General features: G+C 45.2%; 1 protein-coding gene across 1 annotated transcript; it reads left to right on the top strand.

Annotated features, from left to right (window-relative positions):
* The first annotated feature begins 36977 nt into the window (after window positions 1-36977).
* On the top strand, window positions 36978-48745 carry LOC115320872. The gene is made up of 5 exons (XM_040214611.1): window positions 36978-37121; window positions 38133-38305; window positions 42172-42242; window positions 44485-44682; window positions 48468-48745. Exons 1-5 carry the CDS (start codon window positions 36978-36980, stop codon window positions 48743-48745), a joined length of 864 nt encoding a protein of 287 aa, XP_040070545.1.
* The last annotated feature ends 23344 nt before the right edge of the window (window positions 48746-72089 follow it).

Genomic DNA, 72089 nt, shown 5'->3' with positions numbered 1-72089 from the left:
GTTAGCCAGCTCACCTATTGGACAAAACGGTTCTAAGCAAGACATTCACGAGAAATAGGAATTGCAACAACCAGACGAATTGATTGATACAAACAGTGAAGTTGAAATATAGTTATGTTTTGAAATTTGTGTGCATTGCCCCTTTTCAATATACAGCGCGAAGGTACGTGTTTTGTCTGGCTTAGATAAGTTTTTAAATATTATTATCTTCAAGAGAGCCCCAAAATTGCAAACTAAAACCTTTAACGTCTTTTCCACGCGAAGAAAACGTCCTTCACCCATGATGTAGCTCCCATTTTTTGACATTCAAAGCAGCGAATACACCTCACAATTTTTTTTTATTGGTCACCTCGCACAGAGATAGGGAAAACAAACGCGTTGTGGAGAATTCGTCTGCTAGTGGAGACTCCGAGCTCGCCAGGGGCGCTGCGATCACTTTTCGCCCGCTCTCTGCGGGAGTTGCCGGTACTTACGTGGTATTTGCTTAAAATATTTTCAAAGTGTATGGTCGTTCCACGTATTCTTGTGAACATTTATGTCATACCTCCCTTTGCGCATGTAAGATAATTGACGTGGCCTCTTTCTGCAAAGTCATATTATGCATGGAGTGCGGTCATTTAAATTTCCTTAGAACACATTAAACAGTCATTTCGGGGAATGAAGGGGGACCTATATTTTTTTTTTTTTCAATTTCCTCGCCGAGTTTAGTGGGTCTACAGAATTGGTGCATAGGTAACGTGAAGTCACTTTTCACGCTAAATTCAGTGGGGAAAATGAATTGATCTGTGGGTCTCTTGACGTCAGGTCACTTAAACACTACATTTCCCGGTAAATCTGGCGGGGAAACTGAATTAGTGTTTAGGCCACGTTACTGAACTTTCCCCGCTAAATTTAGACCGAAATGCCTAAAAAAACGAAGAGACGGAAAAAAAAAAAAAAAAAATTGGGAATGCGGGTTTTTGTTAGAAAGCATTTCGTGCTATACAATGATACTGCAATCTCTTTATTGTCCAACGTTGGGTGACGACTCAAACAATCGAGTGAGTGGGAGTTGTGCCTATTGAACCGTCAATCTGACGACGCCATCGTCCACATTCCGCTGCTGCACCCAAGTGACGTCAAACCAAACAATACTAAAATTCCACAGAAATTTTAATCCCCGGAGAATCAGTTGACGCGTGTGCTTACGCACGGAAGCTGGTAAACACGATCAAGGTTAGCATGTAAAAGGCGCCGTGTCTTCCATCTCCAGCTGCCGTGCGGAAGTGAAGGATGGGCGCGGCCCCCCCCCCCCCCCCCCCTGCCGTGGGTTCAATCCCCACAACTTCCGGCGTATCGGCGTGCCGCCGCGTACCACTACTGCGCAACGAACGTTAAAAAGTCATCTGGCACGGGTACCGCACTGGCTAGTTTTTTCATCTCCAGCGGGACACCTGCTGGGCCGGCTTCCGATACTGCATTTAAACTTAAGTCCAAATGCAGCCGATGAGACAAACGCGAGCATGTGATCCTGAACAGCGCTCGCACTGCACGAGCGCGACTGCTTGGCAGAGATGCTGAAAGCCCGGAGCTCGCTCTTGTAGTATCTGCTGCGCTGACACTTAAAGAGACATTGAAATGAATAAAGAAAAAAACAATTTTCTTTCGAGGGCATAGATAAAACACTTTTGCATTTTTTTTTTGTAATTTTTCACAAAAACCAGGAAAAATCGCGCAATATTTACACTGTTAGACGATATTTAGGCGGAGAACACGACACGCTCTAAGCCCCGCCCACAGATCAATGGCCCCGCCCATTACTACTGGACAGAGTGCCGAACCGAAATTTTTATCGGTTCGGTTCCGGTTAGGGGTTCACGGATTTCGGTTCAGCTCCGGTTTGATTCCGGGGAGCGAAAATGACGGTTCGAACCGGTTTGAACTGGTTCGTACTGGTTCGAATCACTAAATTGAGAATATTTTTTCTGCGTTCTTTTGGCAACAGGCACAATTCCTAAAGTAAAACGAGTAACGATGTGACTTTTCATCGTTCGTAGAATCCACTTTTAATTTCAAGGACCAAAAATAAATTGCGGTATTTAATTTCGATGAAACAGTAAAACTAAAGCTAGATTACCGTAAAGGACTCAATATCTTTGTCTTGTTTTTTTTTTACCGAAGCCGTATATGTTTTACCTGAATCGGAAAATTTTCAGTCTGGTAGGTCGCCTAAAATAGCCGTGATTGTTACAACTTTACGTTGCACTATTACAAGTCGAATCCTGTTGTGCTCTTCAACTTAGGAATTAATTACATTGCATAAGGTCATAAAAAGGCACGTCCTCGCCACATATATTCTGAAATCTGGTTTGCAAAATTCCTTTCACAATACATATCAGGGGTCGCCAGGCGGACCCGGCCTATGAGCCGCAAACAAAACCAAGAAACTTCTAAGAACCGCGGGGGGGTGACCGACGACGATAGGGAACATCCGTTAGTTAAAGGGGACAAGTATCACCGGTGACTGACAAAGGCCGTGAGACTGAACATTTCCTCGACCCCAAGCCAAAGTGCATGCATGGTTGGACAGTCCCTGTCCTTGATGGCTTACCCCCTAGGGTCCGGCAAACTCCCTCGAACAATGAAAGAAACAGGATCTGTGGAAACATACGAGTGAAAAGCGGTTCGACTGTACGTGTGGGGCACGATAAGGCTGCCAAACCGCAAGCTGTTCTTTATTCTGAAATCCTTGGGAAACGCGAAAAGGGTGGGGGTCCCCTTATGGGGTATCCACACGAAGGAGAAATCCGCCCCTTTCCTCCGCGGAGCGCGCATCACGTGCGACATACGTCATTCCTTCTTGACGCCTCGTGGCGCCGTTCTCCTCCGTGGCGGAGGCGCGGAGGCTTAATTCCATCAGCACGAAAGCCCCAGGTGCACGCGGCCGAGCCGGGGACGGAGTTTCCCGGGTTGTTGACGTCACGAGCTCCGTCCGCGGAGTTCTCCTTCGTGTGGATACCCCTTTAAGGGGGATCCACACGAAGGAGAAATCCGCTCCTTTCCTCCGCGGATCGCGCATCACGTGAGACATACGTCATCCCTTTTTGACGCCTCGCGGCGCGTTCTCCTCCGTGGCGGAGGCGCGGAGGCTTTGTGCTGACAGCACGAAAGCTCCGCAAGTGCACGCGGCGGAGCCGGGGACGGAGTTTCCCGGGATGTTGACGTCACGACATCCGTCCGCGGAGTTCTCCTTCGTGTGGATACCCCTTTATGGGGTATCCACACGAAGGAGAAATCCGCCCATTTCCTCCGCGGAGCGCGCATCACGTGAGACACACGTCATCCCTTTTGGCGCCTCGCGGCGTCGTTCTCCTCCCTGGCGGAGGCGCGGAGGCTTCGTGCTGTCAGCACGAAAGTTCCGCAGGTGCACGCGGCGGAGCGGGCGACGGAGTTTCCCGGGATGTTGACGTCACGACATCCGTCCGCGGAGTTCTCCTTCGTGTGGATACCCCTTTACGAGGGATCCGCGAGCCGCACTTGTACCAGCGAAGAGACGCATGCGGCTCGCGAGCCGCGGTTTTGCCATCCCTGATATATATGATGACGCCGCAACTGAGCTAGAAGCAATAATATTTTCGAAGTGTTAGGAAAGCTTTAGAACAAATCCTTTCAGTGTACCTTCGACAGAAACACTGAGCGGCAAAAAAAAAAAAACGCTTGCTTTCCGGACCAATATTGTTTGCACTCAGCACCGTGATGCAGGCAAATACTTCTTCAGAAAAGAGTGACCGACGTACTCAGATCGGATCTGATCTAAAGTAGAGTGTATCGAAATGAACATTTTCGACATAGCTTGGTGTTAAAGGTTTGTCCGTGACAAGATGCCGGTCAATCCAATTTGCAAATAAGCGTCACCCTTTTTTTTTTTTTTTGTTGAACAGGGCAAAGTAGTACTTCATAGTCTACTCGACATTGCAGCTACTTAACTGCTCACTCTCTGACGGCCCGCGTCCGTAATCGACATATTTTTTGCCATGCGCCACTCTGTACTTTGTTTTCGTCCAGCCCACTGACACTTAAAATTGTTTTCCATCATATAAGAGGCAACATACTTCTATATGTTTGCACAATTGAATATGGATGAAGAAATCTCAAATCACTTATAGACGTGCCTATGGAGGATAGATACGCCGGTAAAGATTTACAGAGCATATTTCGGATAGTTTAGGGGTGCATTTACTTATGATGTATATCTTTAGGGTGATCGGTCCTTTATTTATTTTGTCAACTCTTCCGGAAATAATAGACTATTTTTTTTTTTGTTAATAATAAATTTGACTGTACAAAGCTCAGATCCTGCCGAGTCGCTTATTATCCTCCCGTGCCGCTTGAGACCGACACGGGAGGACGATACTCGAAAATACGCCATCTGTTGCGTCTGTGGAAATGTGTTTTTTTTTTGTTTTTTTTTTTGTTTTCGCTGTTTGAGAGTGTGAAACACCGGGTCGCCGGGTATGCAAGGACGGACTGTGTGCTCACGTTATAGACCTCAAGGCAAATACACAAAATGTGCAGGATAGAGATAATTAATGTTATTCTTCTAAATAATCCGATACACGAAGCCTTACTGTAAAAATAAATATATTGAGATGCATGTTCTAACCGTAAACTCGTTTGACGGAACTCCGTCTGGTTGGGCCGAAAATTCGAGAAATACAGACCTTCACCAACCCGGTCCTAAACATTTGGGAGCCCCCCCCCCCCCCCCCCCCCCCCCCCCCGCCATCTCAGGGTCTACAAGATTTCGGTTTATTACTAGCTCGCCCGCACTCCATCACTGCTTACACGTCATTTCAATAGGTGCGGCTAGATAAGTCGACAGGCACTTAAACACCGGCGTATGTCAACAGACTAGGGCACTTGTAGAAGAGAAAGTGAGTGAAGCAAACGACACACCGTAGACGGAAAAGAAGCTGCTGCTCTCCACGTGCAAATAGTTGACCCCGATGAAAAAAAAAAAACCGAATCGGTTTTGAAACTTTGGGCTCCTAACTGTTTAGGACATGGCTGGTGAGGGTCCGTATTCCTCTAATAGAGATGCGTGTAGTGATGTTCCTAATTAGACATAAATATCGTGAAGAAGAGACAATATATTTCTATTTTTTGTCTCTTCTTTGTCTCTTCTTCCGTCATAAACCTTCCGGTTTATGACTCTAAGGTCTCCACCTTCCGGTCATAAACCGGAAGGTGAAGACTTTTACAGGTTTCAAGTATGCAGTCATATCGTCCTCTGCTCCATGTTCTCCAGAGATAGCTTCTATATCATGACATTTAACTATTTTCCTCTTATTTTGCAGTACTTACGTCCTGGCCTGAAAAGATAATGAGCGTCTAAATTCGTGCTGCTACTTTACCTCACGATATTCATCTTGAATGATCTACCGGGTGTTTTTTAGCCTTTACGAACTGCTCTTAAAAAAGCCATCAAAGCCAAATAAGTGCAGTGTCTGCAGATGCATCGTTCGGCCAAGGAGACATAATAGAGGAGGTTCATTGTCACGCTAAGTAAGGGTAATTCATTAAAACTTGTTTATTAACTCTTAAGTTGTGAAGGTAAACATCTAAAGCTAAATACAAACTTACTGAACGTCATTCAAACCATTAAAAAAGTAAATTTTAGAAAGTCACAGAGCGCGTGGGAAGCGTATTAGTGCTTTAAAGTCCCTATTTGTGCAACAGTCGTAAGGCTGATTGATTGATTTACTTTTACTCAGGAAAGCCGAAGCGCCACAAAAAGGCAAGATGCCCATACATTGAAGGCCTGCGGTATCGCTACTAATGATGATGAAATGATATTGTACAGATGTATTTTGTGAATGATGATAGTGTGTTTGTAGGTTCTTATTTTTGCTACATTTATTTATTTTATAATATTTATATTTTGTTTGCAGATTGCTAGGTACAAAAACGCGGCCGCGTGGTTTACCGTCTAATATCCGCGCTATTGCACCACCAGTTTCGGGCATATTACACAAATGGTAACTCTAGCGCAGTACGGTGCTTTTCACGAGCTTCAAATATTCGTAAAGATTAATGATTTAGTGATTTTCAATACCACTTAGCTTGTGTCTTATTAAAACCATGCGCCTACTTTCAATAAATATAAGGTTAACTATTAATTTTTAGGTAATTATCTGGCTGGCTTATCGTTGCGAGTACGCCTTATATTATGCCCCCTTGTCCGTAAACGTCACATGCAAAGACCGCATTAGTAGAGCTTTAAGTCTGAAAAAAGCATGTAAACCCTAAAAAGACACCTAACCAGGCTTCCGTTAGACAAAGTATAAACAATCAGTACATTTAACATAACAAAAAGAAGTCACTGACCTTAGTACGAAGGCCACGAACGTTTTGATAGTAAATGTGCGTGCTAGTCATTTGCAGGTGATTTTACAAACTCACACTAGTGAGGCAATTCATCACGAAGACTACCACGCAATGGCCTCTACAGGAGTAGGTGTCATAGCGGGTCTTCAGTGGTCCGCACTTAAGGTTCTCGACCCCGGCGGAGGACAGGTGAGAAGAGATTTCTTGACATGTCGTTTCCGGTGCCAGCTTCGTCACAAATATGGCTCTTTGGCCCGTTGACGAAGATGCAATGCTCAGCTTGCATGTCTCAGATGCCCCAGTCAGCGCAGTGGTTCGAGCTTTTGAGCGAGCTAAGATCGGTCTCGGAGGCCCTACTCGGCTGTCATGCGTACCGTCCTGGTAGGTTGGACAGATTGCTGAGTGAATGCCGTGTTCTGTCCTGCCCACCAGACTCGCTGTGATGGTGCGCCGATTGAGGAGAAGCCGGGAGCCCGCCCAGGCGACGCAGGTTCTAGAGGGGTCGCCGACCCCCCTTAGGAACTATCCCAGTAGACTGAGCCTCACGCAGGGTGAGTGCGGGAAGAATTCGCGGAGGCGGTGATCGGGAAGGCCGGGCAGCTTGTTCGGAGGCAGCGCTGCCGGTGCCTCTCTTCCAGCCCGCGATTTCGGAGTGACACGCCCTGACGTCCCCGCGCAGCGAGCAGACAACTGTTGCCTGTCGCTCCGAGGCCCTCGTCATCTCGGCCCTAAGGCGCTTAGTTTCCACATTGAGAGAGGCCACCTGGCAAGTGAGAAACGAAATCACCTCCGAGGCGTCGAGCAGGAGTCCCCGAAACTGCCGCCCCCCTCCCCCAAGGGGCTCGAGGTCATCACCTCGGGAAGCCGCGCTTGCACGACGAACGAAAGAATGGCCGAACCGGTCCCGTCTTTCCCCTGGCCACCCGCACCCTCGCCGACGCCGTACTAGTCGTAGTTGGTGTCGTACTACTCCTCGCAAGGCATAGCGACGCCGTCGCCGTCACTGCTAGCAGCTTGAGAGACGTTGCAGTGGTTGCGGGCGAAGGCGCTCACCCCATTGCACAAAGGTTTCAGCTCTTCGGCGGGGAGCATTAAGCACCGTTTATTATCACGATACTCGCACATTTGGCAGCGAAACCTGGGCTGTCTGCCGAACAAAACCCTGGAGCAAATACAGCATGTGTCCTCACTCGGCGCCATCTTGAATAGTAGTATTATTAATAAAATAATAGTAATAATAATAGTAATAAGAATAAGAGTAATTAAAATTATAAAAATAATAATAATAGGAATAATTTTATTGAGACTTCTGGAGCCGGGGGGAGGGGGGGTGCAAAAGGAAATTAAACATTTACCACAAAGGTTGAATCGCCGAAGGTCAGGGTAAAAATAAGGAAGGTAACGGCAGCACAACAGCGCTCCATGTTGTCGTTACCTTTTCCGCTTTGCCCATGTCCTTCGGCGCTCTATCAACTAAAATATTTACCTCACAAGGCCCCACCACACCTGTATACGTTGGTGAGCAAACACGCTTTATTAAACAGAAAAGAAAAAAAAACCCGTAAAAATCGAATCCACCAGCGTAGCATGATACAAGGTAGCAAAACAAGAAAATTATAATAATTAATAAATTTACAAATTTAGAAAGCTAAAAGGCTACGAGTCTACAATTTTCTTTCATTTTTACATTTTACAGTTTTACGATTGCACTTTGTTTTTGCAAAGTACGATGCAATAGGTGGAGAAGACACGTATACACATGGTTTACGAGTGATTATGCACGACGGTACCCAATCCTTTTACAATAAACAAGTGATCTCGAAGACACGAATCAGTATTGATATCCCGGTGGCATGTACTTTTTGGTCTTATTTTTAAACTTAGGAAGTAAAGTGGAATGTTTAATTATTGCAATAACAAAGGGGTAGTCATTCAGACGTTGTGTTTTATAGGTTGTGGCCTGGGAGCCACACTTCGTTTGAATTTGAGATTTGGTGTACTATGAATTTCTCAGTTGTTTCTGAGCTTTTCTGTTTTTTTAATGGTAAATCTCACGAATATATTTTTCATCCATTTAGTACTCACAAAATATTTGGATCATTAACTTCTGAATAAACTTTTTTCAACACCTAAAACTCGATATTTAGCAAATTATGAGGCGGAATTATCTGCGTGGTCAATGCTTGCAATGCAGCGAAATGTTTTTTTTTTTTTCTTTCTCTTATAAAATCTCTTCTCGTGATTCTGTTCTACTATTAGCTTTGATTTTTTTCGACTGTCATAAAAACACATCTTGCACAAAATCTGGCAAATTCGGCTGTCCGATAATACATATTTTCAGCTGACTTCTTACCTTCATTGCATTGTCAGTTGTGCGATGTTTTGTTGTGTATAGAGACTCTTTTATAAAAGTAGTCACAAACAACTTCAGTGTCTTCCTAACGTAAAAACTGCACTATCGTTAATATTTTTAAACAATTAAATAAATTTAAATATTAATTTTCTTACGTTTGGTTCTGTCCTTCATTTGAAAATGTCGCTCGAATCTGTAAAAATATTTCTCCTTCTTCATTCCTTCATTATTCGCGTACATGCAGGTGTGTAGAGAGGCACCGGTGTATTCTGAATATGATCGGTAAAACATCCATGATTTTCGATCATCGTTTTCTAGAGCCCGTAAATAAAAGCTTTGCTTCACTATAATGAAAACTTTTGCAGATGTTAAAATTTGAGTGCAGCTAAATATTCTCAAAATTTATTGAAGAATATATACATCCAAATAATTTTAAGCAAAGGTACACCTCAATGCGTTTGTACCTACTTTTGAAACTTTATTATCCACAACCCAATACAGAATTTAACATATTGATTGGTAGGGTTCCGTGGTTTCGGGGCTCATTTTCTTTCATATTTGGGTGTGTCTTTTTGGAGTAAACATTTTGCTGCAGATTCAAAATTTTCGGTGTCATGGAAAAAAAAAAAAAAAGAACAAATGTTCGGTTTTTATCGGGGCTCTTAAAGGAGACATGCAACAATTTTTGTACTGTGCACAAATACCGCTTAAAACGGATCCCTAACGTTAATGACCTATGAAACACGCGTTCGTTTTTCACCCCACGCAATAGAAGTCCCAGAAAAAATTTAATGAAAACGAGAAGCGTTCACCCCCTCAACTCGCAGCCAGAACAAGCGGCCACGTGATCTGGAGCCGAATATATGCCGCCAGTGTTGATCATCCACGCGCTGGGGTTGGCAAAGCGCAGAACACGCGCTGAGTTCCAGACATTGTTATGGCTCGGCTGTTGTCGTCGTTGCAGCGATTGGACACGGGTCACAACCCGAATGCTTCTCGATCTAACAATTGTCACGAGCCCAAGTCGAGTGCCCACGCAATGCTCGGGTCCAGTCTATGAACCACATTCAAATATCGTCACTTGGGAGTACTGCGATCCCCGAGTTACGTCATCAAATTTTGCAAAGGAAAGATTGAATGAAAATGATCGCTTTTGTCCTTGAAATTACACCGCAACAAAGGAGTTTCTTGGCCAATGGCGTTGCGTGTGAGCATCCTTGAGTCCCAGGTGTGCCAGTAAGCTCGTGTAGAGAGAAAAAAATTCCAATTGAATATCGTTGCACAGCTCCTTTAACCTCTTGGGAAAGACAAGCATGTGGTTCGAATACTTGGAAAACGACCCGACACCCATCAAAGAAAAAAATATAAGGGGTGTGGTTCCGAAGGAAAAACCAGTCTCGTGATTAGTTCAGTGGAGGCTGTGTTCAGACTTTTAGGTAATCCGGTACAAGTAACGAAATTACTCGTAATAGGCTGTACTTGAGCTTGTTGGTGCATAATACTAAGTGGCCAACGGGGAAAACGAAGCCACGTGCGTCAGCGAGCCCTCAATCAAGCTCAATACCAAAGAAAAACAATATTTGCGGTGTTTTATGACCCGGTGAAGTGCGGGTGATTCAAATTTTAGTTTAGTTAGGTTTCTGATATAAGCGGTGTTTTATATTGGTTTTAAAACAAAAAAGAAAAAAAAGCACAAAGCCAAGGTTCAGAACGAGGAGGAAGTATTAAACCACACTTGGTAGTCCAGCGGTATGCCTGTCTCTTTCTTTCTCTATATTCTATTTTCCTAAGTTCAGCTGGCTTTTTTAGTAATACTTGTAATCCCTGATATTTATCAGTAATTTAGTAACTGAATAGTTACCTATTTAACTGATTAGTTGTAATCACTTAGTTTCTCACAGTCACCCCCCCCCCCCCCCCCCCCACACACACACACACACTTAAAAAAAGGCTCAAGGTCACACCTAAGCACTCCTTATGAGCAGTGAATGCGAAAGCATACATGTCCTTCTTCCGCTGCCTTATTTCGTCCGCGGCGTACTTGCGTAGATGGCCGAGCGCGCGCTTTCCTGGCTGCGTTGACCTTGGGCGAGGAGCCGCTGCCTCGCTCGGCGGCCAGTCCCTTCCTGTCACCGGCGCGCTGGCGGCGCGGATATGGAGCGCCATGGGGTGGCGGTTGTTGAAACTGACGCGCAGCGGTCAATGCAAGCCTCGTTCCTTGAAACTATGACGCGCGCCGGCCAATGGGACCGAAGCCGAAACCCATCAGATTTCGGCTTCACTGCGCTCCATTCGGAGTGGGGAAACTTGGTGCCGTTTGGCTAGGCTTTTCGCGCGGCTTCAAAGCTGGGAGCCATCAGATCTCGGCTTCACTTGGAGGAAAAAGTTTAGGTGCCATTTGGCGCGGCTTAAAAGCTGATGACGTTTGCTCGATCCATAAGAACCCCCAGTTGATGCTTTCGCATTAAAAACAAAGGTTGTTTTTATTTTGCTAAAGTCGAACGCAGTCCCACTGTCACGCCCAATGACCAGCGCAACGCACTCTTCAATTCCTCAAAGCCTTTCTTTACAACACTGAGCCCCTGAATCTATTCGAATCTTTTTTTAAACCATAAAAACGTCAAAAGATCGATATAGATATTTAAAAGAAAAGGGGGGGGGGGAGAAGTCATATCCGCTTTTTTTTGTCATTTTGTTTGTTCTTTGCAAAGAGGTCGAAGCCGGGGAGAGGAAGACACCAAGTGATTCTGTGCCCCTTTGAGAAGACCGAGGCTGAAAGAGATGGTGACAGAATTTGAAGGAGTTATTGTCACAAGCATTCTCGTGTTTGCTGCATACTTGTCATCTTGTCTTAGAAAACAGGATGGATGTGTTTCTGTTTCTTTTCATTTTATTCCACCTTGTTTTAAAAGCTACTTACTTTTTTGTAGTCTTACTTCTAGGGTTGGGCCACTTTATTTATGAATTGAAGTCAGGTTATCTGCATATCAGCCACCCTTTATGTAGTTCAGCTTTTTGCGAGCACTTCGAAAATGGTAAGTTTTCCTTTTTCCTTCTTCATGTTTTTACCCCAGCAGGACGCATCTTATCTCAAGCAGATATTTTTACAAATAAAACATAATGGTGCCTGACGTATACTTGATATTCTGGGCTTGAGGAGAGAATGAAACTCGTGAGTGGCGCCATAGCGTGGCTTACTTATAGTGCTCTACCCTTCACTGCCCGTGGCATCAGCGGACGTCTATCTGGAGAGCATCGGTGTAAACTGCAGTCGGTCCGCGCTCCGCACGTTTTTGAACGGCACCAAGAAAGGTAGGCACGGCACACGTGCGTTTACATTTCCTTGTTTTAACCGGCGTTCTAATTAATTGTTGTTAAGAGTGTCCTTCTTCTTCTTTTATTACTTATATTTATATACTGGAAACGTTTTGTTATTCGCCACCGTCTCAACCGACTCTCGACCTGTTTAGAACCAAACGACGAAATATATTGACTCAAACCTTATTTAATATTTAATTATTACCAACTATGTTTTGCTACTGTCTGGCAGTACATGCCGGTATAGTAAGATGTACATAAATCAATTATGATTCTAGTTTTGGCTAGTCGGATGACGACTTCCACAACTTCGCGATTTCGACAATAGAGAATTTTAGCAAATCCTTCCGGTAGGACAACAGGCCTACCTACTCTGTTGTCCTACCGTACATACATAAGATGTCCCACAATCTGAAGAAGGTGGCCTATCGCTTTGATATACCAGTCGTTTTTTCCGCACCGAACAAACTTTCTTCGCTGTGTAAGAGGATAAGCCGATTAGGAGACGAATCGGATGTGACACGAGAGTCATGCAAAAAACGACATGTCACCAAGTTCCGCGAGTGCGCTACCAGTGTCACGTATAAAATCCCCTTGTCATGTGGTAAGGTGTACGTTGGCCAGACGGGGAGATGCATTAATGATAGGGTCAGAGAGCATGCGTTGGCGATCAGACAGTCCCCGTCTGGCCACTTAGCGGTTCATTGTGACCGTTGCGATTGCGGGCCCAACTCGGAAAAGTGCAGCCCCATCTTCGGTGACACCTGTGTCATGGGCCATTACAAAACAAAAACGGCAAGAGAAATTCATGAAGCTTTCCTGATTAGGTCCCACCACGACAATACTTGCATAAGCGCTCCCTCTTTGTCATTGACTGATAAAGAATTCTACTATTTGAAGAACCAATGACGCTGGCATTTGTGGTGAGGGGTGTGTGTTTTTGGACCATATCTGTTGTTCTGCCACGTGTGCCTGCTTTTATATTATATTTTTCCTAAATTCTGTCTTCTAAATAAACAATTCAGTTGAAAGTTACGCCGCGTCCTGTCTAGTTCTACCTTCGTTTTGTCTGTCCCTGTTGTTTTGGCGTATTACACCATGATGCAAAACCAACTAGCCCAACTAGCCATCCTCTTCCAATGACTTCGATAACGATACCCGATACTCCTCCGCCGCCTTTGCGCAGGCATTATATTGTTATCGGGTATCGTCATCGGGGGTATAGGACCGGCGGTATCGGAACGATCTACTAAAACTCTCGAATATAGGGCAACGGCTGCAACAACGAAGATTTGCACTAACATCGAGGTAAACTTCCATGGCTTCACTGAACAAGCTCAATGCAGAGCATGAAGCATTCGTGAGGCCCATTTTGACACTCCCATGGAGTGCCTCAGTTCAAGGGGGTTCAAGGATTATGACAGTGCAGCCGTCATCATCTTCAGTTGCCAATGTTCACCCAGACGAACAAATGTCACAAGTGAGGTTTTTTCGAGGAGAGGGACACCGCCGACGCACCGAGGGCCTCCGAGCTTCGGTGGTCGCAGTATGGCGGCGTTATGCAGACGGTACTTGTTTACTTTGATCTGCAGCCGACAAGTGGCGCAACGTTAGAAACGAGAGGATCTGGCGAATCGACTGACCATCTTCGTGCAATGATAGGTGCCATCTGGGCCATTACGGTACGTAGAAAGAAACCTTGAATACCAAAGCCAGCAAATGAAAACAACAGTGTGTAACTAGTTTAGCGGCCTCAGCGAAATGGACAAGGTTCGTTATACTGCAAAATGTTGGCGTAAATATTGTTGCGTACGGCGATCCGTTCCGCACGGAGGTTAAATCCTGATAGATATCGTGAGGCTTTGCTCTCTATTTTCATTCGCAACGCCACTCTGGCTGCAACTGAATAGGAAATAAAAGGTGCGGTTCTCAACATCAAAACGAAAAATCCCAATGTGTTCGTGAGTCACAGGGAAATCCTGTAAATTATAAATATGAAAAAACAAATTTACGATTGCCCCGATTACAATTTTTAACATTACCTTCTACCAAATGTTGGTGGCACAGCGTTACAGGTAACGCTCTGCCACCAAACAGGTAACGGCGTTATCGGTAAAGTATTACTTTTTCCTGTAACCCGGTCACCTAGGCGTTACATTTTCAATACAGTAATGCATAACGCACTTACGTTACTTATTTCGAGTGGCAGGTAGCGTGGTTACGTTACTCGTAACATCCTCTTCCCAAGAGTGAAAAAAAGATAAATCTAACCTTTTTTTTTTTGTGTAATTTTTAGGCGCCGAAAGAAATATGGGATGAGTAGCAAGAATGAGATGAGTGTGGGATGAGTGCCAAAGATTCTTGCAAACATAAATACCTTTACGATTTTGCCTCTCCCTTTCCCACACCAACGTGTTAAAAAAAAGAAAAAAGAAAAGATTATAATCCGTAAATAGATAGTAACGGAATTTTAATGTACGGCTTTTTGGTTTTAGGAATACTATATACAGTATTCCTAAAACAAAATTACGTGCGTGTGAAGACACAGCTATTCCGCCGCTAGGATCTCTTGTAATAAATTTCTCGAGTGAACCAAGCGTTCCAGGCACTTTTTTAGTAACTCCTTTTTCAAACCTCTTACTATGGCACGGGTTTATTATACCCCAATCTATTTCTACACTTACCCATGGGAGCACAGTGCTGCCTGTCTGTAACGTAACACATCAGCCACTGGTTTTCGTAAAAGGTACAGTCGTCGCAAATATCGAACCTGATGCCTCTTCGGAACTTGCGTCACTGGAATCCACATGTAATTTTGACCCTGCAGCACTTCCCGTTATCTCCAACGAAATCTTATTGAACGCCATCGATCCGAACCTTTTAGACACTCATAAAAAGCTATTAATTCGATTAATCACTCGTTTCACATCGTGCTTCGATGTTTATACGTCCTTTACAGGTTCCGCGGAGTCAGTGGCATATGAGATTAATACGCCCCGCGGACAAATTGTACACCAGCGTCCATATCGTGTATTGTTTCGTTTTACGTTCTTTTGACGAAGGACACACATGGACAACCTTTCGTGCCGGAGTCAGGCTGAAGACTTCGGGTGGCGAGATGCGAAAAGTTGCCGTTACCGTTTGTTCGGTAGGTGGAGCACACGCTGGGAAGGCTAGCGGGAGCCAAGATCTTCTCAAAGGTGGACGCGAATTCTGGGTTCTGGCAGATCCCTTTAGAAGAGAAGTCACGACTCCTGACGACATTATCACTCCGTTTGGAAGATTTTGTTTTAATCGCCTACCATTCGGAATCACGTCAGCACCGGAACACTTCCAGAGACGTATCGCACAACTTCTCCAAGGAATGGAAGGAGTACTTTGCCACATGGACGATATCTTGATATGGGCGTCATCGTCCGAGCAACACGAACAACGTCTGCGAGAAGTCCTCAGGCGACTCTCATCAGCAAGACTCACGCTCAACGAGGATAAATGCGTCTCTCGAGTGACAAGTATCAAGTTCCTAGGTTATCAAGTAGACAGCGATGGTGTCCGTCCAGACGAGACAATCGTCAACGCAGTGAAACAGATGCCCATACCGACTTCAAAGCAAGAAGTCAAGCGCGTCATGGGTATGGCGACATACCTAGGACGATTCGTGCCACACCTGTCTGATCTACTGCATACATAATCGTCACTGCTCAGTTCCAAAATGGACTTCGTGTGGGATCATCCTCAGCTGAAAGCCTTCGCAAAATGGAAGGAAATCCGCTCAACCTGCCCCGTTCTTGGAATTTACGACGACAACAAGCCATCGATTGTTTCGGCAGATGCGTCATCCTACGGCCTGGGAGCAGTGCTGCGTCAAGAGCAGGAGGATGGATCATATCGCGTCATTGCCTATGCGTCCAGAACACTCACCGAAACAGAGAAGAGGTACGCCCAAATCAAAAAAGAAGGTCTGGCACTCACGTGGGCATGCGAAAAATTCCTAGATTACATCGTGGGAACGCACTTTGTACTGGAAACCGACCACAAACCACTCATTTCTCTGTTCGGATCAAAGTCATTGGACGACCTAACCCCACGGCTTCAGAGACTGCGCATGCGTTTAATGCTCTACTCATTCGAAGTTGTCCACGTTCCGGGAAAGGAACTCCAAGCAGCTGACTCGTTGTCAAGAAGCCCTCTGCCACAGCGGCAAGACAGAGAGATGCAAGAAGAAATCGATTGCTTCATTCGACACATAGAGACGTCCTTACCAGCAACGCAAACGAGTCTCCAATGGATAACGGCAGAACCAAACAAAGACCCTGTCAGAACAAAACAAAGACCCTGTTTGCCAAAGACTCGCCAGCTACAGCCATAAAGGTTGGCCAAATCGTCGAGATCTCGGAACAGACCTCAAAGAGTACTACGAGTACCGTAATCACATTGCCGTGCAAAACAGCCTTCTCATGAATGGTTGTAGGATAGTGGTACCAGAATCCTGCCGTCCACATATCCTGCAACAACTTCATGAAGGACACATGGGCATAGGAAAATGCAAAGCACGGGCAAATGTATCGGTGTGGTGGTCTAGGATAAACGATAATATCGAGCGCCTGGTCAAGAACTGCGAAAAATGCATTAAAACTGGCCAGAACCAAAAGCTCCCCCTCATCCCGTCAGAGTTTCCTAGTCGACCGTGGGAGAGAGTGGCGATGGACCTCTCCTTCATTCACGGGAAATGGTGGCTGGTCGTCGTCGACTACTACTCTCGCTACCCCGAAATCGCCCGACTGGAAAGCCTCACGACAGCGTGCGTAATAATGCAGTGCAAATCGATATTTGCGAGGCAAGGCATCCCAGAAGCAGTGGTGTCTGATAATGGTCCTCAGTTTGTGGGAACCACAGGTTCAGCACTCACAAAATTCTCACAGACCTACGGATTTAAGCACATCACATCAAGCCCTCCCTACGCGCAGAGCAATGGGATGGCGGAGGCTGCAGTGAAGATCATAAAGAGATCACTCAGCAAAACGGAAGATCCGGACGAGACACTCATGACCTACCGTTCAACGCCTCTGCCCAACGGATACAGTCCGACAGAACTTCTCATGGGGAGAAGGATGCGTACAACCGTACCGATCGCCACTCAGCTCCTGCAACCAAAGCTATTCGACCAAAAAGAACTGCGTCACTATGAGCAAGAAAACAGGAGCCGACAAAAGCAATACTTCGACCGGCGACACGGAGTGCGTCAACTCGATCCACTCGGCTCTGGAGAGCGAGTTTGGGTCATTCACCTAAAGCGAACCGGAGTAGTTCAGAACAAGGCCCATACACCACGATCTTACTGGATAACGTCCGAGGGTCAAGAGATCCGAAGAAATCGCACGCATTTAATTCCCCTATCAAGAAGATAAACAATGCATCGAAGAGTGCCCGAAACAACCACGAGGCCCGAGGAAACGTGTGCCGACACCTCCCACAAACATTCTCGGCACGGCCGATGTCTAAAAGAGCCAGACCGTTTCGGCACTTCTTCGAAGCTCCCTTAGAAAGAGGGATGTTATGGAGGTCGCCGACGCGCCGACGCAAGCGAGCTCCAAGTCCAAAGTCCAAAGCGACCAAGCGAGAGCAACCGTTCGCGCGCGGAGCCCCGTTCCGCCGCTTCGCGCGTAACCTGAGCGCCCCGTACCAGAGGCGCCTTTCTTTTATTTCGTTTTAGATTTAATAAACGAGAAGTCAGTCTTCAGCCTGACTCCGGCACGAAAGGTTGTCTGTGTGTGCCCTTCGTCAAAGAACGTAAAACGAAACATGTAACTCCTACAGAACGCGTATTATTGACCAAGAAATATCAAACATGTTGCGTAAAGGTATCCTTCGCCAATCATCGAGCCCCTGGTCCTCACCAGTAGTCCTTAAAACGGAAGGATGGCAGCATACGCTTTTGTGTTTATTATCGTAGACTGAATAAAGGCCCGTTCACACTCTTGCGACCTCTTAAACCTGGGTTCCTTAAATCTTCTTAAACCAGAAAACACACTGGCGCCATCTGTTGGGAAGCAGTGTAAACTCGGCGGTCCGGCATATCTTTTTTATTTCTCGCGCATTATCCTTTCTTTCTTGGCTCGAAAAACTTTTGTCAACGTTGTAAACAAGCCTTTCTATGGGTATTACGCACATTTGACCTCGAAAATCTCGTAAAACCTTCGCTCTTGTGAAATGCAGTCCCAGGGTCACCGCATAGATGGCGCCACAATGCCAGTGTGTTCCCTCATTCTAAGAACATTTAAGAAGTTTTAAGAGATCTCGTCTCTCTCAGTCGTACTCGGTCGCAAGAGTGTGAACGGGCCTTTAGATCACTCGCAAGGACGTATACCTTTTACCACGGATTGATGACACATTAGACACGTTACAAGGAGCTGAATATTTTTCATCACTAGACTTAAAGTCAGGCCACTGGCAAATACCAATGAAGGAAGAGGAAAAACAGCTTTTATTACATCGGACGGTCTTTTCGAGTTCAATGTTATGCCTTTGGGCCTTTGTAATGCTCCGGCAACGTTTGAGCGCATGATAGATAACGCCCTCCGCGGTCTTAAACGGCACATATGCCTTTGCTACCTTGATGATATTATATTTTCTCGTACATTCGACGACCATCTCCGGCGACTCTGCGATATGCTCGGTTGTCTCAAGAAAGCTAATCTTGTACTCAACACAAAAAAGTGCCGCTTTGCTTCTCGATTAAGATTAAGATCCTTGGCCACCTTGTAAATAAAGATGGCATCCGACCCGACCCAGACAAGATCAAGGCAGTACGCGAGTTTCCTGTTCCCCTTAACATGAAACAACTTCGCAGTTTTCTAGGACTTTGTTCTTATTTTCGTAGTTTTGTTCCACAGTTTGCACAGTTGGCTGCTCCACTCACTCGTTTGTTACAAGCTAATACAGCATTTATCTGGTCCCCTGAATGTCGTGACTCATTTCATGTTACATTCCACTCTCCAGTCCGATCCCATCCTGTGGCACTTTAATGACTTTGCGCATACGGAGTTGCATACCGATGCCAGTGGTTATGGCCTTGGTGTCGTCCTATTGAAGCGTGACCACAATACAACAAAAGAATATGTCGCAGCTTATGCAAGTCGAATGCTCTCTACCACCGAACAAAATTACACCATAACAGAAAAAGAATGTCTGGCTGTCGTTTAGGCCGTCAACAAGTTCCGACCATACCTTTATGGTAGGCATTTCACTATCGTCCCCGCCTTATGTTGGCTCTCTTCCCTAAAATATCTCACTGGAAGACTTCGTCGATGGACTCTTGCACTCCAGGAGTACAATTATACAGTAGTATACAAATCTGGTCGCAAACATACAGACGCTGACGGCCTATCTCGATGCACCGTAGACGAACCTGATGAACGTTTCGAAAACATGGACGATGTATTTGATGTTTCCGCTGTCAACTGCGAACATATTACTATAGAGCAATCCAAAGATCCGTGTATCAAAGCAATAATCGCGCATCTAAATAAACCAATTCCCTTCGTGAATAAAAAGTTGCGCAAACAATTACAGCACTTTTCCCTTCAAGATGGTGTACTCTACCGGCATAACTTTCCCCTGAAGGCAATAGATGGCTAGTTGTCGTTCCTCGCCAAACGCGCAAGGATATCCTTCAATCGTATCATGAAGATCCCACCTCAGGACAGATGGGATTCCAACAAACATAAGCTCGAATTAGGCGACGCTACTTCTGGCCCCACCTTCAGACGTCCGCTTTTAAATACGTTCAGTCCTGCTTGAAATGCCAGCGTAGAAAACGCCCAACCACAGCACCTGCTGGACTACTCCAACCTTTAGTTTGCCCCAGTACGCCCTTCGAAAGAGTGGGGATCGATTTTTTTGGCCCATACTTAGTTTCCTCGCACGGTCGTCGTTGGATTGTCACAGAAGTTGACCACTTGACTAGATACCCTGAGACCGCCACGCTGACCTCTGCGACATCTGAAGAAATAGCTCAATTCTTTGTACATAATATATTCCTACGTCACGGCGCGCGCACGGCAGTTTCTTTCGAGCACACTTGCAGCCATTTTGAAAGCCTGTCGGGTAGTTCACAAGACAACATCATCATATCATCCGCAGACAAATCGGCTCACCGAACGTTTTCATAAGGCTTTTGCTAACATGTTATCTATGTATATCTCCAGTGATCATTCAAACTGGGACTCAATACTCCCCTTTGTAACTTTCGCCTACAACACTGCCCTTCAGTCTACTACATGCACTATGGATACCATCTTTCCTGTTGCTCCGTCAACCGACCAAAATGACCTCCTCACCAATTTCACCTCCCGTGCCGAAAAGTGCCGCCGGCTCGGACAGCTAAGAACATCGCGACAACAACATATAGCCAAGGATCGCTACGACAAGCATCATACGCATACCTCCTACGCTCTGGGTGTCCTTGTGTGGGTTTGGACCCCCGCCCGACAACCCGCCCGAATTGACAAGTTTCGTCACAAGTACATCGGCCCCTACCGAGTCATCGCGCAAACATCCCCGAGTCGTACCTCGCCGAACCCGTGTCCTCCTCCTGCGATGGCCGCCGTCGTACTTCAGAGGTTCTACATGTGAACCGATTGAAACCCTACCACCCACCGCTATCCACCGCTTTCCTTCACCTTTAAGTTTTTAACCACCCCTCCTCCCCCCCCCCCCCGGGGGGGGGGGGGGGGGGGAGGGCGGGGGGGTAATGTGACCTAGTGCCACTAAATAAGCTACGCTTCAGAGTAACGACACTTGGCCATTTTGTGTCGTAAAATCGTGGTTGCCAGTTATCTGAAGCTTTATCTGAAATCACAGGAAACACTTTTCCGCTCTCCACAAATGTTTCAACAGTTCGTGACAGAGCAAAACAATATTACATGAGCTTCCTAACACCGAATCTAATGCTGAGGATGTCGCACTTTTGAATCATGACGATCGGCAGTTGCGTCTGCTCTGCATACGAGCGAAAATGGCGGCGCCCACAAGAATGCCGGGCAACGGAGTGCCGATACTCTAAGCGCAGCTCATTCAGTGGCTCTAATGTGACCTATCCATCGTCCCGTGCAGCCATCACCATCATTATCGTCATCATCGCCACCATCGCCGATAGCTCGCGCTGCCCGCTCGGGGCAGCGCGGGTCAGTTCGAATATAAACAAAAGTGAAACCGGTCGCCAAACCTCTGTCTCCCTCACAATATATATACATATATATATATATATAAGATAGGGGCAAAATATCAACGGCAATTTTTGATTCTCTCAAACCAAAATATCTTAAGGTAGGGCATTTCTATATCCTTCCAAAAATAGATAAAGCGGGGAACCCTGGCCGTCCCATTATATCTGGCACGGTTACACTAACTGAACCTATCTCAAGTTTCATGGAGTGCCTTATTAGTGAAATTACAACGACATTTTGATTCTTTTGTAAAGGACGCTACCCATTGTCTCTCACAAATCTCAACGGTCGTAGTTCCAATTGGCTCTTTCCTGGTAACAGTAGACGTCTCTTCACTTTACACAAATATCCCCCTCAAAGACGGAATAGCCTCCCTGATTGATGCGTACGAGAGCGTAGGCGCCACGACCTTCCGACTGTGGCACTCTGGCAATACTTGCCCGCCTTGTATTGGAACTAAATAGCTTTGAATTTAACGACAAATTTTACCTGCAAGTCAGCGGAACCGCAATCCCAAACAGAAATGGTCTACGGTTGGCTATAAAAAATCCTCTGTATGCCCGACAATAGAAAATTGGCCCAATTAGCCATAGCCGCTTCTATGACTGTCTATAGCTTTTCCTATGGTCTCCCCTATGGTTGTCTATAGGTTTTTTGATAGAAATATCGCTATCGAATTCTGTATGGTTTGATCTATGGGTCTCTTTAGAAAGGATGCTATAGCCCCGATTGGCCTATCTTTTAGTCCCTTTGGCCGTCTATTCCTTCTTGTAAGGTCTGCTATAGAGATCTCTATGGCTTACTGTATCGATCTTTTTAGACACCGTGCTATAGCTGCCTATGGCTTTCCCTATGGCTTCTTTAGCCGCCTATTGCTCTTTGTATGTTCCGCTATAGCTCATTCCATAGTTTGTCTTATGGTTTTTTATACCCATCGTGCTACAGCTGCCTATAGCATTTCCTATGGTTCCTTTAGCCGCCTATAACTTCCTGTATGGTCTGCTATAGAGATCTCTATGGCTTACTCTATGAATCATTTTAGACACCGTGCTATAGCTTCCTATGTCTTTTCCTATGGTTTCTTTAGCCGCACATTGCTCTTTCTATGGTCCGCTATACGCTCCGTGCGGGAACAATAGGGGGCGCTTTGAAAAACGCGAGCCGCGCCGCTAGTGGAGGAGCTGGCGTTCGACTGTGAGGCGCGTTCAGCAGCCTGCGGCGCCTTTTCGTATGCTAAGCTGTGGCGGCGGAAGCGCGCACGGACGAAACTTATGCTTTTTGAGCCGATACGTTGAGGGTGACGTTGCATGAGTGCTGGGGCAGACCTATAAGAAGGGCATTTAGCTGTTCTCCACTTCTTATATATTGAATTTGAGTCGTTATTAGGGGTAATTTCTCTAGTTGCGGCCAAAAAAGGAGTTGGAGCAATTTTTCAAAAAAGCAAGACGGCCGCCACCATAATTGCTCTGAGTGGGAAATTTATTTCGCTTGTTGCTGTAAACGTAGGACTGCTGGAACGATGATATTGGAGGCGAGTGAGATGTTCACTAAGTTTCTGCACGAAGTGTGCCAAGTTTCATTAAGACAGAAGGTGTGAAAGTTATGTTTCTAACGAATAAAGAAATCAAGCTGTACGGTATATTCAATATTGGACCCAAAATGTTATAGCGGGCTGTGCAAAGTGCAGATTTAAGTACACAGGTGCTTGGACTTGACAGTTACATGCCACAGCACTTATTATACAAAAAAGGTGGCGTAGGGAAACCAGGTGAAAATTTGGTTTGGGCGGCGTAACTCAATAGGAAGCGGTTTTGACCATGAAAAGGCTGTCAAGAGAATACCACTGGTCGGGGAGGTGGAGACTTTAAAGGTAGAACGGGACTAGTGCACTGTACTTCCAATTGAAATAACTTTACGAAAGGTAGCTTCAAAGCCGAGAAAACAAAGTTGCCGTCCAAAACACGGTTTGGCCACCAAGGGCTTTTGCGGTCAGCTGTTGTGTAATAACCTGTTGTGAGAAGTGCTGATTTTCGGCGCATAGGTACTCTGACATGACCGTCACTTGGCACAACACTTATTATAACAAAAAGAGTTGGCATAGCGAAACCAGGTGGAAATTTAGTTTGGGCGGCGTAACTAAATGGGAACTGGCTTTGACCGTCAAAGGTTGTCATATAATACCACTCATCGTGGGAGGTGCACACTTTACAGGCAGAAAGGGACCAGTGGGACGGTACTTCCAGTTCGAATCACTTTGCGATAGGTGGCTCTAAAGCCGAGAAAAAAAAATGTTGTCTACAGAACTCGGGGTGTCAGCGTTTTCACATCCAAAAAGAAGCTGATCAAGAAAAAAGCACACCACATAAACTTCCATACTAAAACGTCGATTCTCCAGAGAGTTCGAGTTTCATTGTTGTTTTCTTTCGATTTATATTTGTCACTTGTTTTACCGTTCGAATCTTTCTTTATGAAGTACAGATTGCGTGCCATAGTTGTCCGGAAATATCATCGACACGTACGATTGGGACGAAACTTCTTTGGAGGGCATTCCTCCAACGAAATTGGCACTGCATACCCGCGAGTGTGGGATGGCATTTCAGTTCGTCGCATCGGCGCTGACACATGTAGGCGTTCCTGGTACGAAAACAAACGCAGAGCGCAAAGTGGCCGTGTAGAATATGTCAGCCATGCCGACACAGTGGCAGACATGATCGGGAGACCAAATTTCTCGCGTCGTACGGCACGGCTCCAATGTTGTCGCTGTCCCACAAAACATCGACGAGGTGAAAAACTGAAACTTTGTCTCCACGAGATACGACGCATACCTATTGAAGCACTTAATGACGCAGCACAGGCAGCACTTCATGCTGTGGAACCCAGCGCAACCGCACCACGTGTTAGACACCGTGCTATAATAGCCTATAGCTTTTTTGTAGTTTCTTTAGCCAACTATTGCTTTTTGTATGGATCCGCTATAGCTCATTCTATAGTTCGTCCTATGGTTCTCTATATCCATTGTGCTACAGCTGCCTATGGCATTGCCAATAGTTCCTTTAGCCGCCTATAGCGTCTTGTATAGTCTGCTATAAAGATCTCTATGTCTTACACTATGGATCTTTTTAGGCACTGTGCTATAGCAGGCTATGGCTTTTTGTATGGTTTCCTTAGCCGCCTATTGCTCTCAGAATGGTTTGCTATAGCTTTTTATAGAGCTCGTCATATGGGTCTCTTTAACATCGTGCTATAGCTGCCTGTAGTTTTTCTTTTTAACGCAATCGTATGAATTGTAAAACAAATTATTTGTTGTCACTGTACATCTTTTTAAAAAAATATTTTAAGACGTGTCGAACTTCATAACCCGATTTAAAACAAAGAGCTAACATTTCAACAGAAAACCAACAACAAAAACGAATTCACTCACCCAGGTGTTTGCAAAAGCACAGGTAAACAGACAGAAGGAATCGTTTTCAAATCTCCTAGAAGTTTATTACACACAAACCATTCTGTAGACAAGCACAAACTAAGCAATCTGTAATATGTGAAGAGGTACTCCCGAGCTGTTACAACTGAGAATATTGCAAAGCAACCAAGAACCAAAGGCAATTCCTGGGTAGTGTCTAGTCTGCCGGTAGCCGGCCAAATACCCCCCCCCCCCCCCCCCCCCCGAAATTCTACTGCCAGTCGCCACTCATTGGCGCTACAAATAGTTCATCGAACCACGTTTCATCGACAGATCGTTTCATCAACACGTGATGTTTCTAAACATATCAAAATATTTTTTTTAGTAAGTTGCTGCAGACTCGCCAAGAACTGGCGTGAATGGGAGGGCTGAATCAGTGACCACGCGCTTCAGGAATACAGGCGCGACGAAATGTCCCTGCAACGTGCAATTCGCGTAACGAGTGTCGACGAAACGCTAGTGTTGACTAAACGTGTGTCCAGGAAACATGTATCCACAATCTATGAAACGTGTTTTCACAAAACGTAGGGAGAATAAGAAAGCCAGTGTTCTAACTGCAATTTTCACATGATTTCAGACACCTAATGGCAGGCGACTGCGGTAGAATTTCGGGGAAATTATTCTCCCAGCTGTGAGAAGAAAGGCACTGCCAGGAGATAGACCCTATGCAACGGTCAATTGTCGCCGAGTAGGTTACAGCGCACTTACGTCGAAAATACCGGACTTGAGAGATGTAATCCGAGATTGTCGACACGGGCACTGCAGAAAAACCACTCAAACACAAAACCGAGAAGGAAGGGGGGATACGGCCCATTTGTCACATGTCGATTCGTCATAGGGCAACTGGTAACAGGCCCGTTCTTCACAGCGGAACATTCGTCATAGGGTGATTCGTCACGCTGGCAGTTCGTCACACAATGACTTCAAGATCGTTAAACGTTTTTTTTTTTTTTATCTTGTTTTTTTAGGAAAGTTACGAAAGGGGGCCGCCTAATTAAATCCGTACAAGGCCAGTGAGGTTGACTACGGGAAAAAAAAGCATGTCCCAATGACCCCAAGTTAAGGCAGCATGCAGCCTTTAGCCTGCATGTTGTCTTATCGGGGTCACCTCTCTTACAAAAGAACTTCGAGAACATAAAGTTCACAATAGAAAAAAACCCACCGCACGCGATTCTTTTTTTTTTTTTTTTTTTTTGTGAGTGCGTGTGCCCCGTTTCAGGGCTTATTATGCCGGTTGCCCTCCGATTATAAAAATATCACTCTCGATTTCTAAATGGAGGTAGCTACTACTAAGAAAGGTGACGATATGCTTCTTCACGAAGGATATTCCTACACTTGCATTAAGGTTTTCGAAACTACGTTGTATTGGGCCTGCCGGCGAAGAGAAGTTTGTAAAACTAAAATAGTCACCGACCAAGACTCTTGTAATCTCTTATTCAGGAGACCATACGCATGCATTTGACAACACCAAGGTAAACGTGCTTGGGTTCGTCATCAGATGAAGGAAAAAGCTGGTATGTACCAAAATATGTTCCTGCTCTTATATTCCCAAAACAAGGTCACTAGTGTCCTTTATTCCAGTGGAAGGCCGTCTAGCACCACACCAAATACTTCTGGCTGCGGTTGCCTGTGTCAGTGACGACACTGCTTTGCAGATTCCCGCACCGCCAACACTTCGGCGCACCATCCGCAAGCTAAGGCAACGGGCGAATTTCGAGTACAACGTATCATCTTGCAGAGCCGATATACGATCGCATTCCCACAGAGTTCAAAGTAAGGTGTATTGCAGCGCAAAATCACAGTGCGCGACATTATATGATAATAATGACTGTTTTACCTGCATGCAGACCACTGCCAAAGGAGACTCCTTTCTCCTCCACGATAGCGGAGAGGGCGACGGCGACAGAATTCTGATCTTTAGTACCGAGCGCAACTTGAGCTGGGTCTGGCTCAGGCGACTACGTGGTTCGCGGACGAGACCTTTAAAGTGACCCCGACACAGTTCTACTAACTGTACATGGAGCATGCCACAGTGAACGGCGTGGTAAAGCCAATGGTTTACGGCTTGCTGCCCAACAAATCTGAAGCTACCTACAAAAGGTGAGCATTCAAGAGCTCTTATAAACGTATAAAACGAAACCGTAGGTGGTCCTACTATTGGATATGTGTTCAAAAACTTCAGAATATGTTCGCTCGTTTTAAGGTTTTTCGACGTCATTCTGAGTCACATGGGGGGTCAACTGCCTTGAGGTGGCTTACACGGACTTTAAGATAGCGGCCATCAACGATACAGGGATGCTTTTTTCACTTATCCCAGTCGGTGTATAGGAAGGTGTGCTCAAGCGGTCACCAGAGTCGCTACAATTCAGATGACGAGTTTGCTGTTCTGGTATGCGGCATTCTATTTATATGTCTTATTGTTGTCTTCAGGTAAGCCAATTTCTTACTTTATTTCTTGTTGATTTTCAAATGGAAATGCATCCAGCATTGACCTTCTTGCCAATCGCCGACATTCCCGAGGCCTTCAAGGAACTTCTCGAGGTTTTTCCTACCGATGCCTCACTCGTGGCGGACTACTTCGAGGACGTATATATCGGAAGACCCCGTCGAAACGGCTTGTCGTCGGCCACCTCCCCTCCTCTGGTTTAGTCAGTCAGAGAATCAACACTAGCAGAAAGGCCAACAAGGACGAACAACAGCATCGAAGCGTGGCTCCGGGGACTGTACGTAAGAACTGACCTAATCCTCTGAGAACTTGGACGTTTTCTGTAGCACATTTTTGCATTTGTGGCTCAAAATTTCAGTACGGTGCCCACTCATAAAGCTTTCTCCACGAGTGTGTGTGTTCTTTTTTCTTTTTATCCCTAACAGAGATGAAGCTGGCTCAAGCAGAGGGCGGCACGACATCTTCGAGGGTGTCCAAGAAGCACGACGACAGCAACCGGCGTTTTCAAATCATTGTGAGCCGCTACAATGGTCGCAACGGCGTCTAGAAACCCTAAGGGCGGCAGCTCGGGATATCGCTTTTTAATTTTTTTTTTTTTATTTCGCTCAATAAATCTTGTTTTATAAGTACAACTATGACTTGTTTGGATGTTCCCTCTCTTTAGTAAAATTAACTATACCGTACTAATCTTTATTGCATGCACAGCCAGGTGAATATATGCTGGGCAAATTCAAATATCCGGTTCGCACAGTGACAAACGTTCCTAGGGACAAATTCCCCTATGACGAATGTTCCGCTGTGACGAACGGGCCTATTACCAGTTGGCCTATGACGAATGCGCACATGACAAACGGGCCTACACCCAAGGAAGGGATCCGTGAAGATTTACCACGATGTAGCACAAGCTGTCATTTGCCGAACCGAACACTGAACGCATCACAAGAATGTCTTGGGCTTCTTTGAAGAAATCGCTTGTTGCCGACATACGAGTAGGACATTTCGATCGAGATACCATTACTAGGGTGCCTACATGTTCCCGCCGCTCCGCTACCTTTACCATCGAAGCGCAATCCACCGCAGCCCCGCGGGCCGCACGACACGCGAAAATAGGTCCGCGAGTGTCGAGCAGGCTTTCCGGGATTGGCAACGGCTACTGCGTCATCCGTCAAACCACGTGCTCCCGCTCCTTCCGTTACATGCGCTGAGAGAGCGAAGTCAAGCCATGAAAAGTCTACGGGTTATTGGTCCGCCGAGTGCGCACCTTCTACAATGCTTTCAGCTTAGGGAGAGAGATAAAACAGAGGAGTTGAAAAGCAGAGCTCCTTCAATACCAGAACGGGGGTGCGATCACAAACACTAATCTTCAGGGGCATACCAACAATGAACACAACGAGAGAATGTGCCACTTATTATATCCTGTTGACAGCTCGACCCAAGGTTGATAGTGCAGTGGATGCTATGTGTGGCCTTGGGCTTAAGGCAGGTGCCGTGTTCAGCGTTATCACCAACTTCGAGACTGTTGTCTCGTGACCCTAACCGGATACACGATTGGCCTCAAACACGCATAGCGTCTACTCTGCTGTCACTACCGAGTGAACAGGACAGCTCCATGAACGCCAGCTTTTGAAATTCCAAAGGTGCAATTCCCAGGCGTGACCCAAAACGGGGAAGGTTTGAAGAAATCATATTTTACGCCGTGTAACCCACATTATACAGTCAAGCTTCGATGTAACGAAGTCGGTGAAATGCGGAATTTACTTCGTTAGATTGAAATTTCGCTACATCGAAATTTGGGGCTAAGGTTAAAGAAAGTTTCTACGAATGTTTCTCGAGTCCACAAAACTCACCGAGGACTCCTTTATTTCGGTTGAAAGTAGTCCGTAACCTTTATCTGGGCGACCCTTGGCATTATTATTGCCATCACAGTACGTTCGCATAGCCAGACGGCCTGCATCGCTCTTCGTCGTGCTGTGTGCTCGCGAACCGCCTGAAGACATCGATCGCGTACACCACTCCATGGTTACAGGGCACATCGCAGGTGCCTTGCTCATCAGGCTCGATGTTGTCCCCGTCTTCAGAGTTCCCGCGAACATAGCTATCGCCTCGTTGGTCATTTCCTCCGTTGCAATGACAGCAGCGTCGGCTTAGGGAAAGTTGTCGAGGTCGCCGTTGTCGGGGGCGGCTCCATCGCCTTCAAAGCTCCTCCAGGACAACGAGAAACCCACGCCTTTAGTTCGGCCTCGAAACGAACTACGCAGCGCGAATGAAGCCGACGGACGAAACGGCGGCGGCTCTAGCGTCCTCTAGTGGCCGTTCCGTACTCGCCAGATTCGGCCCGTTTTACCTTTTGCGCTTTATCGGGGGCCCATTTCAGCGCATGGGCTTCCCGAAATCTCCTTTGGGACCCAAAAGTTTGTGACGAATTGTCCATGAAACTTCGTTACATCAAAATTTCGGCGAACGGGACTTCGCTACATAGAGGTCAAAAATACGTGGCGTGTCTATACTTGCGGTTAAAAAAAATCATGTCCTTCGTTACATCGGGGGTTTCGTTACATGGACGTTTGTTACGTCGAAGTTTGACTGTAATTTAAAATGAAGAATTAAATGTTTGCGCACGATGTCCACAAATGAATAAGTAAATAAATATAAATATATATATATATATATAGGTATATTCTTTATTTTACCAAGCAATTTTGAATTATGTGTACACTGTTAGGTTCGCATTTTTCAATTTCAATTTTGGGAATCTTTGCATTACTGTGGCATTTTTGATTGCATGGTTAAAAAAAATTTGCCGTAATACGTTTTCCATCCGTGAGTTGAGTCTATAGCAGTGTTATTAATTACGATCTCTGCGCACCACGATGACACGTGGTGGGGCGGTGTGCTCCAAGATGCTCCAACGACTTTAATGTCTCATAATTTAAAGAAAAAGAAGAAAAATTAGCCACAGCGCTTGCTCATTTGTGGAATTCGCAGAACAGAATGATTATAAAACGCACCTGGGGTAGCGCGTGGCTAACGATATTACTTTTTTTTTTTCGGCTGTTAACTTGTGTTTTTGCGCATATTTCGCCGTTCTCGACACGGGCGTCGACGGACACTGCACCGCTGCTTACGCCCCTGCCGGGGTACGTTTTTCTTGTTGTCACGACACTCTATCGCGCTATAGACGCGTCTGTTTAACGCTCATGAAGTCTCAAGAGAACTGTGTCGATTGTTGAGTGAGAGTAACGACGCAGCAATCGCGAAGTGATAGACGACTCGCCTCGATCTGGCTGTCCACGTTCGCTCTGATAAAATGTGAGCGTGGGACTCTCGAGCAGCGTTAGCTTGCTGATGATGCAGGACGATGCTTTGTCGTTGAGAATCTTTGCCCTGCGAACGCCGACGAAAACGTTCCAATGCTCGGCGTACCTTAAAGGCAGCAGCGCCCCTCAGCGACCGCCCGCGCAGCATCGCAACCTTTCTGGAGCCTTTTGGCAATCGGCGAGCGCCGACGATTTATCGTCGCGACCTGAATGGGAGCATTTTATGAGCTCCCGCGAACATGGTCCCCGCGACGACAAACCGCCGCCGTTCGCAGACGGAAGCTTCCATGCTGGGCGAATGGTTGTTGGGAGGACGCTTCATAGGGTACGCCGGGCGCTGGAACGGCTCCGCAGCCATTTGAAGTGCAAAGGATTCGCGACGACAAAAAAGCGTCTTGCATCTTCAGTAAGCTAACGCTGCGCGGGAGTCTTAAGCTTATATTTTACAGAGCGAGCGCGGGCGGCCAGATCGAGGCGCAGTCGGCTGTCGCGTCGCGATTGCTACGTCGTTGCTCTTCCTACACTGATGACATGTGCACCGGCTTTCGAAACAACCCTCTCGAGACTTTATTTGAGTCCAATAGACGACTTTATAGCGCGATAGACCATCGCGAGAGGAGTAGAGCTCACCTCTGTAGTGGCCGTAAGCAGCGGCTTTATGTTTGTTGCCGCCGCATCGAGAACGACGAAACATACAGAAAAAAAACATTAAATATATTTAACACAGCAGGCAGAAAGAAATTCAAACATGACAGGGACACGGACAAAGTAGAAGGCGCGGGACGAAATACACACACTTACAAACTACACTGGAATACACAGATAATTAGAGCTAAAAAACGGAAGATTGAGGAGACGTCAACGCCGAAATAAGGCAATGCACAGGGAAAGCATCCGGCAAAACTGCAATAGTCCTATAGGCAGTTAAGGACAGTATTGTAAATGCGGGCGTATAGCCGCGGCGACATACGCCCCGTTAACCTCGCTAAAGAAAATTCTCGCCCCGATTGAGTGCATGAATCACTCTCTTCCATTTTCCTACCTGTGCAGTAAGAAAAAAAGGGCCGCGGGCCTATAGCCTAAGCAATATAGAACACCACTGAGCCGGCTAAAAAAATTGGATGGTCGCGAGTCTATAGCTCGAGAGACATACATCCCTCCAATGCCGGCTAAAGCACATCGGAAGGTAGGAGGTTATAGCTTTGGTGACACAGGACACTATTGAGACGGCTAAAGCAAATTTAATGGTCGTGAGATTATAGATTTAGGGACATACACCACCCTAAGGCCGGCTAAAGCACATTAAAAGGTCGGAGGCCTATAGCTTTGGCGACATAAAACACTATAGAATAGGCTAAAAAAAATTTAATGGTCGCGAGTCTATAGAGTGATGGACATACTCCGCTCTATAGCCGGCTAAAGCAGATTCAATAGTCGCAAATCTATAGCATTAAGGACTTACATATCTCTATAGCTAGATATAAAATATTGAATAGTTGCGAGTCTATAGCTTCATAGCCAATAACTATTCTATAGCCAGCTATATAAATAGGAAGGGTAAAGATTCTATAGCTTTGAAAACATAAATTTTTCTATAGGTGGCTATAGCGTGTTTTATGGTTTCTTATGGCTGATCATAGAGGGCCATAGAAGGTGAAAGCTTACCATTGGATTTTCCAGAGACGTCCATAGACCATTTTCGTATGGGATGGGCGCTAGAATGGCTCCCAACTACGGAAACATCTTTATGAATAGACTAGGAAAAACATTTCTTTCGGGCAGACCTCTGCGACCCTCCTTTTACAGACGATTCATTGACGACATTTTTTAAAATATGGGAACACATGTGAGGACCAGCTTTTGGAGTTTATCAGGGATTTTAATTCCGCACACCCAGATATTAAATTTACGCATACGTTCTCCCGAACCGAGGTTAACTTTCTTGACGCCACGGTCGTGGTGATGGGAGAGAGTTTAAAAACAAAACTCTACAGGAAACCTACAGAGAGCTCGAAATATTTGCATTGCAACAGCTGCCACCCCCGCCACTGTAAAACTAGTATTCCGTATGGTCAGGCGCACAGATTCCGACGGATAAGCTCGGAGGAGGGTGACTTTAACGGCAATGCAGCCCACCTTCGGGGCGCCCTCATCGAGCAAAATTATCCACTACCCGTCGTTGACAGCGCAATCGAGAGAGCCATCGCACTAGACCGCAATAAACTACTATCTGGCACGCCGTCGGACCGAAGGGAGAATCGTAAAAATAATTTAGTTTTAACGGATTCAAACAACAAGCCTAACATTAACAACATTCTGAAGAGACATTTTAATATTAATAAACAAAGCGAAAGGCTGAGAAATATAATTCCTTTCCCACCACGCGTTGCATTCAGACGTCCTAGAAACCTAAATTATATGATTGTGGAAGCCAGGACCACCCCGGTGGAGAACATTGGGAGCCGACCATGCTTGAGTATGCGGTGTGAGGTATACCCACACGTCTCCCCCACCCGGACAGCTAGGAGCACGGGATCAAACTTCACCTTCCGAATTCGGGGTGATCTAGACTGCTCTACCGCCAACGTTGTATATTTACTGGAGTGTGGGGAATGTCACATGCCGTACGTGGGCCAAACAAACAAAGTGTCCATTCCGGAGGAGGTTCAACAATCACAGATCTGGCACCGAAAAAAAGCCCACTCTTCCACTCTCAAAACACCTAAAACTAAAAGACCACTCATTTAAGAAGTTAACTGCCACATTTTTAGAATCCGGATTTGCTTCACATCGCGAGCGGGAACAGAAGGAATCATTCTTAATTCGTGAGTTCAACACACTGCGAAGAGGGATTAACGAAGATCCCGGCATACTAACACCACTTCAAGTCATTGACATCTAAGTCTAAAAGCGAACGCAAGAATTAAATTGGAGTCATATTTACAGTTAAGAGTCGACGAGCCATTCCAACATTTCCAACAAAAACTTCCCAGTAACTTTTTTTGGCATTGTTGTTGCGCTGTGTCCTTCCCGTGTCTCTTCAGGCGCCCCGACCGCGGAGCGCCCCGTGGGTTAGGGGTCTGGCCGTCTTTGTCGGATCGACGCTGGTTTTGCCTCTTGGCTAATTGGACGAGTGAGCCAGCCCTCCTCCTCGGCCACGGTGTGGTGTGCGCTTTTTGGGCAGGGACGCGGCGGGGTTGAAGGTGCGGCGCGAGGAATCAGATAGCGTTCGTTCGACGGGCATCCGAGAGGCTGCATCATTCCGCTGCCGCCGTGCCTGCGGCTGACGGTGTCGTCGGCGGCCAGACGGCGAGGCTGTACGTGACCACGGGTCGACGGGTCGCCTCCCCGCGCCGCTTGAAACCATAGTGAGAGAGAGAAAGAGAGAGAGGGAAGGGCCAACTTTGTCGGCGCGGCACGGGGAGCGAGCTGTCCTCACCTGAAGGGTATTATATCCGTGACCTCGCCTAACTGGATTTTTTTTTTCTTACTTTGCGGGAATACAGAAAGGTCGTACCAAGTTCCCTCGACCGTCATTCTCAAGAAGAGAGGCCTCTTCTCGAAACGTCAATAAAACTTTCCTTGTTTTTGTTCATTCCATGGAGCTTTCTTGTGTATTTCAATAATCACCGGCCCACCAGCTTCAATCATCATATATATCGGGGGGTGGCAAGGCTAACCCGGCCTAAGAGCCGCAAACAAAGCCACGAACCTTCCAAGAGCCGCGGTGGGGGGGGGGGGGGGGGGGGGGGGGGGTATTTTTGTCCATAGCAATAAACGACATTCAAACTATACTTTCAGTCTAACCGAGTCAAAAGCAGTACAAACTGTATGTAAGGCAGTAGCGGAACACTACCTAACCGCAACCTGCCTTTCGATATAAGACGCGTTCCATTTCTCTTTTTGGGGACGTCCTCGTGTGACCGGCAGGGAGGCGCGGGAGGGGGGGGGGGGGGGGGGGGGGAGGTTGGGGAGGGAGCCACGAGCCGCACTGTAACATGTAAAGAGCCGCATGCGGCTCGCTGCAGCTTGGCCCCCCCCCCCCCCCCCCCTGATATATATATACACAGGCTGTCCCAAATAACTTGCACCAAACTTTTTAAAAAAAAGAAGGCTCTTCGACAGTGACATTAACTGTTTGTTGTTAGCAAGCGTTTGGGAACGTGCAGAATTTTCATTCCGTGCGCCTAGTTATTTAGTTAATTAAGCCTAAGTAGCTATTTTTTTTTAATTTTTCGTTTAAGAGCCGAGGTGTCACTTGGAGAGTTGTAGAGCGCATTGAGAAACACCCAATTAAAATGCTTCCCACAAGATCCGCTTTGCGGGCTTCTTTTTTTCAGCCTAAAAAAAAGCACGCAACAAAAACATTTAGGGCCGGTTCAGACACTTGCGTTTGAGTGCGTTTGACTGCGTTGCGTCGAGTGCGGAAAGCTAGTCACCGGCACATCTGTGCTTCGTATGAAGCGTGGAATCTAATCCAAGGAATCATCTTGGCACGCGATATAAGCAGCAGGGATGTCCTGGTTTCTCGCTGCCGCAACGCAGTCAAACGCAGTCAAACGGAACTGTCTGAACCAGGCTTAAAACACGTGACAACGCGTTTTCAGCGTTATCAGACGTGCATCGAAGGAGCGAAGTCCACCTCACCACTGGTGCGCTGTCCGATACAGGGCTTTGCGGCAGCACGTGCTCCCGCCCGTGCTCCACGAGGGGTACCTTTAGCGCACTACTACGCTTCCCACGCGCACAAAGTCCTTCTGAAACTAACTGATTGAGTGGTTTCCGTTGAGGCTCAGGCAAATTGCTATTGGAGACATGTCTATTTTCACTAACTAAAAAGTTAATTGGTAACTTTCAATTAATTATCAAACTAATTAGTAACTCTTCTGCATTTCCTGACGTCCGCCACCACAAGTAATGCAATGCCGAGATACATTTTTTTTCACCTCGAATACACTAATTTCAGGAACTGTAGTCAACCTTCGTTTAAGCACCCGGTATATATATCCGCATTGTTTTTGCGCTTAAAGGCGTTCCTTTAATAAAAATATTCAAACGAACTGACGGGCTACTCGGTTACACATAATAGAAAAAAGACAGTGCGAGAAAGTGTTGTACAAGTTTCTCCAAGACAGGAACGAACGTTCTTTTCTGGTTCCTTCTCCGCCTTGGAACGAGTTTCCGTTTCAAGTTCCAATGGTTTGAAAGGAATTCGTTCCCGTTACATTCGTAAGATAGAACGTGCCTTTAAATTAATGGCCTAATTGCGTAATTAACTAAAATACTGTGCTAGATAATGCGTAAATAAAATGAAGCAAACATGTGAAAATATATGCACGCCAAACTACGTATCGAATTGGCAGAAGCTGTTCAGGCGAGTTGGTTATTAAACATCGCAAAGTCAGGGTCACATTTGCTCCAGTTCTTTGTATTCGAAATTTAGAAAACCTTGCGGACACTGCCGAATACCTTGAAATCGGATGTTGAAATAGGAGATGATAAAAAGCTTATAGTCGGTGACAAGTCAAGAGGGAAATGGAAGCTCTTCTCATCTCTCTCCACTTTACAAAAGCGAACGCTGGAGGGGAAAAAGCCTCCTCTCAAACGTTCGTTCCGCTAATGTGGAAAAAGAAGGGAGGAGCTCCCCACTTCACTCTTAACCTCTCACCTACTATAAATTTCTATCATAGGGTTAATAACTTTTAGAATATATATATTAAAAAATGGACGTTCCTTCTTTCATTTTTTTCGAAAACGTAGCGAGTCCCCGTTGCAGTTCCACTGATGCAAAGTGTAACGGCGCGTTCCTTCATTCCTCCTAAAAGGAATGCGCTCCAGGAAGGTCGTTCTTTGGAATGTCGTTTCGTCCTCACTGCAGGTGCGAAACACAAGGGCTTGTAGGAGAAGACAGGACAATATACCATTCCTTTCTGAAATGAATAAACTGCATTTAAAATGCTTTTCGCGATTTATGCCCAACAAGTATTAAAATCTGATTAAATCCGCCATTCAGTAGAACACCAATGCTTAATTTTGTGCCGCGATCGTATCGAGAGCCAGCCGTAACAACGGGCTGACGAAACGGACCGCAGGCACGGAGTAGACGTAGTCGAAGCCTCACGTAGCCGATCCAGCCGACCGAGCGACGAGCAGATGTTGAGAACATCGTCGGTACGCAAGGCAGTCTGGGACTGATTTATTTCTTAGGCATTGCTGCTGTGCATGATGTCATGCCGGGCCTTAGGATATTAAACATCCTTGCAAGCGGGGAATGCATTGCCTGACAAAATAGAGAAGAAAACACGCCCACCTATTCCGAAAAAAAGGAGGGAGAGCGTGAATTTTGTAACTGCGAACAACTGAATGCTTCTTTTCGCAACAAAAAAATAAAAATGAATTTTGATTCTTCCAAGAAATATCGTAATCGGTGCAACTATATAAAGCGAACACATCTGCCCATATTGCAACTACGTTTGAGAGTTTGCCAACGATGCTAGCCCTGAAACATTTGCTGTTCTGTCTAAGCGTCGGTGCGGCGTACGCCCGCGTAGAGCTTGAAAGTTGGGAGAAAACACCGGACAACAATCCTGACCTGAACAGGAAAGACCTTGGACCGATGCAGGATGCATGGAAAGTATGATTTATTTTCACGGGGGATATAATTTTTGTTTTAACAATATCGGCCATCTGCACTGCCATGAAGCCATTGCTGTTTCAGTCGAGATCCTGTTTATATTAGTAAGGAGATGGCTTCCGGACGACCTTACGAATTCATGTACCCGAATAATGCCCCTGCTGAAAGCAAACCCCATTGCGCAGTAAAACAATTGCAGGCAATTGCCTTAAACGTTTATATCCGGAGACCGTTAGTTACAATTTTTTTTTCACTAACGTTTTGCGCTACCTTTGGGCGAAATCTGAGCCTTCAGAAATGTGTAGTTTTGAATCGCTGTAAAAAAAAAAAACACACACACACACACACATCAGCTTCACTTTATTGGCAGCGGATTGGTGTATTGGTTTTTTAGGTGGCACGAATTCCAAAGGAAGAAAACGTGATGACAATAATACTAAATCAAAAACGAGCTGAATGTAGAATACTGTATGAAGCTAAAACAAAGTTGCCATTAACTGAAGGGCGGGTTTGTATCATTGACTGGAAACAGAAAGAGTAACAGAAACTCGGGACGTGGTCCCTCGTCCCGAGTTTGTTTTCTTCTTTCCGCTGCCAGCTAAAATACCGCTGCCATTGTTCTGACTTATTGTCAATATTGATTGTTCGTTCGTTTCTTCCAACAATTTGTTTATTAATGTTACGTTTACAAGCAGGCACATTCTTTGTAAGCCTAGTATGGTATTTAGTCCCTCATCGGCTATACACTGGCCACTTTTATTCTTCTGGAGAATCAATGTAATGTTTTCATTCGTAGAGGAGATAGACGAAAGTGGAGCGTGCATTCCGACGACGTCGATCACATCTTATTATGAATGCAACGAAATTTGTTTCTAATAGTTTTCTTACGTCTAGTTCTTACGTCTTACGTCTAGCTCACATTAAGGCTTTATCAATGCATACGAAGCTAATCCAGAGGACAGCATTTTAATTACGTAAAAAGAATTAAAAAAAACACTAATATATTTTCAGACAATCAAGGGTACGGCGAACCAGAGCTATTATCTAATTTATAGTAGCGGATTATGGGTCCGCAGAGATTACGAAGATGTGAGATGCCTCCAAGTGCATTCAAGCGACCTCAATCACACATTGAAGAGTGCCGCTTACACATTAAAATGGTACGACACAGACTCTCAAGAAATGTAAGCATTTCCCTTGTTTCATAATGTCCTCAACATAAATGGTTTAATAAATATCCAACCATTTATACATGGCATTTCGGTGTCCACTGAAGTAGTTAGTTGTCTTTTCAAAAACTGATAAGTATCCCCCTAGGAATTCTACTGAAGTACGATAGAGTGCTTGAATAAGTTTATTCGTTAGTCACTTATTTTGTATATTTACTATTTCGAACTGTATGCTGAGGCTTAATAATAAGGTGCATACAAAAGCACAAAAAGCGTTTGATAATACGATAGGATTAATAATATGGCAAAATAGTGACACCGTCTGAGTCCCCCATTTGCACTTGGGCGGAGCATTAATGGGATTGTTTTTGTAAATACACATGGCTACAATTTATTTCGACAATAATGTACAAGCTGCAAGAACAAGCAAATCCTTATTATACGTTGCGGGATTAAAGAAACACGTAACAGACGACGATAAGAATCCCTGGGGAAAGGGAACAAGGGGGAGAAAGGACAAACACATATCTCGAAAACATAAAAACAACTGATAAAACCCGTTTGCTCTACTGACGTCTAACTCCTTGTTAGCTCGGTTATTAGAGTGCTCCACTCAAAATTCAGAGGTCCCTGGTTCGATACCAGGAAAAGGCGGATTTTTTTCGGTAGCGCACCTGTCACCTAGCTGTGTTTTTGGAGATTTATGCTTTTGCTCTGTCCCCATTTCACTTCTGCAGGGATTGTTATTGTCATTCTTGTCCAGCTCGCTTGCACCTTTGCATTAATTACATTTTCACCATATAACAGACATCGCTTTAGATAATAAAAAAGGAGGCGTTTTGACAAGCCAAATACAGTATGGAATCTGCGAAAAATGAGCATCTAAAGCTGACAAGATATATGCTTTCACAAAAAACTATATCTCATAAGATCTTAGGGACATTAGCATCAATTTTACATGGTATCTAACGAACAAATAATAGAAAATATGCAGACGAGTGACTCGTGCTGAATCGTTTATTAGTAACGTTATTTCTTCAGCATGTTTTCGAATATTTCTTCCTTAGGGACCATGTGGAGATGAAAATGGCCCGTGACATAGTCAGACGTAGTTTTTGATTTCCGAAAATGACTTTATTGTGTTTATAATGCTCATAAACAAGAAATCATGCCTGTAAATGCGGCAGGAGAAAGAGTGAGGGAACCTCTGGTCTGGAGCACCACAAGCGCGTGTTACGTGCCAACAATTTTCGTATCGCGTTCCGCGCGGTGGCATGTGCTTCCAGAACACCTCTGTTTTCCTGCAATAGACCGATCCATAGCCTCCTCTATACTGACAAAGCCTGGCAGTTCGCCACGAGACGCGGCCGCCGAGAGTGAAAAGGTAGAGCGGCAGACAAGAGGAATGTAACGGGCGCCCAGCTGCGGCGAGACGCCGAAGAACACTTGTCCCGAGCGATGGAATGTCCGCTCTTGCTTCTCGCGTTCCTCGGACCAGAGGCTCTGCCTCGGACTACCGTTTCTTTCTCTCGTTGGGTTTGAAAACCATGTTTCGGGTCCTGGCTGCTGCAAAAGCTGTGCGCTGACTACAGGCTCCCCGGGAAATGCTCTCTGCTACCAGATTCTCGCGCTTCAAATCTGCGACCGGGCACTGTGGGGCACCAGTGTCTCCCTCCCTCGAGGAGGTAATACGCAAGGCACTTCCTTCCTCACCCGAATGAGTGTGTAAAAGTGTTCTCCGTCATCGAACTGCCAACCTTTGTGAGTGTATAGGAGACAATGATCGATCTCACCAGCCAGTTTGACTACGCCACCACTGTCGGATTGCATCGAGGGAACTTTAGTCTTTCAGTACGTGCCTGAACCTGGCTGGAACTCTGCACGTTAAGGCGGCTTCACGCATGCGCCGAATGCCTGGTGAGATGGGTCTGATCCGTTCGGTGCGTTCTTAAGACACATTGGAAACGCCAAAAGGACAAGCCGGTGTGGTGCAGTGTTTTGCATACCTGACCGGTAATTATGAGACTAAGACTTCGAATCATGGCGCCATCTGGGATGGGATTTTGTCTTTTGGGCGGCTACATAACCATGGTTTCACCAGATCAGTACGGTTAGTTTTATCTAAAAATTTCCACATTTGATCTTCGCATGCTCTTCAATAACGTAGTGCATATAGGACACCGATCGCCTTATTATATCTGCGCCGTAGGTGTGTATCTTGATGGTGTATCGGCGTATGCGCCGCGAAAGTTCGTGTGTTCCTCGTGCACCTCGTACGTTTGTTTACCCCCGAAACGGAATCACGTGCTTTTGTTTTTCCCTGTTCTCAACCAACGTCGCCATTTGATTGGCGTGCTCCCCTTTGCGTTGTATTGCGCGAGCGGCGCATTTTGGAACAGTTGCCCGCCATACTAAGTTGATAGGTCTGACAAGCGAGATAAAACGCGCCCCCTTTCCCTGAAATATTGCAATACTGCTGCGTAAAAGCAAAAGAAAAAAAAAAGAAAGAAAATGATGCACGTCGGATAATTCGTTGATTTGTGGCCGGGTGTGGCAGTTATGGGAGCGATGGTGGCTTGTCATTGGGAGCTCACATAAGTCGACAAAACCAGTTCCCTCCCGCTGCTACAGTCGGCTTCAGCACCTTGGTCAACCGCCTATTGACTCGATCGCACGGTGCAACCTTCGGCGGCGCTAGTCTGTAAAAAAATGACAGCGCTCGGTTCCCAAACCTACGGTAGACAAGGTAGTACTACCACAGGTGGCGTCACTGAAAAGACGGGTTGAGAGTTGAGGGGTACTGCGACCTTCGATTCTTTTAATTTTTTCTAATAAAAACTAGCGCGGAAGCAAATGTAGTTTCATGTTTTTTTATTATATAGGTGACAAGGGCTAATTCTGGCGGTTAATTTCCTGAACTCTCTGAAAGCACAAATGTGACCCTATTGATCGGGCCACGAAAGTAAAGAAAAATTAGTTTCATAGGGAATGATAAAAACAGAAATACCCCAAACGGCACACACCGCTCTGCATGAAGAAACCAAAACGGGCCATTGGCGGAAAACAGACATGAATCGCCGGGTCCCACTGGGAGCTGGCTACGATTGACAAAGCGGGATATTAAAGCGCAAAACGACGAGGAAGGAAATACGAGGCAGACAAGAAATAGCGCTCTTTCCTCTCTCCCTCGTATTAGTTTCCTCATCGTTTTGCGCTTCAATATCTCAATACGTACAACCAACTAGCCCGCCAAACGATCATAATAACAAAAAACGATATCACGAAATAAACTTCCAAATGGCGAACAGTCTTATTTATACCTTCTTAGATATAACGATTTCGCATACGTGGCACGTTCATAGAAGAGGCATGTGCAGAGGTTTTAAAGCTAAGAATCTCTTGGTTGTAACATAGTTTCCAAGAATAATCTCCGGTCGCTTACTTTCAGGTGACTGTGTCTGTTTTATTTTGGATGGTATTACTCTTTTGTTTTTTTAAACAATATGCCTGTTTTCATAATAAAGACAAATAGCCGTTAACTTTAAAAAAAAAAAAATGCTAGCTACGCGCTCATACAGATAAGCATTAAATCTATCACAAATTGCTGATACAATTTTCGCTACTCTGAAGGTAGGCAAACTGCTAAAGGATAGCTTGACGTCGACTTTCGCTTATCCTTTATATTCCTGAATTTTGAATTTTAGGTAGACTAAACACACAATGTCTAAGTTTTATAATACTATGACTTGTAAAAAACGAGTGAAAGATAATGCATAGGTAATATTTAACCGGCCTTATTATTTTCCCGTAAATTTACACCAAGTGTCTTGTGTGTAAACAAGATTTCTGCAAATAGTCATTTATCACGTCTTGTGCTACAGGAAATCAAAAACACAATATGTTCAAGCTGTAAAACAAAAGGATTATAGCATTGAAAATATTATGCATTTGGGTACGTATCTTATATTTTTTTTTTTGCAGTAATAATTAATGCTAAAATTCCCATCGCATGATTTTTGGCAAGCGCTGTGCGCGAACCAGTTGTTGCCGCGACAAGCACCATAAGTGCAGCAGCTTTGGGAATTTATTAACCACAGTTTTATTGCCAAGTTGCTAATGGGCCATCCGCTGACTCACAATACTGGTTTGAAATTTTCATGCTCTCTCCATTTATTTAGTTAACCCTTCACATCTGTTAAATGCTGCGACAGCGTGGAAGTTTTTGTTTTTAATATTTGCGTAGAGAGTTGGTTTGCGGTGGTTTACTAGAGTGGCATGTTCCCTTAAATAACTTGTGTAGATGCAGAGGGGTTAATACTAGTTGAAATAAACACCACTGAGCTGATTTCAATCCAACTTATGGCGGAACGCATAAACCGGTATAACCTTTCCAGGATACGATGTCGCTGAAAATATGCCAGTCCCTCACACCACTAAGATGTTGCCATTCAAACTATCATTCTGGTTGGACGTGTAACATTTCGTTCCTCATGTGTACGACTAAATTGAAACGATTCAAGATATATTTTTTTTATATACGTTGTTGTTTTTGTTTTCGAAATGTACGCATGTTCAGTTATATACAACCATGAAACTGTTACGCGTTTTTTTTCTGTGACATTGCACTTTCACATGTTATAAAATTATTGTTGTAGGTTTGATTATACATGTGTAGAGAGGCAAGCTAATGTACTTTGGCACTTTTTTCTCGCATCACCCCCAAGTCACTAAATGTTCCCAGATTACCTAAGCGTACACGCATTTTTTTTTTTATAATAACGTCGTACATAGCGCAGCACTTGAGAGCAATAATATGGTGGATTTCTGCTATTAGAGCAATTCGTGTTACCGTCTAGGAGTTTTTGTTCGTGGCTGCTTGAAGTGCGCACAGCGGTGCTGGTATTTTTTTAATTACAATTCCTCTCAATCTTTCCAAGCGGTCGTAAGACTTACGTATTGTGTTGGGTTTGTCTCTCCTGCTTTGATACTTCTCCAATTCCAAGCCAAGGCCTAGCGCATGAAGAGTAATTTTTGACAAACGCGGGCAAGCTGGCTCTCCACGCTGAATTTGAGACGTACCATTCTTGCTGGCGTGCTTGTTCAGCGAGAGGACGTTTCGTAACCGCGACTTCGTGTTACCCTGTAAGTTTAAGTGTGAGCAGATAATAGATTTCTGTTTATCTCTTAAATTCTTCTTGTAATTATTTCGATTCCTGCGTAGTTTTTGTGTATAGGGTATGGGGAACAGAAAGCATATAATATTAAAACCTGGAGTAAGAAGCTGTTAGAAATTTGTTGTAGATAGAAGAAAAACTAGTGGTAGTTGCTTGCAATGGTATCAACTTTCCTTGCCGGGGTATTAGGAAAATGCCCAAACAAGAAGTTGCGCCATTCAAGACTGGCAGACAGCTGCGCACGTATCCTGCATAGAAAACATTTTCCTTTTATTGTTATGCGGGGCGTGCACGCGAAAGATTTGTGCCACCAACTTCCACGAACGAGGAAGCTCAATGGCGTCTTCACCTGGGTATATTGTGGGCATTCGACGGCCTTAGTCTAAAGGCTCTGTTATACCTCAGCGTTGAGCGAAGCGAACGCAGCGTAGCGCAGAATGCGCTCATTTTATTGGAAGGCGTGCAGGAACTCGATATCTGCGACCAATCAATCTCTTTGTACGCTGCGCTTCGCCGCGCTTGCTACACTCGACGTCGGAGTATAACAGGGCCTGAAATGATCAGTGCAATACACTAATTTCAAATGTTCACCACAGCAGCATTGGCCGCCGCCATTTTTTAGGCTCGAAGCGTGGGATTTAATCCGCGCCCTCGCGGAACGCTGACGAAGCACTCGTCTTTGCTATGAGCTCACAGCACGTGCTCAAAAAACGGCGTACTCCTATAGTTGACCCAGCAGCTATAAGTGTGTAAACCTTTCAAAGGGTTCTATCATCCTTGGTTCCATACTCATTTTCTTTCTTCTTTAGTTGTTTTGTCTAATTGCTGACACCGTTTATCGTTAAGTGCAATTTTCGTTGTTTGGGACATTTATTTTCTCACTTTCCACTGTTACATTGGGCGTTAATGCCACAGGCCAGGTTCTGCCTAAAACCCGATCCGTGCGAACGGTGCCGAGCTCACAATGTACCACCTAATTCAACAACAAAAAATACATTTCTCTAATCTTTTTCTCCCAAGGCCAGCCTCAGCGTAAACCCACATCACGAAATGGAACCTGCTATAATCTCGATTTCACCTCCCCCTGTCGCAGCTGCTTCATACTTCACCAGGAATGTTGGCGACCATTCATCGTTCTATATTCCGAAAAATACGTGTTATACGAGAATTCTTTTTGTTATATATTGAGATCACTACGAGATCGTGAACGCCATGAATGTGAGTATAATGAAATTCTTCACATACCACGGCAATTTATATAAAAAACACGCTTTCGAGTCGCAAATAGAAAGCTATTTAATCTGTTAAATGAATTGGCTACAATCCGCACTGTGGAGGTGCTTGGCCAGCGAAGCTGTGGTATCACCTGCAAAGATTGCCCACTGCACTATACACCAACTCATGTTTACAAACAAACCGGAGTGCCCGTAGCGGACGCCACCGGCGCCGCGCATGCGCGATGGGGGTGTGGGCAAGAAACTAGCCGTCGCTCATAAACAAACCATTGGAATGCAATGTTGTCGGCGTCGGTGTGAGTCGCCTTGCCCTTTTTGGCGTTCTAATTGTTGATTTTACGTATTCCTGGCAATGTCTGACTACTTAAGCCGCCTCAGCGAAATTGTCGAGGCTCGTTACACCGCAAAACTTCGCGTGAATGATGTGACACGCGGCGATTCATTCTGCGTGGACGCCGCAGAATGCACGCTAAAGCCTTATTCGCATGATGAGATTTCGCTCGCAATTTTCAGTCGCGATGTTGCTCGGGCTGCAAAAGCATGAACCGTAGTTGAGATGGTCGACGTCGATACTGAAAATGGCAAGCAGAATCAGAGCTTGTGAATCAGGCATAACAAGTCGCTAACAATGATCAACATCTTGTGTCAACTGCTTACATCGAGCATCTTACCAGCCTTCAAACTTAAGTCTTTTGAGGACTGCACTTACTTATAATCGCAAGTGCCAGGCCAGCATTTGGTCTACAGGCCGGTATCGTCTAAAAGAGCAGACGACAAGCAGAAACGTTTGAAAGAGCAGACGACAGTTCGAACGATCAGACGGCCGTTTGAACTTTAAGACGCACTGGACGTAGTCCGCAGGTGGTCCGTTAAGTTTGACGGTTTTCCCCCGTTCATGTTGGAACAAAACAAATAAATCTGATGACCAGAAGTGTCCTTGAATTCAACCCAAAGTGCTTCCCGCCCAAGCAATCGTGGTTTGACGACATCTGGTTTTCCCTCTTCACGGCACATGTCCACGTTGTCGGACGAACCGAGCACATGAAAACTGCCTTTTCGCTGCTACAGACACCGGCTTCGTTCCATGGGATAGTTCGTGCTTTCGCAATAAAAAGTAAATGTACTGTACCAAAACTTTTTTTACATGAAAGGCTAGTTCCGTCAGTACTCAAATCGCAAGCTGCCGTCGCCTCAGTGAGCGCTACGTGCTTTGCATTGTTATCAGGAGAGCCTTATCATTAATTATGTGGTTCGGATGCTTGTTTTCTGCTTTTCCTTTATTGAAACGAATCATATGCTCTTTTTTGTATGCGTGATATGCACTTTTCGCTTAAATGTCTAAAGGTTTTTTTTTTTTTTTTCTTTTTTTTTTTTGTGAGGACGGCGACACAAAGAAGTTTCAGAAATCCGATTTGTGAGCCAAATACATCTTGGCTGTAATAGACCACTTTTAAAAGTCACGTGCCGATTATTAGAGGGTCGGAGCCACTGCACAACGGCGGAGCGACTGCATCGAGGAACGTGCAGGTCATTCCATAAGATAGTGAGCGTCGAAGCGCTGCCAACACTACCAGCCGACGAGCCAATCAAACAGCGTCGAAATTTCAACGTCACTGCGATCATCCCTTTTTTTAGTGGGTGGCGTTTTCCAGTGTGCCGTGATGTTGAGGTTTTAGTCCGCCATTCTGCAGAGATTTCACAGCTGCCAACAGAGTGTCCTGTTTCGAAAGAGGTCTAGCTATAATGGAAGATATTCAACATCTTGGTTTAAAACAGCACGACAAAACAAGGACAAAGTAAAGACGAGACCGACTACAGCACTGTCGTCTTTCTCGTCTTTACTTTGTCCTTGTATTGTCGCTCCGCTTTAAACCAAAATGCTCCATTAACCGACTAGCCCAAACATACATTTCATCGAGATATTCAAAGTCGTTCCACCCTTAATACCAACTCAAACATATTTCGAGTCCCGTGGCGTCCAGGAACCGACAACAAAGCGTTCAATGAGTGCAAAAATGTGCCAAAGGTCGGGAGAATTCATCAAAGCAAAGGGCGAAAAGTGCAGAAAGTTTACTCCGGCTTAACAAAGCAAATGTATAAAAAATAGACGTTTCGCTATCTATGCATGTGGCATCTTCAGAATGAACTGACACGAATGAGGCGAGAGCCCTCTTATACAGAAGCGAAAGGCCAATAGAATTTCCAGCACTTATCACGCAGACTATAAAGGCCGTGTCATTAGGATGTGGACGCGTACGCGTCGTCTGATATTCCGCAGAAGAAAGCAACTGCGCGTGTTCAGAACGCGTTCCTCAACTTGGGATGGCAGCGCGCAGAGGGTGATTATTGGAAGGATCTATACACATTTGCAAGTACGAGGTCTGGGCGCCGCCGTTGTGCTGCTGGTGCGGGTAAATCGTCTGATAGTCAACCATTGCTGAGGCGTACCCGCAGTTCCCAGACTGGCGCCAAAACAAAGCGTTTTCAATCCACGGTGATCAGAGTAGCTCTTGAAGTGCGGCTGCCTGAAAACGTATTTAGGATGCGCCGCTGTCGGGGAGGCAGGCAGGTTTGCACAGTACCGCGATGCTCGCCCTATGCAGATACTTTTATACTCACACCGGAATCTAGAGTGGCCCTTGTGAGATGTACGGATCGTGAATATTGTCAAGCATTCCGAAAGGTCAAAATAAAGCGTAAAAAAGGGCCGGAAACTGAAATCGCATAGATCCAAAGACAGTGCCCACTCAGCCACTAACCTGGCAAAGAATTGCAGTTCCTACGCTTGTGCACCTACCATGCTGCAATGCTAAAATTAAAATATATTCCTATTGTGTCTTTTTTTGGGGCCCGACTATATTAGAAAAAGTTAATAACGCCATAAATAAAGTACGTAATCAAGGTATTATACCGGAACACACTACAGATTTTGAAATATGTATATATAATTTTCCTGGTACGAATTTCATGGGCTATGAAGCTTGGAGATCTGAATTTGGTGTCACCCGGCTACAGCTAATATTCGAAGCTTCTGTTAAGAAAGCCTGATATGAAAAATAAGACAGCCGATTGGCATTATGTAGTGCAACGCCACTAATACAAGGATAGAAACAGTTTTCGTAGCTGAAACCAGGGGTCAATTCGTTTGATCTTAGAATTCTATTTCTACTTAGACAAAAACCCAAGGATAAAATGTTAGGCTTCGGGTTTTCTGATAATATGACCAGCTCACTATCTTCACTCAACTTGTAGAAACCTATTCAAGTGACGAAAATAAAACTCGTTATTGCATGTAGATCGGGGGAACAGTCGGCAGCCATCGTGCTCAATTTTTGTTTTGATTTTAATAATCAGTTTCATATCGAAAGTCTGCTTAATGAACTCGATCGGATTATAAAAACCACGACACCGATGATGAAGGGTTGCATTACAGGTCGCTAAAGCTCGCAGGAAAATCTATACTGGTTAGAATAAATGTTAAACTCGCAAAAAAATTCAATTAATGTGCTCAGTGCCATACGTTTCAAAACATATCTAAACGATTACACTGTGTTTGTGAAAATTGAATCTCATTTTTATTTTGTTCCTGTGCAAAGTTCCAAAGGTGTTCCTTCGTTGTTTCTTAATTTAACATGCTCAAGTTGGGCGAACTTGTAATTATATTTTTGCCTTTAAAAAGCTTGTTTTTGATTTTTCCTATTATAAGCGAACTTTTCTATAATTTAATGCCCCTTGTCTTTAAACATCGCGTTTGTCTTTCTTTTTCAGCTTGTGAATTCTGGCTAAGGGAAGATTGGGTAAAGAACAATTTGTCGATTCCCGAAGTACAGAACGAAGAAAGTGAGAAAAACGAGGAGCAGTCTGGGAACGCGGATAAGACAACGTATTTGTACGATTCCTTATTTAAGAAACTTCCATCCAGCTGCCGATACGCATTTCTTCTTAACTGCGGATATCCGACGTCCCGAATTTATGACAAGGAAGACTGCGACAAGATGAATGAAAAAGAAAATGCTGCATCAGGTGACACAAACGGAAGTGACTGACAGAATGATGTCAGCAAATGCGCTTCCCGGGTCTGTATCGGTCCTCGCGCTCCAACCATCAACCACGTGTTTTTCGAGGTAGTCTTTGGTTGCTCCGTGAATGTGAACCGGTGCAGTATCTAAGGGAGCCATGTAAACACTGTAGAAGGTATTTGACAAGAGGAGGAACCAGCGCGATACTTTGCAGTGTGATATCTCAAGAAGAAACCATACTGTCTGCATTGTGGAAAACAAGAACTAATGATAAAAAAGCATACCTTAGCACTGAGCATCTTTGAAAAAACTGGTGTCGGTCTTATAGCAATAAAAATGTGTGAAAATCTTGAAGCATTTTCTTAATTGCAATTTGTGACTCGAAAGGAGTTGCTGTGATTAAAATAAGGGGGGCTGCGTTTCTGCAGTGCTTGACTGCAGACTACGTCCAAACGTCGAATTGCAATAGCATTACTTGTCGTCTAAGAAGGTTACATGCCACTGATTAAGTTACGACAAAACTTATAGAGGGTCAGTGGCGCAGTGACGTTGGGGGGGGGGGGGGGGGGGGGAAGGGGGGGGGGCGGAAGGCTAAAACCCTTCCGCTCTCTCCCCCCCCCCCCGGCCCCTCTCCCCGAGAGCCTTTCTTTTTTCTTTTTTTTTTCTTTTTCCTTCTTTCCGGGCATTGAAATGTGGTAGGGTGATGAGCAAAGAGAAGGAATTTCAGCCTGATAGCTTGGAATGTTTTCCGACATTTAGTCTGCTCAATTCACTCGCAATCACCATCGGAGTGTGAGACATATGTACGAACATGCCATACCCCATTAGAGCAAGCAGCATACATTGGTAGTACTTTATTCTGTACCACTGAAAAAGGGTGTAGAAGAAAATGGTTAGGAACAACTGGTCGCATGGTAGAAAAAAAAAATGATCCCGCGATTGCAGTGCAAATAAAGCACATCAGTGTGAATTTATTGAATGAAAATGTAAGCTATCTAAAGTAAAGTAAAACAAGAAACTTAATTTTGTTTTGCCTTTTAACGAATCCACGCTGGGCATTTTTGTGCGAAACCATCAATGGCATATTATGCGAGTGAGGCGTTTATAAAGAATGCAACAAAGGTGTAATAAAGAATAAGAAAAATTTACTACGGTATTCTATTTAGCTTCTCAAAATAAACACGGCATTCGCCCGAAAATCATGTTGTTTGCACGTGATAGAAGTATAGAAATTGTAGAATTTCGTTTGTATGCTCATTTACTAAGTGGACAAATCATTATATAATTTATTAAACAAATTCACCACCTTATTATATCTCTGTACCTATTTACATCAATATATGTTTACAAAGTCGCTTTGGCGCTCAAATTAAGTCTGGCCACATTCAGATTCTCACTTTGCTTCATTTTGATTCAATAAATGTTTATCTAATTCTAATGGATAAATATTTGAGACATGCTAATTTTGAACAATTGAGTCAGCTTTTTCAAATGTTATTTTAATAGCGTTTCAAGGACAAAGAGGCAGGTGTGGCGACTTGTTTATTTTATTTAATAATTTTAAACAGTTCTTACTCAATAAGAAATCTCGTAAAGTTCTAGGTGTCGAATATATTCTGATAAAAGTCACCTCTCAACTTTCTTTTTACTTCTCGTCCGGAGTTATCTACGGCGTGCATATATTACTTCTTCACTTTACCCTCCTTAAACATATATCAGGCAATAACAAAGAAAAAACTGTACAGAACAGCCAGTCAGAAATGCTCTGTTCGACCGCACGAGCATGTATATAATTGATAAGGATTTATGTTGTTGAAATCCATGGAAGAGCTGTCGCCGGGTGCCGGCGGGAATCGCCAAAGCGATTCGGCGGTCTGCGTAAAGCTATCAGAGTCTAACTGTTTCGAAGAGACCAACAACTTGATGCTTGCACGGGCCGACATTAAGAGCGCAGCCCAGCCCGCGGCTTCAATATTCATGGGCCCGCTGAGGCCGGCCCTATTTTTGTCATGGCAGCTCGCTTGCCACTGCTACACATCTTGACTGCGGTATTCCGCAGTCATGGGCGTACCAAACAGGGGGGAGGTGAGGGGGGGGGGGGGGGGGGGTCGTGTGCTTTGCACCAAACAAAGCGTAATCCATGTGCCGCTAAGTAAACCGCAACACAAACGAAAGGAAAATTTGCGACATCTCTGATATGCCCCATGTGAAACGGGGGTTGTTTATAACATTCCTCTATCATGTGCCTAAAGCAACATTGGTCAAACTGGCGGATGTATTTATGATAAAACACGTGAGCATGCAGCATCTCCCAAGGGAACAACAGCGGGCCATCTACCAGCTCATTGCCGCTACTGTAGATGCAGCGCAGCCTTCAACAGCATTACCATCCTTGCAACAAACAAAAACCCGCAAACACGAGCGGTGCTGGAGACCATGGTGATCGAAGAAAATGAAGATACATGCGTCAGTGTGCCATCCATCAAGCTCACCACAAACGAAAAACAGTATTTGCGGTGTGTTACGTCCTGCTGGATTGCGGTTTGTCAATCTAGAATTGTATGCGAAATGCATGTGGCTTTCATTTTATTTCATTTTATTTCATCCTTGGATTGTATAGCGCTTTCAGGATGAACCGGAAAGAAGAAGCATATATAGTTAAGGTTCAAAATGAGGAAGAAGGGAACCGGAACAAATGGTCCCGCAGCATATGGTCCCGGAATAAATGGTCCCAGAATAAATGGTTCCAAGAACAAACTGAAACAAATGGTCCCAGATAAATATCGCCAATGTGACTTCTGCGTTTTCAGATAAAACCGATAAAATCCCATAACACTCGCCGAATTTCGAGCCTGCCGGTCGTACGAATTTGGAACGGTTTTTATGTTTTTCTGGGAAGCTTAAGAATTGTTTTGCGCTTTGGAAATCGAATGCACCTATAAAGGCATCCAGCTCCGCTCGATATGCGTGCTCCCACTACGCGTCATGACGAGATGGAAGTAATTCGACTTTCATGGCTTCAACAGTATGACTAGGGAGGGAGGAACTCACTTGATCGACTGAGGTTTTTGTGAACGCCCGCAGTACACCGAATGACACTTTAGCGAATAGTCGGCCGCCGCGAAGCGGCGTTTACGGGTGGGCCAAGTTGGTTAACAATTTGGTAATAAGCCACCGCAGACTCGCTGCGAACCGGCGTATAAGCGCAGCGCGGGGGGTGGCTTAACACGCCCCCGTTTTTCAGTAAAACGGCGATTCGCTTAAACATCGCTGTTTGCTAAAATGTCATTCCCTCATGTGATATGGACACGTACTAACTCCTATAATATCGTATAAGGTCACTAAATTTACAGCTAGGAGTTTACTGTTGGACAGTTTATACATTTCAAAAATATTCTGGCGATTTTGAATAAAATTAAGTTCCACACCCGACCACTTTCTTCGAAGTAACCTTGTCTCAAAATATAGACGAGATTTCTTATTCCGCCATGAAATCACTGATTGCACAACGGATGAATTATATTGCATGATATATTTTAGTTTCAAAACAATCTTCTTACTGGACCAATTTTTCCTACCTTGTACTTGAGACCAATACTTCCGGGACCATTTGTTTCGGGACCATTTGTTCCGGGACCATTAGTTCCGGGACGATTTGTTTTTTCACGCGCACCGATACCGTTTACTCGCTGTAAGTTTTTATCCGAGCGTGATTGCTGCTGCGGATATCCCAGATTCCAAGGTGAGTTAAATCATCTAAAGCTGCCTGAAGCGACAGTCAAATGCGATGCTTACTTGCTTCTCAAAAAAGAGTCGAGATTTAGATTCAACGGACCTTGCGTCAACATCGGAATGTGCAATTCCAAGCAATCGCGAACCAGTCATTGAGCAGACGTTATCGTCTTGAGAAGAATCATCTGATCAATCCATCAGTGCCGGGCTTTTTCAAATCCCTTAAAGGGCCCATGAAGAAAAAAATTAACAGTCTGGTTGGGACACGCTTGTCGAAAGAAAAAGATTATTTTAAGCGAAACAAAAAAAAAAAAAAAGAAACAGTTTTTAGAGGATTGACGGCGGAAGCCGCGATTTAGTCAGTAGTCTCCTCCTTTCCACTTGTTTTCGCTCTCGGCATTTCGGGCACATGGAGGAGAGGTGGACCGGCTTCGCCTTCAGGTTGAGGTGGAAAGAGCGAATGGCCGAGATGGTCATTCCCGAATGACCCATGACGTCGTGGAATTTGAGCGCGGAGTTTCAAATAAATTTCTCGCCGTCAATATTGCCCTAAAAATATTTTTTTCGCGTAAAATTTATTTCTTGACACGTATGTCCCAACCAGGCTGTTTAAAAAAAAACATTAGTATGTTTTTTTCAGGGGTCCTTAAAAGCGAAGGGAGAATGACACCCTCCAGAAATGCTTTTTTTTATTTTTTGCCAGGCGATTCGTTACGGTGATAGGAGACTACCCAAGCAATATTTCGCGTCGGCGTTACGGTTATTTTGAATAAAGTAAAAAAACAACGCAACTGCTCGAAACCGATACCAAAACTGGGGTGGGGAGGAAGAGTAATTATAATGGAGAAAGTTACCGAAAATCACGTGGTTGTGCATTTTTTTTTTCAATCAGCTTATTTGCAACTTTTTAGAAGCGACAAAAATGGTTGTTATATTTTATTTCTGTTTATTTTTAGTACTGAGTGTCTGCCTCCAACCACCCACGACTTTGATTATCTTTGGTAATAGTGTCTAAACCATAGAAAACGGCACGTGACCACGAAGAAGAGAGTGAGGGCGGCTCAAAACTGCCAGTTCTCGCTCAGCGGTTTTCGGGCGGAAAGAAAACGAATTTCGAGCCTCGAATTGTATTCTGGGCAGTTGTGCCCTCATATATCATGTACAATCGAAAATCTCGGCGAGCATAAATACCCTGTCAGTGTCCCCTTAAGCAACTAATCCGAATGACATCGGGATATACGCCGGCAATTCGGTAAGTGGGACTATTTCGGGAGCGTTACCTTTCCGTTGCCCAGACTTGTGTGCTGAATTCATCAGGTTAGATTACAATTTAAAATAACAGAGGAGTAATTTTTCAATGTTCTTTTGTCCTTCCCTTTGGGAATTTATGTCGACAATTTTAATATATTTTTTAAAGTAATTGCATTGCTGAATTTGTTTTTTTTTTTTTCAGGACTACGTAAATTACTTTTGCCTCTAGGTAGCCGAGTTTTATTCTCATGCACGATGTCCCATGGGATGTGCGCTCATGTGGAAATACAGCCCCGGGAGGACACGCAGTAGGCTCTGACAGCTCGCATTGGGTCGCAGAAGTCGTAGCTTTTGTCGTAGGCGACGTTACCTAGAACGGAGTATACGGTAAAGAACTTGTTTTTCATAAAGACCTCCTTTTCGCCAATTTTGAGATCTCAAAATAATCACGACCAATTTGTCTCACGAATAATTCACCCCATGGTGACGACTACACCACGGGCCATGAAAATTAGTGTCGGCGAAATATTTTCGAAACTTGTTGATTTTCGTGTTGGTAAAGCACCGCAATCTCAACATCGCACGTCGAAGTTTCTTTTAATCGCAAACCCTAACTCGGAAAAAAAAAAATAAAAAGAATATTTGGAGAGCTTTTCTAATTTTCATTCACCTGCCCCCCCCCCCCCTGGGGCCCGAAGTAGCTCAGATATCAAATGCACCAGACCCCCCCCCCCCCCCCTTCCCCCCCTGACAAAAATCCTGCGTGCGCCAATATACAGGGTCACTGTTGTATCTTTTTAGCTAATAATCTTCCAGCCACTTCGTCTTCTTCTGTCCTTTTCCTTTCGTGCATCCTCTTCTTTACTATGGATTAAAACGATCAGTCTCGTGTCAGCCGTGCTTGTGTGACGTCGTTTTATAGCGGCCCTCCAGACACCACATTCTTTCTGGCAATGAGGATCGGATCAAACATATTCAAAACGCTTGTTGAAGATCACATATTGCTTTGATTTTTCTTTAACCTGGTAACAGATTCGACACTTAAAATGAAGCGAATGTCTTTCCACAAGAACTTGCGCAGGGGCTCGACCTCGGTGGCTAGACGAGGAACAAAACGGCTGTAGTATTATACCATCCCAAGGAATGATCGGAGTTGCGAAATGTCCGTCGATATTGGAGCTGTGTTGATGACGTCTACGCTTTTTTGTTTTTTTTTTAAATGGAGCGATTCATTCTCCGCTGACGCGATGGCCTAAAAAAGACAGTTTTACAATGTCAAAACGTACTTGATCTTAAAGGAGTCATGAAACTATTTTTCTACTTTTGCTAAATACGACTTAGAATCACTTCCTAACGCTAACAGGCAATGGCAGTCGCCAAACAAATTCTAGAAATATGAGCATCGTTCATCGCATCAATCCGGTTGCAGAAGAAGCGGCCGCGTCGCCCGGTGCCTATCGTATGCCACCAGCGTTAATCGTACCAACGCGCTGGGGGTGGCAAAGTAGAAAATGCAAGCCTAGCTCAGGAATTGTTAGAGTTCGGCTATTTTCATCACTGCAGAGGTTAGGCACGAGCCACTGCCCGAGTGTCCGCCGAATGCATTGATAGTTACCAGCCGAAATCGAACGCTCACGCAGTTCTTGTTTCCAATCCATGAGCCGCCTTCGGCTGTCGTCAGGTGGGCGTTTTTTATCCCACAATTACGTCATCAATCTTTTCAAAGGAGAGACTGAAAGAAATACACCTTTTTTATCCCCGCAATTTCACCATGTCAAAGAAGCTCATGAATCAGTGGCGGTATGAAAGAGTATACTTGGGCCTGGTTAGGACCAGTACGCTCCTGCAAAGTCATGAACATTCTAACCTGATATCGGTTCATGACACCTTTAAGCTTGAGTCCAGTTTCAGCGATACGCTGGAGGACATGACGCAATCGCTTCAGGTGTTCTCTGGTTTTTCCAAAGACTATGACATTGTCTAGGTAAAACTACCTTCGCGTCCTCCTAGAATTGTTGCCATCAAATGTTGGAAGGTTGCTGGAGCAGATGCCATGCGGAAACAAACTCCTTTGAAGCGGAATAGGCCTGCGTGTGTTGGAAACGTGGTTGAGTCTCGGCTGTCAAGGTGAAGTGTGACCTGGTGGTAAGCTGACGGAAAGTCATATTTGGAGAAACCTTTCGCGCCATGCAGCGCGTTTAGAAGCTCCTCAACATGAGGAAGAGGATAGTTGCCAATGACTACAGCCTTATCAGCTACTCGGAGGTTCTCAGAAATCCGGATTGATCTGTCTCTCTTTCGGATTACAACAATGGGTGAAACCTATTCTGAGGCACTTATGCGCTCAATTAGTTCCGCTATCTCAAGGCTTTTGATTTCTTTAGTGACAAGCTTTGCCATCAATGAAATGCGATGCATTTTATGCTGCACAAGTGGAACTGACTTCAGGATCTTCACCTTGTGAGTGTATGCCTTACACGTAACCCAGCTCGGGATTGAAGAGGCGCCTGTTGTCCTTCGAGGACGTTTGAAAGTCCGGAACCGTTAGCGAGAGTTTCGCCACGTTCTCGAAGCCTGGAGGAACAACTTGCGTCAGAAATTCATTAGGCGTAGCCGCGGAATTCTGGGGATGAAAGCAGGACATCTACGCAGCCTCTATAAAGTCTGACATCTCGTCTCGCTCTGTGGCCTGTGCAGGTGTCTTTGTAAGCAGTGACATCTGCTCGTCATGATGTTCAGGAGAACCTGTAGAGTGGCGTCCCGGAGATGATGGGTCGAGTGGCAAGACAATCTCCAAGCTCTTTTCGAGACTTCTGGCCGGACTTCAGCTTTCATCTAAAGACAGTTCATTGTTGGACCTTAAATCTGAAGATTTAGAGATGTTACGGCATCCATCCCGAACAATGATGTGCCGGCATTGGCTATATAAAACAAAACCCTGACTGAACAATCCTTGAACGTCACTGTTATGTTGGACGCTCCCAGGACTTCCTTAAGTTGCCGAAATATATCGAGTAGAGTCACCGGCGGTTTGATGATCGAAATGTTTTTGAGAGATTCCCTTCTTGACGATGGACATCGATGAGCCGGTCTCCAAGACGAATAGACCCTTTCCGAAATTCAGTGCCATCTGTCGGCTGAAATGGCGGTTCAACTTTTGCCGTACTAATGGCGCAACGAACCTGTAGCCTGCTTATTTTATCGGGCAACGTCGTTTTCGTAAGTCAACGCAAACGAGAATGTGCTCTTGTACAATTCTTTTTCGACCATCTCTTTGAGTGTGGATGGTCAAAAAGATGCAACAAATCAGAACGAAGCGTCATCCCAGAGAGGCGCCTTGATGTAGTTCCGTACATAAAGAGGATTTCAAGTTGATTCTGTGCTAATAACAGATCAACTCGGCCCGAGTTATAAAAATAAACGCTTATGCAGCTCTTGGATTTAATTCCTGCTTCGCAACGTGCTGACGTCTCGAATGTATAGGCCTCGAATTCTCAGCTCAGGAACTAAGGATTTCGAACAGCGAAATCATCGCTTCCGGGGAATAACTCTAGTCCATTGTTTGTTAAAGAAGTTTCGAAACGGCTTGATTCCGAGTCCCTTCATCTTCGTCGCCAAAAAAAAAAAAAAAATGTGGTGTCTAGAGGGATGGAATTAAGCGACCACACAGAACTACGGCAGACACGACACCGTGATTCCTTTTGAGCGTGCAGAGCCATCATGCCGCGACGCCATTACCCTGGCCGATTATGTTTCAAAGTGGCCAGAAATGCAGTTCTGTTCAGAAGTCACCACCAGAAGAGTCACAGAATTTTTTCTCGTGGTATTCTCCAGTGAAGGCTTACCAAAGCACCTCGTTTCCAATAAAGGTCCTTAGGTTTTTGGTGTACAATTGAAAAACTTTATTAATACTTGTGGAATCAAACACCATCTGAAGTTGGTGTACCCACAAGACAACGGGCAAGTTGAACGTTTCAACAGAACACTCAAGGGATTTATCCAATGTGCACCGAGAGAAACAGGAGATAAAATCTGCTCTAGTGAAATACTGAGGCATATATAATACATGCGTATCGCATGCAACAACAGGGCTCTTTAGTGCCCTGCTACTTGTTCGCAAGACCCGGACCCGATTGATCATTTGGAGTCTCTCATCATCATTGTTTCTACGCAATACCTTTGAGGAAGTGCAGCGACTTCATCGACGTGTACGACAACAGCAATACAAATCCGAAGCCTACACCGACAGAAAGAGAGGAGTAAGAACACCGGAGGAACACCGACCGAAGGAGCCGGGATTCGTTTCGAAAGGATCCTCTGCTTTCAGCAATCCCTTTCCGACTGACGAGTGCGTGGGCCACTGGACATTTCAGCTGGAAGATGGCAGAGTATGGAAATCCTCAAAGCTAGAGACAGTTCCAGGACCGGCTTCCTCAGGTTTGGACCTGAAAATCCCGGTACCAACGAGCAAGCTTAGCCAAACGTCAGCCGACCATCACCGCTGGTAACCACCAAGTGCACAATCGGGCTAGCGGAGCCAGCATGGCCAGCAGACGCCATTGACTTCATCTGGTTCTTCAGCTCCAGACAGGAAACTGACGAGGTCAGCTCGTCGGCCGCCATTTTCCACTGGGAACCGAGCACGGCGGGAACGACGGCCGCCACTGAGGTTTGGGGACGATTTTCTAAGATGAAAAACTGTTTCAAACTGGATATATGAACTTTTCCTTTCTCTAATTCATTTTCTATTTTCTCTGCTAACCTTTGGGTAACCTTTCTCTGTTACTTTACCTCTAACCTTCCTTTCCATTTTTAACCTAATGCTTTTTTTTTCGGGCTTTTTCTTCCCTTTGTTTACATTTTTAAAATTGGAGGAGGGAAATGTATCTTTTTAATTAATTACTCTTCTGTCTTTTCCACTTTTCACTTCTTTTTTTAAAAAAGAACAAAACGACAAGACTCATGTCAGCCTCGCTTGCATATGGTCGTTCTATTCCGGCCCTCCAGACACCACAGTGACCGCTCAAGCGTCAAATATTCACGCTTTTTCTTTCAACATAATTGGTCCTACTCACCACATCGACACATCTGTTTAGCTTCCTCCTCGAGGCGTTGTGAATACTGTGGCAATTCTATGAGCGCCTCGTACCGCGACATGTCCATGCATGCACGCGATAAGGGGATAAAGGGGGCACATGATAAATCTCGCTTCATAAGTCTACCCCTTGGCTCGTGCAATAAAAAAAAATGTCGCTCCTTGGACCTATGGTTGAACCTGGGGCTCAAGATTCATGAGGTCCTGTGTTTGATCCCTCTATTGAGACACTTGATTTTTTTTCTTTTCAATTAATTTATCTCTTAATCACCCCAGAATAAGGTTGAACGGGTATAGTGCCGTTCACGAACCTGACGACGGAACGATGGGAAGCCGCGTTCCGCAGCGAGAACCTGAGCCAACAGCTAGTGCTTGCTACAAGTGCAGCGACAGCGTCCAAGGCCGCTGGAGCCCTGGAATAAGGGCAGCAGTCCATCGTTCGCCTTTTCTCTCTTTCCTTTATGAGACTTAATAAAGATATCTTTAACAACAAGCACAAAAAAACAACTAAAAAGACAAGTACCTTTTTACAAAAACAAAAAAGCTTGTTTTTCTATTTTCTACTAGCTTGAGGCGGGGCAAAACTGAGTGAGAACTTCGCTACCCGCAACATACGCAACTGCTTAGCTGCTGTCTGGGCAGCGTAAAATTTTCTCCCTGCTTGTTTTGATGCCCGTTCTTTTTTGTGACCATTGACCACCTGCTAGACTCTGCTAGCTTTCCTCTATGAAAGAGCCTCAACCATACGCCCTTAGAATGCAAGAGTCTGATTTTAACATGACCTATCTTTCTGTTTAGCTCGCTCGAGACATGGACTGCCTGTCCGGCCACACCATGAGCCCATGTCCAGTTAACACCTGAATGTTCTAGCTCTGCACGATTTTGACAACTGCGTAATTTAATTAGGACTAGAGATTGGCTTTTCAAAATATTATTTTTGTTTGCGAATTACGTCGTTCCCAAGATTTCCATTTACAGTCGTTTGCGCGAATAAAAAATTGGAATGCTGGCGTTTTCAGTAGAGAGAAGAATTGAAATTCGCCAGGAATATCTCGCAGTCTCAAATATCTGAGAAAAATCTGAACAATATGAGGGTGGAGTAGCTAACTGAAATGAACAATACTGATCAAGCACAACAGTAAGAAAATGATGCGTTTTGCAGAAGCAGCTGCAGCTAAAACCAAATTTACAAAATTTCTACATTGGACGAGGTGAATGTATTGCCTACGTCACTCAACGCCCACCAACGTTACATTCCTGTTCAATAACATAGTACAAAGTCGTTGTGCACTTTCACGATGATTTATTGTATATGTTAAATGGTAGCCGAAAGCCGCATAAATCGTGGAGCTGTGCACCTGCTTGCCGAGTAATTCTTAAATTGCTTTCCACAGAAAAAGGGAATTGAATATATTGAATTGAATTGAATTGGTTTTATTCAGACACAAGGTCTCGGATGACAAGGCAAACGGCAGATAGGTCCTGCCTGACTTGGCCCTATCACCAGTTTACATTGCTCAGCGTATAGTACGACACGTTGTGATATAAATACAGAAACCACGGGGAAACAGAACGGCCCACAAATAAAGACCAAAACAACATAACTTATACAGTAGTCATGTCATAACAATTTTCGGGGACATAGGACGCACTAGAATAAATGAAGCTCAGCCATTGGATAGAAACACTTTTTAAAAACATTCATTCAATGGGACATGATAGACGGTACCGTTTTATATTTCTTTTAAAGGTATGCTTGGAGCCGCATTCGTGAATCATTTCTCCTACGGCCGGATGTTTATTTAAGAAATCAGGAATTAAGTACGCTAATTGAGTGTGTCCGTAATTCGTCCTTGACCAAGGTATTCTATAAGAGTCATACCGAAGATTGTATTGTATATTTCTAGGAAGGAATGCGTCAAAAAAGCCGGCGGCGCAACGATTTTTGTACTTGCAGCAAGTACCGCTTAGATACGAACGTTTACGCTTTTAACTCACGCACTACGCGTTATTTAAGACTTAGTTACTGAAAGTCACAGGCACCGAGTCTTAAAGTTCTGGTTTTTTTAGCCTCTTTTTTTCTGAATATTCTATAGGACCCGAAACTTCGAGACTTGAGTACTGAAAGTTGCAAGTGCTGTCAGACGACCAGATACCGGTACTTCAAGACATTACTATGTGCGAAACATGTGGCTAACTTTGGAGTGGTATGGCAGCACACCTGGAATCAGCAGTAAGAGATAATTCGGAAGTGAATTGTACACACCAAATCATGATTAAAAAGGGGCCATCTTTCCGTGAAGAGATATAGTCTAACAAATAGAGTCAATGTATAAGCAGGTGAGCTGGTGTTAGTTAATAATTTTGTGTAACAGCCAAGCATCAGGTGAGAAAGAAAGACCTTCTAAACAAAGAAAATGACTCAGAGGGAACTTCTCACTCGAGGAAAAAGAAACAGGAGGGGTTATTGGTGACACTGGCAACCAAAAGCGTCTCTGCGATCGACTTGTGTGATTGGGAAACCGCTCACTATGACTTCTTTGTTAACTTTGACGGTGTTATTTTAACAATGTGACGACTCTAAGCTTCTATCGTACTTTCTACAAGCACCATCGAGCTTAGTTCGCAACTGGTAATAAGTAGCCAGGAACACCAGTCGTGACTTGCCGACGAGGAAAATCATGCTCCTCAAGTCACAAACGAACACAATTAGAGGGCGCCACGGAAACATCTAAGCGCTAGTAGTTTGTCTAAGAAAAAAAAAGGCACTTTTTCTTTTGAGTTTGTATTTATTTATTTATAGTTTTTATAAACTAATAAAGTTAATATATTGGTTTATAGCGAAATTCGTGCCTCTGCTGAATTTAGCGTTTTTTTATTGCTAACTTGGAAAAAATTATAATAAAAATCTGTTTTTATTGGAAGTCAAAGCTTGGTTGCGATGTCCTTGTGTGATGAAATATTAGTGTGTTGGTTAAATATGAGTTTTTCCTTTCGCACACCCTCTTTGTGCAATGCAACATGTGTGCTTGGCAAACTTTACTGAATCGAATAACCTTGGGTTGTGCTCAAAGATTTCGGCACCTTTTACCGTAGATGTGGCTTACAAACGTGCACCTTCAAATAACTGTTTTTTTTTTCTTTTTCAAAGGAAAGTGGGTGAATGTTGGTTACATATATATAGCCAGCAGTCGCCATGAATCGAGTTGGTGGAGGCAATGGCGAAGTTCGAAGATCAGTGTGCCAGACTTGTACACGTTACTGAAAAATAGTAAGGAATTACATTTACAATTACTGGAGGCTAAATTGTAATTTATTACAATTACAATTACCCTCCCGTGAAAGTAACTGACCGTTACGCCAAAAAGTAATCCGTTACTTTTGTGGCGTTACTTTTAACATTATTGTCTTCAAGTAAGAAACAAAGGGAAGAGGGTTATTCAAGTTCTTATCGTTGCCACCTGTTCCATTTAATGACCTTGAGTATTTTGAGCAACAACTGGCTCTCGAAAGTCTCGTCAGACATTTTGCGTTATTTCTTACTCAATATGTCGACTGTTACGCTGAACACCATTTGAGCTGAGGCACTGGATGGGAGTGCCATATTGTTCCTCACGAATGCTTCATGCTCTGCATTGAGCTTTTTCAGCGAAGCAAGGGAAGTACTATTTACCTCGAATGTAGAGTAAAGCTTCGTCGTTGCAGCCGTTGCCTGCTATTCGAGATTTAGTAGATCCTTCCGATACGTCCGATACCCCGCAATAACGGTACTCGATAACGATATGATGCATACGCAAAGACGGCGGCGAAGTATCGGATATCGTTATCGGAGTCATCGGACCGTTCTACTAGACTTCTCCATTGTCTAAGTCGCGAAGCTGTAGAAGTCATCAACAGCAAAGCATAGTTGTAACAGTAAGGGGATAATTAAATAATAAATAAGGTTTGGCTCGATATTCTTCTTCGCTTGGTTCTGAACAGTTCGAGCTTCACTTGAGACGTTGGTCAATAAAAAAGACTTTCCAGTATATAAATATAAGTAATAAAAGAAAAAAAGGACACTCATAACAACAATTAATTAGAACGTCAGTTAAAAAAAAAAATGTAGACGCACGTTTGCCGTGTGTACCTTTCTTGGTGCCGTTCAAAAAACGCACGGAGCACGGACCGGCTGCAGTTTACTCCGGTGTTCTCCAGATAGACGTCCGCTGACGCCACGGGCAGCAAAGGAGAGTACTACGTAAGCCGCGCTATGACCCCACTCACGAATTTCATTCGCGTCAAGCCCAGAATATCAATTCTACGTCAGCCACCATTGTGTCTTATTTGTAAAAATATCTGCTTGAGATAAGATGCGTCCTGCTGGGGCAAAACAGGAAGAAGAAGAAAGGAAGACTATTACTGTTTTCTAAGTGCTCGCAAATAGCTGACTCACAAAAAGGATAGGGTAGACGGAGCGTTGTCTCGTGTTGTGACATTATGAAAATGGTCGTAGTCACTATAACCGAGAAGGACATTGTTAATTCTTTTCAGTGCACTTACCGACTCGAGCTTCTCGAAGAGGCGCACAATCACTTGGTGTCCTCCCCCCCCCCCCCCCCCCCCCCCCCGTCGATTCCGAGTCAAGAGGTCCAACGAGTCAAAAGATCCAACGCGTCAAAAGATCCATTATTGGACCTTCTGACTCGTTGGATCTCTTGACTCGTTGGACCTCTTGACCCACATTGGATCTCTTGACTCGTTGGACCTCTTGACCCACATTGGATCTCTTGACTCGTGTTTGTTGAGTCAAGAGGTCCAACGAGTCGAAAGGTCCGTTATTGGACCTTTCGACTCGTTGGACCTCTTCACTCTCTGCCCGATCACCGGGGAAGGGGTAAAGGGCTTTGAAGAAGAGCAGAAAAAGAAAGAAAGGAAAAACTACGATGAATGACGGCTTTCGGGGGGTGGCAAGGAGGGGAGTGACGGTCACTGCACTGAAGCAGGGTCGGATCCCGCGTCTAATAACAAAGCGACACAAAAGAGGGAGATGAGAGAAGAGGATACAGTGGCCTCGGAGACGACAGATTTTGGATACTGAATGGCTGGCTGTGTCACGGCGCTTTGCGTTTTCCAGCTTAATCGGATGGTGACCAACGCCATCCCTTCGTGCGGTATGCTTGACTAACACAGGAATTTCCCGAGAGTTGTGCACGCTGCACGGTAGTGGGGACGGACGTAAGGTGTTTCTCGAATTTATAAATCAACGAACAGTTAATTGGTACTGAATTACGAGGCACGTATAGACCAACACGCGGTGCTGACGTCGCGCCCATGCGGTGGGGCTGCTATCGGCATTGCGCACGCGCAGACGGTCCGCTTGACGCGCTCCCTGCGCACGTGCAGTGGCCACACCTCGTGCGGAAACTGCGCCTTTTCCCACACCTTGTGAAGGCTTGTATGGAAAGCAAGCAAGCAAGCAAAACTTTATTTTCTGTAAGGGCCTACGTCCTGGTCCGGACGGCCCGTCCGGCCCACGTCTCGCGGATGGATTCCGCAAGGGGACCGGAGTGATTAATTAGTCCTTCTAGTGCGGTGGGTATGTCGGTGCCCGTGGGTGGAGCCAGCCATTCCTCCCAAGAATTGATATGTGAGAGGGTTGGGGGAAGGGTGGGTGGGTTACAAGACCAGTAGGTGTGAGGGATGGAAGGGTATTCTCCGCATTTTGGGCAGGTGGGGGAGCCCGGTCGTTTGTAGATGTGGTGGAAGATGTGGTGCGATGGAAGAGAGTTGGTCTGGGCTTGCCTGACGAGGGAGGATTGTTGCCTAGACATGGTCTTTGGTGGGTGAGGGTAAATGGTCCGCTCTTCACGTTGCTCTTTTAATCTCGACTTCCGCAGGGCTCGGTGAGCGTTTCTTGTTGTGCCTACCGAGTAGATAGCCGGCCATGACGTGACGGGACCCGGGGAGTTTTCGCGGGTGAGACGATGGGCTGTCTCATTTCCCTCCACGCCTTGGTGGCCAGGCGTCCATACGAGACGGAATTTTTTGTCCGGGTAGCGGACATGTATTTCACGGACCAGGTTATCTGTCATAAAGTGTAATGTGTTATCGGTGTAGTTTCGTAGGGCGCGCTGTGAGTCCGTGAAGATTAGCGTGGGATTAGTGTTAGGTTGTTGGGCTGCGTGTTCCATGGCTTTGGCGATGGCGTATTCTTCCAAATCGTCGATCGTTGGGGGTTCTGTGAAGGTTTCGAAGTAATATGCTTTAGTGCGTGTGTTGACGAAAGCTATTTTGCCATGCGTGACCTGGTGACTGGCATCAGCAAAATACGTATCATGCTCCGTTTCATGTAGGCAGCGTATTCGCTTTTCGTGGGCTTTGGCGCGGAGTTTTCGTCTCTCGGGGTTGTTGTCGGGGTTCATGTTTTTCGGTAGTGGTTCCACTGTAACATTTGGGTTAACGCTTTTCCATGGAGGGTGAGGTATGGGGATTGGGGGAAGTGAGTCTGTGTTGATATCTAAGGTCTGTAAAATTGTTCGCCCTTGGTTTGAGGTAGAAAGTCGTAATATTTGCCCGTCTTTGTGCATTTGTATGCGTTCTGTAATGGTGTTGAAAGTTCCCGTGTTGAGAAGGCGTTCGCTGGACGCGTGGCGCGGCACTCCCAAGGCGAGTCGGTACAGTTTACGGAGACTGGCTTCGAGCTTTTTGATTTGGGTACATGTTGTCGTGAGGTATGGTAGTGTGTATAGGAGACGAGATATGACGAAGGCGTCGATGATATGAAGTAGATTATGCTCTTTGAGTCCGTTTCTGTGATTTGTGGTCCGCTGTATTAGGTGTGCGATCTGGTTGATTTGGGTGTGAAGGCGGTGGAGTGATCCTTCCGGTTTACCGTTGAATTGGAATACTACTCCTAAAATTTTGATTTGATCAACTTGTTGAATTTCCTTGTCCTGTAGCTTGATTTTGATAAGTTTTCGGTCGGGGTCGGGTCCTCTCCTGGAAGATGTGACCAGTAGTTGAGTTTTGGAGGGAGATAAGGTGAGTCCTATTGTGGAGGTGTAGACTTCGACCGCATCACAGCCCCGTTGAAGAGTTTCTTCGATTTGTCCGGGGTTTCCTTGTGTTGTCCATAACGTAATATCGTCCGCATAAATTGAGTGATGGAGATTGGGAATTTCGTTTAGGTATCTTGGTAGATCTGCCATTGCGAGGTTGAAAAGTGTGGGTGATATAATTGATCCTTGCGGTGTTCCCCTGTTGAGATAGAAGGTGGGAGTTGTTTCGTTGGGTATGTTTATAGAGGCCGTCCGGTTTGTGAGGAAATCCTGCACATAGTTGTATATGCGTTGTCCACACCCGCTGTTGGCGAGCTTGGACAGGATGGTTTCGTGTTTAAGGTTATCGTATGCTTTGTGAATGTCGAGTGCTACCATGCCTTTGAGTGAAACTGTGTTGGGATTGTATACGTCGTGTTGTATGCGTATAAGTGTATCCTGCGTGCAAATGTGCTTTCTGAAACTAGTTTGTGTTGGGGCCAGGTCGTTTCTTGATTCGAGGTGCCAATCCAAGCGAGTTAAGACCATTTTTTCCATAAGCTTCCCAAGGCAAGAAGTTAGGGAGATGGGTCTCAGACTCTCAATTGTTGAGGTTTTGCCGGCTTTGGGGATGAAACAAATGTCGGCATGTTTCCATTGCATTGGTAGTTTTCCGATCGACCACACGTGATTGTATAAGTCGAGGAGTTTGGTAAGGTTTTCGTCATTCAGATTTTTTAGGACTTTGTATGTCATCAGGTCTTTTCCTGGGGTCGTGCTGCGTTTTATGGATGCCAGCGCCCTGCGGAGTTCCATCGGAGTAAACGGGCTATCCATTTCATGCGGTGGGAGGATAGGATGACTGGGTTCCGGTTGGGGGGTTGTTGTGCTTTCCGGAAAGTAAGTCTCCCTGAGTTTTTGTTCTAGGTGTTTTGCTGATAAATCCTGGTTGATTTTGATCTTAGTCAACGGGTCTCGGTGGATTGTCGGTTGAATCATGCTTCGGAGTAGGGACCAAACTCTTTTGGTTGACATGTGGGGATTTAATGAGTCGCATAGTTGCCACCAGTTTTGGTACGCTAATTTTATGGCATACTCTTGCGCCTGTTCGGTCAGGAGGCGTATTCGTTTCTTCAGGTTCCGATTTGTTTTCCTTTTTTTCCATCTCTTGATAAGTGCCCGTCTCGTTTCCCATAAGGTTAGGATGTGGTGGTCAACGTAGGGGATATCTGGAGTTGTATTTATGTAGGTAGTGTGTTTTTCGGTCTGTGCGAGGATTTCTTGTGTCCATTCGTCCGGGTTGTCAAGGTTCAGTGTTGGGGATGGTTCCTGGCGGCTCTTGTGCCAGTCCGTGATAGCTGTTGGTCGGGGTTTGTGAGTTTCCGTTGTGGTAAGGGGTATTGAGATGACTATGATATTGTGATCGCTACCTAGGTTTTCCTCCATATTGTCCCACGTCGGGTTAGCCGTACCTCTGTAGAAAGCTAAGTCTGGGTTCGTGTCCCGCTGCACGGAGTTGCCAGTACGGGTGGGTCGAGTTATGTCGTTAAGTAGAGAGTATTTAGCCTGATGTTGTGCCTCTTCCAGCTTCCTACCTGCGGTGGTTGTATTGTGATACCCCCAGGCTACGTGTTGGCAATTGAAATCCCCCAGTACTAAATATTCCGTACTTTTGCGGGATTGTTGGGGGAATAATTTTGAAACCTCGGGTATGGGTTTGTTCGGTCGGTGGTATATGTTTGTTACCACCACTTCTTTCTTTGTCATCGGGTGTGGTTTTATTTTTAGACTTAATGTTTCGAGGTGTTCGTGTTTCTTGGATTGGTCTTCGAGGATCGTACATGCTATGTGCTTCTTAATTAGTGTTACTACGATGGGGCGGTTGTTTGCTGAAATGTTGTAGTGTGGTTCGTATCCTGGAATGCTCGGTATGAGGTGTGCTTCCTGTAAGATAATGAGGTCAGGTTGGTTGTGCGATACGTTGATTAGGGTTTTAAGTGATACGAGTTTTGTTTTGAGTCCTCTGCAATTCCATTGCCAGACTATAAGGCTGGGCTTGCCCTTACCACGTCGTTGTCGGCGTCGCGGCATTGCGCGTCCATTGATTGGTCAGGGATAAAAGTGTCTTGCGGTTCGATAACCCGGTTAGATATTTTACGTGGTCGGGACTGAATTGCCTGTTCTAAGGCTTCAATTCTGTGACTATGGTCCTGAAGGATCGACATCATGCGGTCGAGTTTATTGTTGATGAAGTGAAAAAGTTCAGGGATGGTTTGTGGAATGTCTGAGGGTATAGGTGAGGGGGCTAGGGCATTGCGATATGATGGGATGTCATTATAGGGTTGGAATGGGTTGAGGGACTGGGAGGTGGCTGGCTCACCTTGGGTGGGGGGGAGGGAGGGGGTACTTCTCTTCGCTCGTAGGTTGGGCGTTGCATTACGCGGACTTTCGACCATGGAGGTAGAGGCAAGGGTTGCTTTCTCGGTGCCGGTGTTCTTGAGCGAGACCTCGTCATGTTCCTGGACCGAGATCTTCTGCGCGGGGTCATCGATCTTCGCCGATCTTGTTGGCGTGGTGTTGTGTCCTGTCGGGTTCGGAGGCGCCTCCAGTATGCGGCTTGCGTCGCGGCAGTGTTCGCCTGTACGCGGGTGGGGCAGGTTGGGTTCAATGGCGAGTGCGGACCTCCGCAGTTTTTGCATTTTGCATCGCAGTCGTGTGGTTGGTTCTGCTCTTCAAGGTATGTTGAGCATTTTTCACATATGAAGGGTGGTGCACTTTGGTTGGTGCAGATGTCTGCCCGGTGTCCGATGCCGTGGCATCGCTGGCATATTTGGGCCTTTGGGCGGTGGGGACGACATCGGTACTCTGCTTGCTGGTAGAGAACGTAGTATGGAACGTACGTACCCTCAAAGGTGATGATAGCGGATAAGGACTGTCCCATCATTCTGGCGGTTATGATCGGGGCTCCAGTTGTTATGAGATGGCGCATCAGAACGTCGGGGGGGCGTTCCGCGTTCTATTCCATGAATGACCCCTTTGCAAGTTTGGGTCGATGCTGCTTCGTAGGCTGTGATTTGGTACAGCTTCTCTTGGATGCTGATGGTTGTGGTGTTCAGGATCTTGTCTCGAGCGGACTGTCGAAAGGTTAACACTGTGATGAGGTTTTGTTGCGGTTTCGGGCGCACCATGGTGTCGTTGGTTTCGGTGGGGGTGAGCCTAGAGGCTGTGGCGATGGCGTGCATAACTTGAGAGGGCATAACAGTGCTTATTTGCAGTCCAGAGGGTCGTATAATAATAGTGATGGGGGTAGTCGTCTTATTCGTCTTACGGTAAATGGTCGTCCATTTTTCGGTTTCGGCGTGCGGTTGCATTGTTAGGCTAGACAGTCGGAGCGTTGCCTTTCCTGTTTTTGCCCCGGTAGTGGCGCGTTAGAGGAGCGCCGCCGCCGATGCGCCGCACAGCGCTTGGCTCGGCCCTCAGCGTTAGGCTTATCTGTCGGTCCTCATGGATATAGACCCAAAAAGCGGCAAATATTGGCCCACCTTGGGCTGACTTGGGTTCATCGGGTTCCCGATGTCGTTGGCCGTCGATCGTGACTGTTTACGGAGAGAGGCGGGTTCTTGACCTGCGGTATTTGAGGAAATACGCGGAGCCGTTGGGGTAAAATGCGTCGGAGCTGAGGAACTTCTTTTTTCTCTGTATGGAAAGAGCGCGTTGGTCTATACGCAGCACGAGCTCAACCGGGAGGAAGGGTTATATGGATCATTTCGACAGCGTAATGTTTGGCAGTCATCCAGAGGGTCAACATGTCGCAGTATCTAGCCGGCCAGTGCAGCATGACTGCTGACTGGCACCACGCTATACGGATAACCAGAATCGGCTTGCGTCCGTGTAACCACTACTGCGTGCTGCACCTGAAGACGCCACCAGGCTATAATCCGTTTCACCTAAGGATGGGATGCAGCCTATGCTAGAAGCCGAGAGCGCGATGCCTTGAACATTTTTGTGTTCGAGGCATTTCAGAGCTGGAGAAGGACCCTACCACTTGTCTTTCTGTGCATGCACACGCTTCACTGGCTCGTGTTCAGGTTGAGCAGCATTGATCAAAAGCCATGCACAGTTTTATTAGTCTTTCGATGTATCACGATAGTACCGATATATATATATATATTTTTTTTTTGCATAATCACGAAAGTTTTATATTAGTTATCCTTTTAATGTACGGCAGCTAGTCAATTTTGTTCGTGCAAACTGAACTATTTCATTCGCACGTAATAAAGCCGAGAAAAAAAAACATTGTACTTTCCACATTTTCGCGACATATTTTGAGCCTTGCATCCCATGATCCAGTAGAGCGACCGCTTATCAAATGCTAATTTAAATTTCGTTATATCTTGTGTTTAACCTAAAAGTTTATTAAAAAGGAAAAGCTTACCATAATATCAACCCGCTTTTAAAATATATATATATTTTTCTAAATTACTATGTTGAATTATTTTTCGTTATTTGGCCTTCCCATTGGCCAAGTTCGATATCTTACCTGCATGAAAAGAACCGGTGAATTATCGGGAGTTCCTCTCTTCGAAGTGGCCATCTAAGGCGCATCCTGAAGGGGCCTTGAAACGATTTTTCTACTTGTGCTAAATACTAGTTAAAATCACTCCCTAACGTTAATCACTGTATAAACTTGCATTAGTTTTTCTTTCTAAGCACAGTCGCCAAATAAATTTGAGAAATATAAGCATCGTTCATCCCCTCAACTCGGAGCCAGAACAAGCTGCCACGTGGCCCGGCGCCTATCCTATACCTTTAACGTTAATCATACCCACGTGCTGGGTTTGACAAAGTAGAGAACGTGTGCTCAGCTCAGACATTGTTAGAGTTGGGCTATTCTCATCACCACTGTGGTTGGACACGAGCCACTACCCCATCGTCTGCCGAGGCATTGACTGTTACGAGCTGAAGGCGAGTGCTCATGTAGCTCTCGTGTCCAATCATGCATGAGCCGCGCTCGATTGTCGTCAGTCGGGGGATTTCGATTCCACAATCGCATCATTCAGCTTTGCAAAAGCAAGACTGAAAGAAATTGTCCCCTTTTATCTTCGCGATTTCACAATTTCACTGCGACAGAGAAGTTTCTGAATCAGTGGCGGTCTGTGCGATTATACTTGCCAGGCTGGGACCAGTACAAACCGGCAAAGTCATGAACGTTCCAACCCGATAACGTTTCATGACCCCTTTAAAGGGGCCGTGAAATGATTTTAATGTTCAAAGAATCTAGTGCGTCAGAGACCCAGGAGCCGGGTGGGCAACAGGGGCTTAAGCACCCGCTGACATTTTCTATGGGGTGCTGAGCATTATGCTGAGCCCCCGTGCGTTTGGCTCAAGACCTACTGAACTGATTCCTACCGTACAACGCCTCCCCGCGACTAGGGAGTAGTGGTGAGAAGCTTTCCGTGACTCCTTTGCAATATGAAGCGGCAGTTCTCGAGTAATTGGAGCTTTTGACCCGCAATGGATCTCTTGACTCATGTCTGCCGAGTCAAGAGATACAACGCGTAACAAGATCAATTATTGGACCTTCTGACTCGTTGGATCTTTTGACTCGTTGGACCTCTTGACTCGCCGTGGACCTTTTGACTCGTTGGATCTTTTGGCTCGTTGGACCTTTTGACCCACATTGGATCTTTTGACTCGTGGCTGGCGAGTCAAAAGATCCAACGAGTCATAAGATCCATTATTGGACCTTTTGAATCGTTGGATCTTTTGACTCGTTGGATCTCTTGACCAGAAGCGCCCCCGTCTTCAATCGCAAAGAAAAACAAAGGAACTAAAAAAAAAGCGGAAATGACTTGGCCCCCCCCCCCCCTTCCCTTTTTTTTTTTCGTAGAATTGTTCATTTGGATTTCTTGACACTGATGTTAGGGTCTAAAAAAAAGATAGATTCAGGGGCTCGGTGTTGCAAAAAAAGGGCTTGCGGAACTGAAGAGTGCCAAGCCTCCCTTTGCACTGGTCGATTCGCGTGACAGTGTCATTGCGCTCGGCTTTACAAAAAAATAAAAAAGAAGAAAAAAAAAAGAAAAAAAAAACTTTATTTAGAAAAGGGGGGGGGGGTGGTTCTGACAAAAAAGAAAATGTAACGGATTACAAGGAATCCGTTACGTAAAAAATGTAATGGAATTAATTTAAAATTACTTTAGAAAATATGTAATTATTCCTTTACTAAATTATCGATAAATGTAAGGGATTACAAGTAATTTCGGTACTTGTAACG

This window comes from Ixodes scapularis, unplaced genomic scaffold, assembly GCF_016920785.2.
Source record: "Ixodes scapularis isolate PalLabHiFi unplaced genomic scaffold, ASM1692078v2 PGA_scaffold5__190_contigs__length_132052651, whole genome shotgun sequence".
Taxonomy (NCBI): Eukaryota; Metazoa; Arthropoda; class Arachnida; order Ixodida; family Ixodidae; genus Ixodes; species Ixodes scapularis.
The sequence above is the reverse complement of the archived record's forward strand: the minus strand, read 5'-3'. Positions and strand labels throughout refer to the sequence as shown.

Excerpts from the sequence above, each read along its gene's own strand:
- LOC115320872 (XM_040214611.1), top strand. The coding sequence starts at position 36,978 with ATGCTAGCCCTGAAACATTTGCTGTTCTGTCTAAGCGTCGGTGCGGCG. Across the intron at positions 38,306-42,171 it reads GACACAGACTCTCAAGAAAT|GAAATCAAAAACACAATATG; the intron begins GTAAGCATTTCC and ends CTTGTGCTACAG. Across the intron at positions 44,683-48,467 it reads AGATCGTGAACGCCATGAAT|CTTGTGAATTCTGGCTAAGG; the intron begins GTGAGTATAATG and ends TTTCTTTTTCAG.